This window comes from Babylonia areolata, chromosome 18, assembly GCF_041734735.1.
Source record: "Babylonia areolata isolate BAREFJ2019XMU chromosome 18, ASM4173473v1, whole genome shotgun sequence".
Taxonomy (NCBI): Eukaryota; Metazoa; Mollusca; class Gastropoda; order Neogastropoda; family Buccinidae; genus Babylonia; species Babylonia areolata.
This window is the reverse complement of record NC_134893.1, coordinates 56,293,131-56,345,630: the sequence shown is the minus strand read 5'-3', so window position 1 is coordinate 56,345,630 and position 52,500 is coordinate 56,293,131. Positions and strand designations below refer to the sequence as shown.

General features: G+C 42.8%; 1 protein-coding gene across 1 annotated transcript; it reads right to left on the bottom strand.

The window, feature by feature from the left end:
• Positions 1–8,918: 8,918 nt before the first annotated feature.
• Positions 8,919–25,855, bottom strand: LOC143292938 (peptidyl-prolyl cis-trans isomerase-like). Its single transcript, XM_076603642.1, has 5 exons — positions 25,696–25,855; positions 21,528–21,558; positions 16,259–16,444; positions 13,429–13,504; positions 8,919–9,611 (listed from the first exon to the last, which is right to left on the bottom strand). The coding sequence occupies exons 1-5, from the start codon at positions 25,762–25,764 to the stop codon at positions 9,479–9,481; spliced, it is 495 nt and encodes a 164-aa protein (XP_076459757.1). The 5' UTR covers positions 25,765–25,855; the 3' UTR covers positions 8,919–9,478.
• Between the last annotated feature and the right edge of the window lie 26,645 nt (positions 25,856–52,500).

The window sequence follows — 52,500 nt, the reverse complement described above, 5'->3', positions numbered from 1 at the left end:
GTATCGCACCTTCCACGGCACACACACACACACACACACACACACACAGATGAACACTTACTTGTACAAGCACACACACATATGCCCATATCTCCCCCACCCACCCCACCCCCACCCCCACCCCCCAACACACACACACACACGCACGTGCACAGAACTCTCCTGACACTTGTGTACACTTATATTCTCGCGCATGTACAAACGCACTCAAAAATACAGACCCACACATGCACACAAACACACACATACACACACGCACAGAGGCTGCCACTGATCGGCCGCAAGAGGGATGGGAAAAGATCTCTGATGCCAAGAACGTGGCGTCTAGTGTGTTGCTCAGTCTACTGTATTTGGAAAAGCCCACAGAGACTCTGTTCCGTTTTGAAGAAATTTGCGCAATATTGGTTTGGAAATGATGCCGATATTTGTTTGGTTTGCAAAGTATCGTGCTCTACCTTTCATGTTAGACTTACGGCCGCTCCCTCTCTCTGCTTTTATTTCTTTGAGGCGATCGATGGTGTGATGGCCTTGTACCTGTTCTTTTTGATATTCTTTGACTTTTCTGAGGATTTCCGATTTTCCTAGATGTAGGCCGCTCGTTGGTGTTGCGTTCCCAGCAAGTCTGTCAGCTCGCTCATTTCCCTTAACACCTGCATGTCCCGGGCAGTATGACCTTGTGAGTTTTTTAATCTGAAAGTTGCGCATTGCCTTATGCCACTCTGGGCTTCCCATTCCGTTTTCAATTTTCTGTATGAGGTTCATTGAGTCGGTTAGAATCATGGCATGTTGGTTTCCGGACGTATGGATGGACGATAGCCACTGGAGGGCATGTGTCACAGCTTCAACTTCCATCGTTAGGCTGGAGGTTGTGACTTTGTAGCCAGCATTCTCTTCCCTAACTGTTTTTCCATTTTGTTTCGCAGTGAATCCCCAACCGGATTGGTCTTTGGTGATTGAGCCATCTGTGTATATGATGATGTCCTCTTCTTTACTGTTTTCTTCTATGAGTAGCTTCACTTCCGCATCAGTTTTGCCCTCTGGCCATTCCCGACAATGTCTTCCTAGAGTGGGTGAAATGACTGTGTTGAATAGATGGTTGAGGTTTTCGGGGTTTTTCTCCCATTCTTTTGTTTCTTTCAGGTATTGTGGTCGGCATACTAGCTGGATTGTGTCTTCTGCTTGCCCCATCCATGATCTTCCTCGTCCTAGACGGCTGCCTTTTGGTTCTTTGACTGCGTCATGCAGTGGGTTTTTAGGGTTTTCTAATGCTTTGAAGTAGGTCTTGACCTGTTCTAACTTGTTTCTGGACTGCACTGAAGGAAGGTCAAGCAGGTATTGCATGGTTTCTGTGGGCGTGTCTTTTGTTGTTCCAAGGATTAGCCTCATAGCTTCATTTTGAACTTTTTCTAATTTTAGGAGGTTGCTTTGAGACGGTGTTGATAGCCCAAGTCCGTTGTCGATCACACTGAGGACGAGTGATTGGTATAGCAGGAAGAGGTGGCGTTGTTCAATACCTTTGGTTGCCATTGCTTTTAAGACTGAAAGGCCCTTTTTGCATTTGAGAACAGTATTTTCCGTATGTTTTCTGAAGGTCAGCATCCTGTCGAAGTGTATTCCTAGGTAGCGTAGGCATTCAGTTTTCTCGATCTGAATCCTATCGAATGACACAGAAGGTGGTGATTTTGCTCGCGGTTCTGTTCTTTGGGGTGCACAGCAACGTTTGGGCTTTCACTGGATTGATGGAAGATCCTGTGTCTTTGCACCATTGAGCAATATTGTTTAGTTGTTTCTGGACAACTTTAGTTCTTTCCTGAGCATCTTTCGAAGTTTTGAAGACCAGGCCATCTTCCGCAAGAGTAAGCACCCGAGCTATTCCATTGTTGTTTAATTAAGTCTGCAAGGCCCTTCGTGTAGACATTGTAGAGGACAGGAGAGAGCGGAGACCCTTGTGGCAGTCCCATGGATAGTTTAGAAGGTGCAGACATCCAATCTCCAAACCATCCAGACCCCAAATTCCAGAGGTAGAGAAGTTCCACACATGCCTGTTCTTTGTCTAGCTACTCCCGGCAAAAATGTCACAGATGGATAGTCTCGCAAAACTGAGATGAAAAAAAAAAAAAAAAAAAAAAAAACTGACCAAAGCAGCAGAAATTCACCCCACCACCATAGCCAGGTGTAGCTGGTGACAAACATTCCCAGAATGCACTGGCCAACATCCGTCACCAGGAAGGGATCTACATGCCCGAACCTCCCCCATGGGGATACTTGGGGCCAAGTTCAGAATAATTAGTACCCTCGCCTTCAGGACATCGATCTGGTACTAGAAACTCTCTCTTTTGTGTGGATCTCTGTGTTTCTGGCCTGTTCCTTTCTTTCTGTCACCTCTTCCTACTGTCTGCCTTGCTGGTCCATTCGCCTTCTTTTTTTTTTTCCAAGAAACGTTTTTCTTTTCTCTGTTTTTTGCTCCCAGGACGTGTGAGCTGCCCGCTGAAAATCTCAGCCTTTTGTAACACATAATTTTGCGTATCTAATGCTAATGTCAAGGTCACTTAATTGAGTTGTCTCTTAAGCTAAGTAGCCACAATTTTTTGCGCTGGCCAGCAGCGTTCTTTATCTCAAAAAGTTTTCAAGTTGCTAAACTCATCCTCCAATACATCGACTGTCAACCAAATATATATATATATATATATATATATATATATATATATTGATTCTAAAAAAGAGAGCATAAAGCATAAAAGAGTAAGACTGATGTCAAATCAGTGAAAAAATGCTTCCCGCAACTGTTGTACCAAACAGAAGGCAACATAACAGTACGTTTTATCTACAATTAAACATCTCTCAAGGTCAGTGTCATTTGCCAGTATCAATACCAGTGGTCAGTAGCCATGGGATTTAAATCAAATCAATGCCGTAGCCTCATGCATTGGTAAGGTGTTCATGATTAAAATCAATGCCATAACTTAATTGTTAAAGTGTACATGATTTACATCAATGCCATAACCTAATGCATTAGTTAAGCATTCATGATATTTGTCAGGTCAGGTCAGATAGATATATCTGCTCCCAGTACTACCTGTCAAATTGCTGGCGACTAAACCAGCACCCCCACCAGTCCTCTCAGGAGGATGGTGAGGAGGGTGGCTAGACACCCTGGTGGAAATAAATGACTCATCAAAGGGCGCCAGCTCTGGAGAGCTACCTGCGGCCACCTAGCTAAGGGAGTAAACCCTGACAGAAAATCAGGTGCGGGGCCGCTAAGGCGGTTGGATGGCAAACTTTGTCACTTTCCGGCAGCTCCCGCAGCCGCGTTGGCACCAAAAGGTAACAGCCTTGCTGTTCCTTTGGATCTGTCAGCGAGGTGGAGAGGGGGGACAAGCTGCATGGGCAACAGCCTGTCTTCCATATGACATTGCCCAGGTTTATATCCGTCCATTCATCCACAAACACCTTACACCTACAATCTGGAGAGGACACTCCAGCTTCGCTACTAGCATCCTCTGCACACAGTCCTCTGTCAGTGCTGGAATGAGGAAGCTGTACCGCAGGACATGAGGGACGCCAAGATCATCACCCTGTACAAAAACAAGGGCGAAAGGAGCGACTGCAACAAATACAGAGGCATCTCGCTTCTCAGCATTGTAGGCAAAGTCTACGCCCGGGTCCTTCTAATCCGCCTGCAGAAACTGGCCGAACGCGTTTACCCGGAATCACACTGCGGTTTCCAAGCAGAGAGATCCACGGTAGACATGATCTTCTCCCTTTGCCAAATCCAGGAGAAGTGCAGGGAGCAGAGGATGCCCCTGTATGTCGCATTCATTGACCTCACCAAGGCCTTTGACCTAGTCAGCAGAGACGGCCTTTTCAGGGCTCTTCGAAAGATCGGCTGCCCCCACCCCCCTCCAAACTGCACACCCTGTGAGTCCTTCCACTCCAACATGAAAGGGATGGTGCAGTTTAATGGTAACCTCTCCAAGCCCTTCAACGTACGCAGCAGTGTCAAACAAGGCTGCGTCCTCGCTCCCCACCCTATTTGGAATCTACTTTGCTCTTCTCCTGAGGCATGCATTCAGCACAGCGCAAGAAGGGATCTACCTGCGGACCAGATCAGATGGCAGGCTCTCGCCCGCCTCAGAGCAAGGACTAAAGTCCGCGAATTCCTCATCAGAGACATGCTCTTTGCCGACGATGCCGCAGTTGTGACCCACACCCAGCAGGACTTGCAGTCACTAATGGACTGCTTCTCCCAGGCCTGCAAAGATTTCGGTCTGACCATCAGTCTCAAGAAGACAAACGTCCTAGGCCAAGACACGCCATCTCCACCAGCCATCACCATTGATGACTACAAGCTTGAAGCCGTCCATCAATTCACTCACCTTGGGACCACCATCACCGACAACCTCTCCATTGACACCAAGATTGACAAGAGGATCGGGAAGACAGCCACAACGCTAACCCGCCTCACACAAAGAGTGTGGACAAATCCCAAACTGACCACGAAGACAAAGACAGCTGTATACAACGCCTGCGTCCTCAGCACCTTGCTGTATGGCAGTGAGGCGTGGACCACATGATGCTCGTCAGGAGAAAAGGCTCAATACCTTCCACCTGAGAAGCCTACGGCGCATACTCAGCATCTCCTGGCAAGACAAGGTGACAAACACCGAAGTCCTGACTCGCGCTGGCCTCCCGACCATGTATACCATACTGAGACAGCATCGGCTGCGCTGGCTGGGCCACGTTCGTCGCATGGAAGATGGTCGCATCCCAAAAGACATCCTTTATGGACAGCTCGCCACGGGGCAGAGAAGCATCGGCCCCCACAGCTGAGATACAAAGACGTTTGCAAACATGACATGAAGGCGCTCGAGATCAACACCGAGTCCTGGGAGGACCATGCAGATGACCGCAACAGCTGGAGAAGCACTCTCAAGAATCAGCTACAGATTGGTGAGGACAAACTGTCAGCTGCTGCAGCAGGAAAGTGAGCTCGCAGAAAAGGGACGGCAGCCAACAGACCAGCATCAGCTTACACATGTGACCGCTGCGACAGAGACTCTCTCTCACATCGGTCTCTAGAGTTACAAGCGACGCTGCTTGGTCCAAGCAGACAGCCTAATTACACATTAGGTCGGATATACTCTATCCATGGTCAGCCATGACCGAAGGAACCCTACTGCTACACGATATATATTTGTGCCATAACCGAATGCACTGGTAAAAGTGTTCACGGTTTACATCAATGCAAGCTCAAATTTTCTAGTTCCCAGATTACTGTAATTTCATAGCATTTCTAATGCATGTATGTGTGTGCGTGTAGTTGAACACTTCCTCAGTCTTCAGCTGGTTGTTTCAGAAATTATCAAGAATGGGTTTCTGATCCTACTTCCTGATGTTTGGAAAATGCTTCTCTCCAGTTCTGTTACGACTGATGAAGTAGCCTACTAAATTGGTCCCATCTCACACACCCCCACTCTTCTTCCCCAAAATCAAGGGCAAAAACCTCAGATACCTGCGCTGGGTTGCATAAGCATGAAGGATGTTCCTTTCTTTGTGCTAATTCCATTCTGAACCTCTCGAGTGCCAAGAATGCATGCAAAGAATGTCCTCTCATATTCTTCACTTTTTGCTCAAAACCTATTCTCTTCCTTGAACTCATGACTTTTCCCATTTCTGGCTCAAAGTTGCTAAGTCCAAACTGCTGCCAATATGGAACCGTGATGTCTGTTATAATCATTTATGAGGAACAGTGCTCAGTCACTCTTTGTATTATCCTTCGCTTTACTAACAAGATGGCAGACAACAAACCACAGGCTGGCTTTGTGGCCTGAAACAGCTGCCTGTTACAAAAAGCTTTTGAGATTTTGTCACTCAATGATGTTGGAGAAGAAACTCGGTTACCGATAATGAATTTGGCGTTGGTGTGACAATCTTGTAAGATGGTTCGCTTGAAGAGACTGCAAGTGAGAGAGATCTGCATAAGGGGAGAGAGGGGGTAGTGGTAGTTGAGCTAGATGTAGCATCAAAGGAGACAAGGCAGAGCAGGAGGCCGAGTCTACTTGTGGCTGACGTAGAGTTGAACTCAAAGACAAACCGTCTACTTCTGGGCAGGGCTAGGAAGAGTGATGACAGGGGTGGAAACAAATTACTGTGGGATGTGAAATAGTTCTCAAGTGTGGTATTAGCAACACATCACACTGATCAAATACAGTGATCAGCTGTCATTTGCAGGCAAAATTATTAACAGTACTTACTCCCCTGCACTGTGTACCAAATGGATCAGTTAGCCTCTTCAATACTGTCTGAAAATGAGCATTAACTGGGAGGGTGTGGCACAGACAGGTGTGTCAGTTGAAGGGCTTGCATGGATTTCACACACGTCCTTCGACTGACACACTGAATGTGTATGATTTCCATTTCTCTTGAAAAAAAAAAACTAAGCTAAAAGAAGCAGTTTGCCGACATTTCTCCTGAAGTTGATGAGAAAAGTAAATGCTGGACTAAATATGCGTAGAATATCAGAGGGTTGGACTTTTCATGACAATGCGTATATACATGTGGAGTGATGGCCTTGAGGTAACGCGTCCGCCTAGGTGAGAGAATCCGAGCGCGCTGGTTCGAATCACAGCTCGGCGGCCGATATTTTCTCCCCCTTCACTAGACTTTGAGTGGTGGTCTGGACGCTAGTCATTCAGATGAAATGATAAACCAAAGTCCCGTGTGCAGCATGCACTGAGCACACATAAAAGAACCCACAGCAACAGAAGGGTTGTTTCTGGCAAAATTCTGTAGAAAAATCCACTTCAGTAGGAAAAACAAATAAAACTGCACGCAGGAAAAAATACAAAAAAAAATGGGTGGCACTGTAGTGTAGCGACGCACTCTCCCTGGATAGAGCAGCCCGAATTTCACACATTGAAATCTGTTGTGATAAAAATGAAATAAAAATACAAAAATAAGGTATGGCAATACTTTTAGTTTTCATTTATTTTCCATGTTCATTCCAGCTGCTTTTACTAACAATCTATAGCATTCAGAAAGTATGTGAAATTTGTTCATCTCACATTTGATTAATGGTCAACTCACTGCTAACCATTCTGTTAAATGAACCTCAAACTGTCAGAAATTTATAGTCTGTTCATTTTCCTTTCAGAAAAGTATGGGCTATGTATACTTTTCTGACATCAATTTGCATGCTTTTGGGGGTTTTTCGGTTGTTTTTTGTTGATTATAACCTTCCAAAACCAAAAACCGCCTGGTAAACAGGATGCACAAGCAAAAATAATACCCGGCACTGATGAGGTTCCTGCTAAGCATGCTTTACACTTCGAAGACTGTTGATTCAAACCAGCCCTAGGATGGAAAGTCTTGACTACATTTTATCTTCTCAGCCCCAGTGTGAAAACTTGCAGAGATGTAAGGCACCCAGGCATCTATTGCACAAAAAATTAAATGGCATTGGTTAGTGAAGTGGTTCATCTCTACAGTGATTGCTACACCTCATGTTCTGCTTCAAGGAATTAATAGTTGTTTTAACTACCATTGTTATCATGGTGGCAGGTAGAATATATGTTTTGGCACTCCTCTGATACTTTTTCTTCCTTTTTCTTTTTTTGCCTGGCTTAACTTTTTTGCAAGGCCACACACACACACTTCTTCACCTTCAACTCTGAATTCATCGGGGTGCCACACTGAAGAACTGTTCAGATTCCTCATGTCAGTTTATGTCAAAGCAGCAAATGGTTTCTCTGTTGATTCTGCAATGTCAGTCCATCCTTTTTTTCTATTTTCCCCTCTGTCTCCCTCCTTCAACAGACCCCTGGAGGACTTTTTTAACAAAGCCATTGGATCCTGTTACATGGCCATATCAACATAGTGATGTCAGCAGATTTTTATATGGTCAAATGTGCTGCTTGACGGTGTAGTGCTCTGGTTTACCGGTGGTTATGATCAGAGCAGATGACATTAACTCCTTCCCCAACTGTACTAAACAAGAATAAACAAACCAAGAATAGTGTGTTGGAATGAGAATACTCGTACCAAGCCCACAGGGAAAGTACTCATGGTACAAGTTAACTCAAACCTGGAGCAGAATGAGTTAAGTATCTTGTGATTATACTTTACTTCCATGGCTTGGGTTCTCAAATTTGCTCTGATGGTCCATGTCTCACATACATACATGAAAATAACCCGAGTATACAGGAGCCTGATCTTGTTTCACGGCGATGTGGTCCTTCCACACAGGAACAGTCTGAAAGGTGCTGATGTTGTCTTTGCTACCCCTGAGGCTTCCTGGTTTGAATCCCTCATTGCTAATCCAAGATGAAGTGAACTCATGACCTTTCCCTGCTTCAGTCCATGGCCAGTGATATCAGTAGTGATGGTGGTGTTGCAGCTAGCCATGAAAGGAATGTCAGACCCCTGCCGGAGTCTGCACTAGTTGGGTCACGGTTAAGTATGTGTAATTAAACTACTTTTTTCAATTATTTCCATTATCTTTTGTTTCATCCTGTCTTTTAATTAGCTTGGCCAGTTCTTGTTCATTTCCTAACCGGATATCTATCAACAATGTTATCTATGAAATGAAAATTTGTGATAGTTCTCTCTCAAATGCTGACATGATCTTCAAGTGTGTCAGTAATGTGTTCAACAAATATGTTGAAAACTGGTAGACAAAAGACAGCCCTGACAAACTCCAACTGAAATACGCAGCCCATCTGCAATAACACCATGTGTGAGTTATACACTGGTCACTTTGGTTCCAACGCGAAATCATCTTTGTATTGTTAAAAAAAAAAAAAAATCATGTTAACACCTAACTTGATAAGAACGGTTATGCTGCATATGAATAGGCAAATTCAGGATTTTTTTCGGTCTTCTTTTTTTCTCTTTGCGTTTCTGACAAAACACCAAGACACTTCTTTTAATCCACCAACATCGTTTACTTCCCATGGACCAAAAGTAGAAAAACAAGCACAAAAGGTTCATTAAAAAAAAAAAAAAATTTTAAACCCTAAAGAAATATGCCATCTTCCTGAGAAACCAGTGATTCAATTCTCTCAGTAACCTTATCACAAATCGAAGGTCAACTTCAAGAAAGTTATGACTTAATAACAAAATAAAATGCAGGGCTACAGAGATGTCCTTGTAATGACTAGATTGTTGCTTACACCAATGCAACAATATGACTCAACAAATACTTAAGTGCTTCAATTTACAGACCATGATTTGAAGAAGTCAGTCTTACTATCTGACAATATATAAACTGCAAAGTGAAAAGGTAAATGAAAAAAAACAAAACAAAAAAAACAAATCCTAATCCTCTGATACAAATTATATTGCAAAAATAAAATATATCAAATTTCTTATAAAAAAATACAATAAAAAAATTAAATTAAAAAAAAGGCGCTCTCTACACATGACGACATTCCTGAAAGTCAAGGAAAATGTCCATGGTTCTGACACATAATACAAGCTTCTACAGCTGTCCACTCCCTGCAATCATGACTTTTTGCGACGTTTTTCCATTCTGGGATCCCACCTTCTCGATTTTCTTGACCACATCCATGCCTTCCACCACACTGCCGAACACAACATGCTTGCCGTCAAGCCTGCACAAAGAATGAGCACACTAACAATGTTACAAGGACTGTGTAGTAACTGCACACAAACTGTGGACTGTATGGTAACTGTACACAAACTGTGGATTGTGTGGTAACTGCACAGAAACTATGGACTATTTATGTGCATGTGTTTGTATGTGTGTCGAGTGGGGTAACAGGGAGCATCAGTATGTTTGTAAGCATTGTTAAAATGTGTGCGCGTGTTTGAAGTATTGTTTTCCCTTTCAAGATTTTTTGAAAAAACATACATCACATATCAGACCATGGGCTAAGATCCCAAACCGCGGTTTTTTGCTGGTGTGTTTTATTCAAAGCATGCATGTAATAATCTCTTGATTTGACCAAAACATAGTAACAACTGACTCCAAAATTAAGCGACAAGTATTATGTTGGCACAAGAATACACTGGATCAACACAGCTGTAATATAGGAAACGGATGAACTTAATATTGCAGCAGTGTCCCCCACACCCCCAACAGACCTTGTTCGTTAGAAAAAAAAATTTGAGTAATTTGCCCTTGAATAAGCCGGAAAGAGAATTTTTTGGGAAGTCTCTGAAAGTGAAAGTTGCGAGTTCGTCGACTGCACTTGTGTAAATGCTTCACAACGGGTCGATCTGGGGAAAACGGGAGGAAAGAAGTACTGTGTGTGTTATTCGAACTTCAAAGGAAAAAAGGTGACATCGCAAGGAATACCAGCCACGAATCAAATGCAACGAGTGTGGCGAGCTCAGAATCACTTCGTGAACTGAAAAGGACTGCACCCCTCAGTGGCGATGATATTCCTTCACTTTTTATGAACAAAGTCTTCAAAACAAGTATGTGACACTTTGTATCGAGTATTCATTTTTTATGTTTCAAAGAAGAATGTTTTGGGTCTGATTTCTCAACGAGATTTCTAAAATGATTATACTGTCTTCATTTCTAACACACTTATCTATGGTACCTAATGTCTGAATCCAAAAGCACAACTTAACCTTTACAAGGGAGAATTACAGTACACCAGCTGGCCGGCCTTTTTCAACTTCCAGTCACCAATGGTGTATCATTCAACTGGATTTTTTTTCTGCATGTGTGTTGTGTTTGTTTTGTTTTGTTTTGTTTGTTTGGGTTTGTTTGGTTTTTTTGTTACATTCTTAGCTGTGATATTTATTCAGCACAGATATATGCATCTCTTACACTTAGTACAAAACAGACTAGTGTACCACTGAAACAAACACTACAAAGCATTTGCACTATACAACATTTGTCAGCGCATACTTCTTTCAAATGGAAATGCACATTTTCAGAAAGTGCTGCAACAATGATACTGAGAAAGTGAGATCCTTGCTACTTCCACAGGCAATGTGAATGTTTACAGAGAGAGAGAGAGAGAGAGAGAGAGAGAGAGAGATAAGGCATAGTTATTGTTGCAAATTTAAACTACTCACTGGCTTGAGATTCTGCACATGCATAATGCAGTGAATAGATCTGACACATTTTGGGGGTTGTATGGAGTCTGAAAATGTGCAACTAAAACAAATGTCATAACATTCAAGCTATAATTATATATTCTTTTCTCTTTTTTTTTTTGGTCACAGCTGTCAGATGTGCAGGTCCATGAAGACATCACTGCTACTTCTGCATCAGCAGTGGAAACCAATGCTGCCGACAGTAAACTGAGTAATTTTACAAAATTTAACAAACTTGGAAGTGAAAGTATGTAATGATCTGACAGCTTTGCTTCCCCCTTTACACCAATCTGACACTGATGACACAGTGAAAGATGACTTATTAGGGTCTGGAAGACTTTTCTCATAAAATTACAACTGAAGAGGGGTCACAGTAGTGGGTATGAATTTGTAGTGTGAGTGTGTGTTAGCTGAGAGAGGATTGATTCAGGAGGATCATTGGTATTGACAAATTGTGCAACCGACACAGTCCGATTATCATCTGTGTATGAAGACGGGGTTTTTTTTTAAGCTTTCTTCTTGGGAACTGTGGAGTTTGAATGCTCCTGATATCTTTTTTCTCACTGATGTGAATATTGCAACTGTTTATATACTGTCTATATTTATCTCATATAATGTTGATTTATATGCAATATATACATCACTTGAATACAAGAGATTATTTGATTTCAACAGACAAAGCTTATTCCCACTGCTTGCTAATGATATTGATCATATGGTGCATTTAAATAAGACTTCAGAAACTGTAGCTGTGATTTTTCTTCTTCTTCTCTTTGAGGGAGAAAGGTGGGGAATGGGGGGGGGGGGGGCAGTGTAGTTCAAACCAGTTAAGATTCACTGCAAAGCTTTGTTTTTTTCTTTCTGATCGTGGAAAAAAAAAATCAAAACTTTGTGAATGTAGACACTGAACTTCAATACAGATCACACACACACACACAACATCCAAAACAAAATGGTGCTTACATCATAACTCAAATTGTTTAGACTATTGTTCATCATTTAGCATTTAGGTATAAATGATACCAAAAAAAAAAGTGATTTTCTTCAAGTCTGTCTGTTTGACTCAGTTTACACTAAAATGCATTTTGTTAAAAGTCCAAATTTGATTGTACAGATTTGACAAGCAATAAACAATTTTTTTTTTTTTTTAAATACAGGAAATAAAAAAAATGGGAAAGTGGGGCATGCAAATGTAAATAAATGCAAATACTTACACTAAGAATTTACAACACTACCAGTTACTAAAAAATAGCATCAAAGAGAACACCGGTATGTATGCATTAATCCTTTCGCCAGTTGTTAGATACAATTAACTTACTTGTTTCCATAAAATACATATTTTAACCTGGTGAAAGTACAGACATATCCATTTTGGGTAAACAGACCAGCTGATTGTACCAGACTGGTGTGTCTGAATGTCTGGGAGGCCTGAGAAGACTTATCAATGCATGTATGAGTGAGTACAGCATGCACACATGCATGCATGCTACACCACAAGATGAAATCATTCTTTACTTGCAGTTAATCATCAATGCAACTGTGATGAAACACACCTGAATCAGTCTTGATGGTTATTATCTTTAATCAAATTCCAAGCACAGCTCCACCACTCTTCTCCCCACAATTTCCGTGCTAAACTGCACCACTCATTTCCCCACAGATTTCCATGCTCAACTCCAACACTCTCATCCCCACAATATGTATTAAAGCTACTCCAAAAAAAATTTTTTTTAAATAAATAAATAAATAAATAAAAATATGATATAAAAGCCAGAAAAAGATAAAATTCATTGGAACAGCAATGGCCATTTTCTCAAGTCTGAAATCTGTTTTTAGAAGGCGCGCGCGCACGCGCGCACACACACACACACTCACTCACTCATACTATGTAGTAACAATATGAAATACTTGAATGTATATAGATTCTGAATGAATGGGCAACACACAGGAGCGATACTTTTTTCTTCAGTTCAGTTGTTAAAAATCTGCGGAATGTTGATGTTGCTGTGACAGCAGAAATGTCTCTGTGACAGCAGAATCATGGATTCAAGCGCACTTTCAGTTTTAGCGGACAGAGTCGCCATGTTGCCTTGTCCAGACGTCCCAGGGTGAAGGGGCTGAACTTTTCACTGACTTCCGGTTTCCTAACGAACAAGGTCTATTGATGTCATATATGCTGCAACGGACAATGTTGGTGACATCACATCTAAGTCTCACACGCCTGCTCCAGTTTCTCCTCAGATTTCATTCCACAAAGACACACATATCCCCCCAAAGAAAAATGAGACAGTGATTGCATAGACTTAATTAACTGTTTCCAAAAGCTGTGGTCTCACCACAAGGAAAAAAACCTACCATTCAGTTTTCACTGTGCACAGAAAGAACTGGGAGCCATTGGTGTTTGGGCCAGCATTTGCCATGGAAAGAATTCCTGAAACAACATCAGTCATCACAAAGCTAAAATATATTCATATTCAATGGGTGTTACTGTTCACATAAATTATACAAGAAAACCACAATCTAAACAAAAAAAAAAAGACTTATGCATGATTCAGTGTGACTGCTCTGATAACATAGATATTGTCCAATCCTTTCAGCCAAATCAGTTTTCTTAAAATAAAAATCATCATGCCCATCAGTTTAGTCAGACCAAGAACTGTTTCATTTCGAACACATTTGTATCTGACCATGCTGATACCTGGAGTACTTTTTCTGCCTTCCTGGATTTGCCTTTTCTGTTTTAGTGTCTACTGTGCCCATGAATTGGTTTCCTCAACAAATTTCTGAATTCGATTATTATCTACAAAAAGAGAAAAAAAAAATTCAGTGTAGTATGTGTTGTGTGGGTCTTTTTTCATTCCACTGTCACTAGTAAAGTCGGGAATAAGCTGTTTGTTGGCCCTATACTGATCTCCTTGAACACATTACGACTTCGCACACTCCTCCACCCCCCTCCTCTTCACCCTCCGACATGCCACACTTTGTCCAGTTCCCCTCAGTCTGCCTCCCCTCAAACTACTTCTACCTCTACATTTGCTCAGTGTCAAGAGTGTTGCTCCCACTGCTGCTATCTGTCAGAGTCACCGTCAGTCATCAGCTTCACTAACTGTCTGCTCATCAATCATGCCAATCTCAAACTCTTCATAACTCCCTTCACCTAACTCCCTTCACAGTCTATCAAATTATCCAATAAAATTCCATTTGAGTGTCAGCAAAAGACAGCAGTTTGATAGTTCAGGTGCGCCTCAATCATAGAGGTTGTGCCAGATGTCACAATTTTGATAAGCACGTAAATAACAGCCAGTAACCCAACCTAATCATCTAAATAAAGGCCCACCTCATAATACAGATGGGGTTTCCAGCTATCAACAGAATCTTGAAAGCTTCCCCAGACTAAAGCTACCAATGTTTTTGTGAACCAACTCAATTGATACGAACCATGGAAAAGTCTGAATATTTCAGAGACAACTGATCTCGTCACTATGGCAGCAAAACATACATGGCTGTGCCGCAAGTTATCTCGTTGGCCAGGCAGCCTAGGTATCAATGTTTTGGTTTTTGACATTTTAATCCAACCTTAGTCATGTTTCTGTGTACATCTGACTGGAGCCTGTGGAGGCACACTTAATTTCCAGTCACACGAATAAAGATATATTCAATATATTGTACTGTACTACAGATCTGCTTAGATGAAGTCTATGTTTTTAACTGGAAATTGTTTGATGGAAGGATGCAAATTTCTTCAAAACGGAACAGAGTCTCTGTGGGCCTTTCCAAATACAATAGACTGAGCAACACACTAGACGCCACGTTCTTGGCATCAGAGATCTTTTCCCATCCCTCTTGGCAGCCTCTGTGCGTGTGTGTATGTGTGTGTTTGTGTGGATGTGTGGGTCTGTGCTTTTGAGTGCGTTTGTGAATGCGCGAGAGTGTAAGTGTACACAAGTGTCAGGAGAGATCTGTGTACGGGTGTGTGTGTGTGTGTATATATATATATATATATATATATATATATATATATATATATATATATATATATATCTTTGTATATATGTGTGGGGGTTGGGGGTGGGAGATATGGGCGTATATGTGTGTGCTTGTACAAGTAAGTGTTCATCTCTGTGAGTGTGTGTTTGCGTGCGTGTGTGTGTGTGTGTGTGTGTGTGTGTGTGTGCCGTGGAAGCTGCGATACGTAGGCTAGAAATGAGTGTGTGGAGGAGGGGGTTGGAGGAGGTGCAAGGTAATGTGTGTGTGTGTGTGTGTGTGTGTGTGTGTGTGTGTGTGTGTGTGTGTGTGTGTGTGTGTGTGTTGGAGCTCATGTACGTTTATATGTATTTGACTGTACTTTCATATCTGTGAAACTGCATGTTTGGTGCATTTCTGTTATGCATGTGTGGGTGTGTGTGTGGGTGTGTGTCGTCATGTTTTGCATTCGTTCGCTTAATTGTCAGCATTGTTTTGTTTATTTATTTATTTATTTTTTATTATTATCATTTTATTAGTATTACTATTATTATTACTACTACCTTTTTCTATATTATAATTATTATTTATTTATTTATTTATTTATTTATGTAAGCTTATCTATTATTTATTCCCCCCCCCCTTTTTTTTTTTTTTTTTTTTTTTCTTTTCCAAGGCCTGACTAAGCGCGTTGGGTTACGCTGCTGGTCAGGCATCTGCTTGGCAGATGTGGTGTAGCGTATATGGTTTGTCCGAGCGCAGTGACGCCTCCTTGAGCAACTGAAACTGAAACTGATGGGACTGTTTTGCAGTGGATTATTGGTTAAAGTCTTGAGAGAAACATGAAAAGACATGTTTTCAAATCCCTGGTGTAAAGTGTTGTGTTTTTCAAATAAACATGTTATGTTCATATCATTATTGACTTCTGGTCTCAAATATTTGCATGGGACAGAAACCGAAAAGATAAACTTCTTGGGTTTTGATAAGTGCAGAAAAAAAATATAATAGATATTTCTTCATCTTTGAGAAAGACAAGAAAGCCCCACCATTTAATTTGAGTCATCTTTTTCTTACACATGCAATTAATTTTTTTCAGATTCGCGAGACATACACAAATGAATCAAATAATAAATTATCCCAAGAAAAAAAAATTTAATTAAAAAAAAAAAAAATGACCAACCAACCAACCATTGACAACATTGTCTCTCCCAAGTCCAATTACCTGGTCCAGTGTGTTTCAGTTGGAAATTCTCATCTTGAAATTTGTTACCATAGATGCTCTTGCCACCAGTGCCGTTGTGGTTTGTAAAGTCACCTCCCTGACACATGAAATCAGTGATGACTCGATGGAAGGATGAACCGCTGTAGCCAAAGCCTTTCTCTCCAGTGCAGAGGGCTCTGAAGTTCTCTGGAATGAAAACAAACTTTACATCAGACTTTATTTTCTTTTGACCAAAAAACACACCGGAAGAAAAACCGTGTTGATACAATTGTAGACTTTACAATCACACAGATCAACTGTAAGTACTGATGACCACAAATCTGGACTTATTCCATACTTCTAAATGTCCATTTTAAAGTCATACTGTCTGCATACCATGATCTATGGTGTACATTTCTGTGATAACAGACCAGCAAGCATATGAAACAATCAAGCTTATGAAATTGATGTGTTTGTAAATTAAAGTAAAATCTTTATAATTAAAAAATTTTATATATATATATATATATATATATATATATATACACACATATAATTTATATATTTCTTTTTCTTAAAAGCATGTGTATGTATATATTATATATATGTACACACACACACACAAATACATAAATATACAAATTGCACTTGGTTGAAAAAATGTCACCCTAATACCCTCTGGCACAGTACTTCAGCCTTTGGACAGGCCTTTATTTTGCCTTGTACAACTCTGTCATTGGCTTCTGCAACAACCAGGCACCCAAATTAAACCTTTATCTGGTGACAAACTTGAGCCTTTTACTTTCAGTAAAATAACTGAATTCGAATAAAAGTGGAAAACTTATTTGGGCATTGAATCGACTCCTGTGAAAATAGTCATAAAGGCTGTCACAGGGATGTGAGAGGGACTGAAAGTAAAACAGTGTTCTGTAGACAGGGGTGGGAGGTGGTTAAAGCTCTTGGTGGGGAGCAGGGGCAATACCCAGCTTGTGGTCTAGGGGGCGCAACCCCAGGAACTGTGCATGTATCACTGCTTTTTCACGGTTTTGCAGGGGGTCTTTATTAACTCGTGTTAAAACATGCACACATGTGTACAAACACACAGAAGAAAAAGGTTTCCTATTGCCATTGGCCAAAAATCTGAGAGCTATCATAGCCTTCTGTCTGAAAACCTGGGAGACATTTGGCAATTTCAGAAGACCAAGTTTGGAAGAAAAGAAAAAAAAGAAATAGCAACCTTGAAATAATTGTGTTATTTGTCTTTGCAACTGTGTGTGTGTGTGTGTGTGTGTGTGTGTGTGTGTGTGTGTTTTGGCATTCACATTCTGTATGTGATTTTGAGGTGAAGGATAACACTAACAGTAAACACCGACACAATAACTGAATAAGACAGGAATGCAAAAACCATGGTTGGGACATAATTCCAGAGAGGGTAGGTAGTGCAAACAGCTGTTACATCTAGTATGATCTACACAGTAGTTGCATAGAAATGGTACTTTCCACACAGCCCACCGATATGCCTGACTCAACATAACTAGACTTTGACCCCCCTCAACCCCACCCCATTACATCTATTTTCATCTCTTCTCTTCAGTCCATTTGAGAGAAGGGAGAAAGGGCAAGTAGGGTATAGACTATTAAATAATCAAAGGAAAGAGAGGGGGGGGGTGATGGGATGATTATGAAAGGGCGGGGGAGGGGGTGGGGGGGAGGACCACTGTGGTGGTCAAGTTTCACATTGTTTTTGGTGATTTAAATTTTAAATAAATGGTTGAATAAAACGGGTCTGGTTACTTTGCTGATGCTTGTCCATTTCCTTTTGAGTAACCTTCAAACTGAGAAGACAAAGCAAACAGAAAGATGTATGGGTGAAGGGGAGAGAGAGAAAGGGATAGAGATACTGGTGGTTAAACTTATGTGTGAGCAAGTGAGATAGCAACATCAGCCTATGTGTGTATACATATCTGCACACTCAGGCACATGTGTGCATATGTGTATGCATGTGCACACGCACACACAGAGGTGTACGTGTGTGAGAGAGTGAGAGGGAGAGCGTGGGATGGGGCCCACTGATTTAAACACTATATAAACTGATTTTTAATCATTTTGACATCATCTACCGCCTTCCATGTTTTAACCCTTTCGCTGCCAGGAAAATGAGATTTAAGTGAAATCTATTTGCCAGGGTTTTTTCACAAAAAACGGGTATAAATTTTCAAAAAATTCTGTGCTCTTTGTTATTGGAGAAGGACCCATAAAAGTATATATTTTCTGAAAGGGAAATGAATAAAGAATACAAAACACATGTTGTTTTCCCATTTTATACATTTTTAGTGACATGCTGTTGTTTTGAAATCAGTGTTTTGTTTTTTGTCACATTTTCAACTTGTTCATTACAAACATTAGTCAGGCAATTTCCACTAAAATATCATATTTTCTGGACAAATGGATATCTGCACACACAAAATCATACTAGAACAACCACAATACAAAAAAACTGAAAAAGAAATAAGATATATAATCCATTGATTTCTGCAAGTGATAATATGGATGTGAGGCCACGCCCCCTCAGTCTCCACCCCCCTTCCTCTTCACCCCTCTCACAGGGTCACTTTATCCAGTTCTCATCAGACCGCGTTGGCTGAGTGCCAAGAAAATAGCCCACACTGTGGCCTGCTAAAAATTCGGTGACTTCTGTCGTCTGCTAGAGGTGAAGAGCCGGCATCAGTCACTGAGTATCTTGGCCACTCTCTTGATTGCTTCCTTTATTTTCTATCAAATCGTCCTATAAATGTTCACCACTGTCTTCTCCTTCGAATTTATGCTTCAATTCTTTCTGAGCATCAGCTAAAGAAAGTAATCTTGGTTGATTTAGTTCGCCACAATCGCGTATCTTGAGCACGGAGTCAGTCCGACATTTTGTTGAGCGAGCGAGAGGAGGAGCCAGGCAAAGACTGCGGCCAGTATCCCAACCAAAACGTTCAAATAAAGGACTGCCTTATGACGCAGATGGTGTTTCTAGCTATGAATAGAATCTAGAAAGATTCCCCAAGCTAAAGCTACCAGCATTTTTGTCAACGAACTGAATGCAAAGTAGGGAAAAGTCAGAATATTTCGATGACGAGTTATCTCGTCATTGTGGCAGCGAAGCGTACATGCTTTCCATGACGAGTTATCTCGTCATATAGGCAGCCTTGGGGTTAAACTCATGACTTTACATATGCATGCACTCATAATCACAAAAACACAAACTGTCACATACACACACCCAAACACTGTTACAGAAGGGGCAGAAAACCTGAAGAGTGACGTCACACAAGAAATACAGCCAAGCAAGAACAAAGACAACTTTGATAGTGACATACAGTCCTACCGATGTCTAAAAGAAAGACAGACTGCGTGTGCATTTGAACAAAACATATTTCCTGCTTGTTATGCAGATAAATCTTTGGAACTTCTGCAACATGAGTACCTAATAAATTGCAGCCATGAAGTTTATCACCACATTATCAGCTGACAATTTCACTTTTTCAGCACACAAACGTATTAACTTCAAATCTTACAATCAAGGTTTGGTAATTTGCGCAGTGACAAATGGCCCTTTCAGCCAGAAAGTGATATAGATCGTTCTTTGAGTGTGTGAGTGTGTGTGTGTGTGTGTGTGTGTGTGTGTGTGTGTGCGTGTGTGTGTATGTGTACATGCCATCGTGTTTGTATGGGGCGAGGGTGTGTATGAAAGTGATGGTAAAATGAATGTGTGTGCGCGTGCACATGCATGTATGGGTACGTGTGTCTGCAAATCAGGAAAAAGAGGGCGCCAGTCAGGGACACACAGGGGAGGTAACCTACTTCTGGAGGTTATCGGCCGTAGCTACTTTCGTTTTCTCCACATAGGCAGGTAGTAGTTTGCACAGGACAAGAATCAGACCCCTGCCGGAGTCTGCACTTGTGGGTCATGGTTAAGTATGTGTAATTAAATATTAAATTCATAAATCCTCTGTGTACCTGAAAACAGGAGTGAATCTGGCTTTGCTGACCTTTGTTTTTCATTCACAGTCCATTGAATTTGATCAAACCAACATTTTTGTCTTAAAATACATTTGCATTGGCAGCCGTTGTCTGCGACACACTTTGTCTCACCCCCTACCCCACCACAATTTTCTCCCAAAATTTGCACAAATCTCAGGAACAGCCTCTAGTCTAAGGTTTTTCTGCAGCAGTACCGCCAAAAGGAGATTTGTTTTGTTTTTTGCTTTGTTTTAAATAGTAATAATTCATTAACGTGTTTCCGCTTCGCTCTCACATCACTGTAGTTTGACTTGGTAGAGTACAGTACTGTCTGCCATGCAATATGCTACATCCAGACATCAGCTGTTTTGGCGTTCATTTTGCTCCCAGGTTGATATCAGTGTTTGAAGTCACCCTAGGCCTAAGAGTCCCGAGTTGACCAGGTCTGTTTTTACTGGAAACTGATCGCTGTCAAAGACCACACAGACAAACCTACAGAAGTGGACTACAGTCGTCTAATTTTAGCTTCAACTACCAAAGGAAGGTAGAGATAGCCCCCCTCATCCCTCCCCCCCCCAACCCCCTTGCCTTAAGAACAATATTCAATGCAGTCACCCTGTGGTGAATTCATTTATTGTATATCTCTCTATTAGTCTATATATGTATATCATTACATATGTACATCATGGAGTCTCCTGTCGGTCTGACGGATGAGTAGGCAGGCAGGCTTATCTGTCGGTGCGTGTCCTCATATGGGAGAAGAGGCCAATTCTGGTTGCGAAGCAATTCCCACAGGTGTTGCAAGGGAAAATGTCTCCAGAAGTTGAGCCCTGCTTCTTTGCTCCCGCTTCTCCTTAATGGCAGCATTCTCTTGTTTTCAAACGTCTTTATGCCACTAGAGCACAGCATCCTCCAGCAACAGCGGTCAAGGGCATCAGTTTCCCAGGAAGCGATGTCTATGTCACAGGCTTTGAGGTTTGTCTTCAAGGTGTCCTTGAAGCGCTTGCAGGGTCTTCCAAGTATATGTACATACAAAATATTAAAAAATCAAAATGTCAACATGTCTACAAACTGACACTGTAATTATAGGGGGTTTTTTTTATACCCACAGTTGATCATTTTGTATAACCATAACAGATATTTCCAGAGAAAACTAATTTCTAGACAAAGTTTATCACATACACCAGAGGCAAAACAGGATTACTTTTACTACTATACACACTTTTTTTCTTTTTTTTTTTTTAAACAAGTGAACCAAAAATATCCAACATTCTGGACTAACCTGCCGTTTTGGGAACCACATCAGATCGCAGCTGGAAATAAAACAAATATATTATAAATTCAATAAAATCATATATGGTATGACCAATAAACTAATCTAGATTCCCTCTTTAAAAAAAAAATACATGCACATATGTATGTCCTTTACAGTTTCTTGCAGTCCTCCATTTTGATGCACTTTTACCTGAATTCTTTCCTGATAACAACTTCCATGCCCTTGTTAACTGAAATGTTTTTAAAAATACTGTCAAGACATATCTTTATAACTATATAAGACACTCTGAAATGCCTGGCAAACCATCAATAAATGGGGGACACCTGTGTTAAAAACAATGCATTTTTTTCTCCACTGAACAAGTACAGTGCATTCTGTATTTTTTCTCCACTAAACAAATAATAGTAATACTAAGTTATACTGACAAAAAAAACAACAACATACATATGAATTATGATACAGGTCCTGTCATCTATGAAATTTTCAAGCTCATCCTGTAAGTGCCAACCCTTCAATTTTAAAAACTGATCTAGGTTTTTGCAAAGCTTTGACAGTGTGCCACATGACTTGAGGAGAATAGAAGCTAATGATCATATTGTCAGCAGTTTACATAAATGGATGAAAAATTTTAACAAGAACTGAAAAGGTCAGAATTGGTGAAAAGTACTTTGACAGTTTGAGGCTTACTTTTTAAGTGAAAATATTCTGGAACCAATACTATTCACTTTTACATTCTGACTTTCCAGTTTCCTGACTATGTGGACTATCATGTATAGTTTTTGCTAATACTAAAAGTAAAATCTTCACACTTACAATGCAATTTTACAAGATTTGAATAATATCCAAACTTGCACAGAGAAATGGATTTTCTATTTCAATGTTGATAAATGTAAACTTTAATGGTGATGCATACTGGTAGGGAAAATCCTATCCAAGTTAAAAATGACCATGAGCACAGAAATTGCTCTCTTCAGTTTCCAATTCAATGTGTCATAGCATGCAACATGATAGTGATACAAATGTCATATCTACATCTTATCTGCAATTAAAATATAAATAAAACAACGCAACAGATGCCTGATCTTTACATAAAATCAACAAGCTGGTTATAGGCCTTGTGCACAGTAAGATACATTTGACACGCATTTGATCTGCACAGAGCAAACCAAAATTAAATTATTAAAATACATTTAATAAAATGCACGTATCTGACCCATGACATATTTGCTGAATAATACAGAGCTCTAGTGCAACCACACTTGTACTACTGCAAGTATGGAACAGTGTGGTGCCCAAACAAACGCCAATCTATTGCAATCGAGAAGGTGCTAAGAAGAGCTACATGTTCCAAGTTCAAACCAACAAAGCTTCTGCTAGAATGGTAGAAAGCTGTCACAAGATTTTTAGATACTTCAAATTGTTTTCTCTTTAAGGTAGAAAGATATGTTGTGACCTTACTGAAACAAACATTTATGGTCATGTTCAAAATGTGCCATAGATCAGTTTGTTCACATCAATACAGATCTACAAAAAATGCTGATGGAAAGATGTTTGTTCAACTCACAAATATTAAAATACTATCGTTACAGAAACAGTTACTAACATACGGAATGAACCACCACCTCAGCTAAAACCTCAGCTAAAATCTAAATGAACACTATTGATAGCATAATGATACATTCAAGAAAAACCATTTTAATTTTAGACATTTTTACAAGTGAAACCCTTAGCAATTTAGCTGGAGACCATCAAATTATGCCAAGCTGTTTTGTGAAATAAAGGGACTGTTCTTTGTGTTAAAAAGCTGCAGCTTGTTTGTTCCTACTCTAAAAAAAAGTTTTCATGCAATGATACTGAGTCATTATTAATATCACCAAGTCATTAACTACACTTAAAATTTGGGTTATGCAGGATCTGCTAAGATATGAAGTCAAACTGACAGCTAGACAAAGTTTTATAAACTTCCTACTTATTTCAACCATTTGATTTAACCTTTGGGAGTTGACAGACTTGGCAGGCCTCCATGCCATATAAATGCTGAGAAAACGCATAAAATCTACGATTTTCTTCTGAATTACGTGTGGATACGTCCGGAAATACTGTAGTAGAAATACTGTACAAAGTCGACATATGTGGAGACCTGCTTGTGCCTGAACCCCCTTCATAAGTTAGCAGAAGATCAAATATGCACATTAATGATCCTGTAATCCATGTCAGCGTTCGGTGGGTTATGGAAACAAGAACATACCCAAAAACGGAGTATGGCTGCCTACATGGCCAGGTAAAAATGGTCATACACATAAAAGCGTGGAAGTTGCAACCCACAAATGAAGGAGACACCAGAGTAATGCTCAGGCACAGGGCTCAATGAGTTAAAATAACTCAATGTCTAAAGCATCCCTGATCAGACATTCACAAAAGTTTCAAACCACCCAATTGGTGACCAATGTGAGAGAAGCAGATCTATCATTTCCTGGCTCGTTTTTACTGAGATTACAAGAGTTATTAGAGTATCACAGTGTATGTCATGGAAGCTACAGTGTATGTGACGGTGTGTGTGGGTGAGAGCTTTCGGAATATGTGTGCAGGTATGTGTATGGAGTGGTGGTTGGCCATGCTGAGTGTAGATTGTGGGAGTTATGTGCAAATGCAGCTTTTAATATATGTACTATTTCTTTTCGGGACTGACATTATTAATATATGTGTATGTATGGCTGTTTAGGTGTGTGTATAATCCTGCTGAATGTTTATGTCTGAGCTGCACATAACATAATAAACATGTACATTATTGCAAGTGTGTGGGGGGGTTTAGGGTGGGACTGGGTAAATTTCTGTCTGCTTAGGGTCCAGCACTGTGCACACACGTGTGTGTGTTTTCCGTATTTCCCACCATTATCAATCTGAGTATCTCGGGTTCAAATCTTGGAAATGGCGCCTGGTGGGTAAAGGGTATTTCCCATGTCAACATATAGATGTGCAGACCTGCTAGTGCCTGAACCCCCTTCATACGTACCTTAAAGATCTCTCTAATCCATGTCAGCATTCAGTGGGTTATGGAAACAAAAACACACCCAGCATGCACACCCCCCAGTATTGCTGCCTACATGGCAGGGTAAATAAAATGGTCATACACTAAAATGTTGCAAGTCTGAGTATGTGTACGTCACTAGTGTCTGAAATGTGAATGAATGAAACAAATGATGCACACCAAATGACAGCCCTCAGTTGGCTCTACCCAGGCAGGCAGCCACTTGCGCAAATGACCCTAGTTTGTACACGACTTTGACTGCTGAGCGAGGGTAGGCGCTCTTTAACCTAGTTTAAGTATCCATATCATTCCTTCATGAGAGATTAATCAATGACGTCAGCTGTCTTTTAAAAAAAAAAAAGTTTTATGGCCTTTGAGACAGTGATTTAATATCTACTGTGTCTAGGGCTCGGCATATGAAGATGGGGGCCCAATCTTCTCCTTCAAACATCATCAAGGACTGTAAAAAAAAAAAATGATGAGCGCCCAACAGCTACTTGCTCTCATTAGCCTGATTAGGCTCTATCCAGTCTAAGGCCTGATTACGCGCTTTGGGTTAAGCTGCTGGTCAGGCATCTGCTTGGCAGATGTGGTGTAGGGTATATGGATTTGACCGAACGCAGTGACGTCTCCTTGCGCTACTGTGTACTGATACTTCTATCCAGCCTGTTGTGCAAATTCAAATAGTTTGTGTTTGTAAAGGCTTAGCCTTAGAGATTATGCTTTTAAGGCCTGTAATATATTTATCGGCTTTTTGTTGGTTGGTTGTTGGGGGGTTTGGGGGTATTTTTGCTTTTTGTTTTTTTCTACCGTCGTTGCTGCAGCCGAGTATGAGCTGCGACTGACAGTAAAGCCGACACTGCGACCGACATTACACTTCCTCCGGATATTCTCCTCTGTCCCCATTTACTGCATGCAACTTGCAAGCATAATTACCGCCCATGGCTTTCAGTTGTATTCATCTTTATCTCACCCCGAATAACCTTAGTTCGGCAATCTGTGTGTGTGTGTGTGTGTTTTGTGTGTATTTTGTTTTCCCCTTAAAGTGTATGTCACTTCGCCTGCCCCGTGACCGGTTCCCATTTTTTGGTTAAAAATTCATTCTAACACTAGAATAGGACACTGACATTTCATAATTAATCTTACCTCCATGATAATCCTTCCAGCGGCTTGACCACCTATCGTTATGTCAAAATAAACTCTTGGTAACCCCATGGTGCTACTTGGTCAAGATTTCGCACGATGCTGCTTTCGACCGGCTGCAACAAAATGGATGCCGTTCTTGCTAGGTGTGAGGTGCTCAGCGTGGACGCATTGATCAGCAACTCAGGGATTGGACAGTTTTTTCGACCTGTGACCTGGAAGCAGTATCGAATGAGTTAATTCAGCCAATCACTGTAAAGCGTGAGTCGGACACTGAGTGCATGTGTGTTGCCTTTCTGTGTGTGTGTGTGTGTGTGTGTGTGTGTGGGACATCGAGCTCAGTGGTGTGTGCACGGACATATCTATTTATAGGTTCGTGGGGGAGGGGGGGGGGGTACGGGGGGGGGGGGGGCAGGCTTGTCTTCTTCCGATGATGTCCAACGGTTGTTGCCGATCTTTATTGACATCTGTCAGAGGAAGAGAGACATGACACTGTTTATCCTGGCAGAAAGTGAGGTTGAGAAGGACCTGGGAGTATTTACTGATAATGGACTAGCCTTCACGGAACAGATCACACAGTCTACAGCAAAAGCAAACAGAATTCTTGGCATTATAGAAAGATCCTTTGACCACCTGACACATCAGACCTTTGTACAATTATACAAGGCCCTTGTCCGACCACTATTGGAATATGGTCACTGCGTCTGGCAGCCACAGCAGAAAACATTGTGCAGCGAAGTAGAGAATGTGCAACGCCGAGAAACAAAGATGCTGTCATCCCTGAGGGATAAACCATATCAGGAGAGACTGAAAACTCTGAGACTGCCAAGCCTAGAACATGACCGTCGACGCCACCGAGGAGATATGTTTGAGGTGTATAAGTACATCGTCACAATTAAGCATTATATTATATGTGAAGAATGATGATGCTGTGACTATACTATAATGCAGTGTGTAATGTAGGGTTTGAAATCGAGTGTATTGAATTATGATGTTCGTGTATGTAGGTATTGAGACTGATGAGGAAAGGAGTAGATTATGTAACCCAAACATCACGGAATAATTATACAACAACAACAACAACAAAAACACACATAAATGTGCAAATCATCACAACTAGACTCTGTGTTACCACACAGCTCCGGACACAAACCAATGTTGTAAATACATGCAAGTTAAATTAGTGTGTGGGTGGAGACTAGGTGTCTGGTATTGCGGAGAGCTGCACGTTAAAGATTCTGCAGTTAATTCTTTGAGAGAAACTTTTTCCTTCTTTTTTTGAGGAGGGGGAGGGGAATTGGAAGTTACTGTATCCGTGTATTGCGTGTGAGTAAATGAAGAACAATCTGCGGTTGGTGGGTTAAGGGGTTGTCTCCTATATGTAATTTGGATAAACCACGGAATCAAGTAAGAGAAGTAATTTGTTCGTGATGTTGAATATTCTCCCTTGAGGGATTCGAAGTTTAACTTTGTGACATTTGGTTGAAGATTTCGGTGGTTTCGGTGTTTTTTCCCCCTCCAGTGTGAATGCGAACAGTAGTTCATATCAACTTGGACTTAAGTAATATTTGAAAGAAATTTTAACTCAGTTTCGAAACTCGGACACCGTTTTGATTGCGGCGTTCTGTCAGTTTTATTTTTTCTTTCCAATGTTTTAGGTCATCTTTGGCCGGACTGAAACATTTCGCAAGTTCTCCTGTGATTGTTAAAGTTAATTGAAATTGGCTTGTGCGCCGTGGAAGTGTGAAAAAATTCTATATCGAGCGAATATCATATGTAAGTGTCGGTTTCTCAATTAGGCGTCGCCAGGCTGCGTTCAGACAAATCCATATACCGCGCTACATCACATTTGCTTCACTAGTGGCAGATGCACTGATGCGCAGCAGAGAAACACAACGTGCTTTGTCAGGCTTTTAGTATATTCATATATTTGTGTACCTGTCAGAGCTGATTTTTTTCTGCACTGAGAATTTTGCCAGAAGACAACACTCTGGCTGCCATGTGTTCTCAGGCTTTTTTTCTTCTTCTTTTTTCCAGTGCGCCAAGTGCATGCTTCACGGCACGGCCGGGACTTTCGTTTATCGTCTCATCCGAATGACCAGACGCTCAGTTTGATTTTCCAGTACGATAAAACTTGGGAGAAAGCCGGGTGAGAGCGGGGTTCAAACCCCGAGACCAACACCGGCAGAACTCTCTTTTGGCAGACGACGGAGCGTCTTAACTGTTCCGTCTGCCACATTCCTCCTAACAGCATATTATGTAAGCATGTGGTTAGTCCCGCCGATCGAGACTTTGTCGTTGGAACAGTGGAATACATCATGGTAGTTACATGTGTAGTAATTACTAGCGCTTGCTTGGAAAGCACATATTTTATGATTGGCCTGGAAAGACAATGAGAGGCTAAAACATATTACCAAGATGAAGATGACGAGTTAAAGAATTGAAATTACTGAGGTAATAGAATGGTGTGTATGATGTGTAATTGAACCAAGTGAAGTCAGTTAGTGAAATTGTACACGGCACACGTTCACACACATACTGAATGACAGGACCAAATGGACAAGACAATATAGAAACCAGCATAAACACATACATTAGCAAAGATGGACAGAGTTATTGTTTTGGTTATAAGAGCTTGTGGGTCAGTTGGCTATGGGCCGTGACCTAAGAGCAGCCGCAACAGCAGCAATTCAGCCGCTGATGGCGCCAATGTCAAGGGCATCCAAGCCGTGAAGAAGGCGTTGAGGAGCAGCCAGAGTCCCGTGAAATAAGGACTGAGGTGGAACCAAAATCTGCGGAGAACTGGAGTATTCCCGTCTATATGTTGTACAATGCTGTTGCCCTTCAACTGTAGTTAGTATCAGTGTATGAGTGAAAGTGTTCTTTTTTTCTTTTTCTTTTTCTTTTCTTTTTTTTTAAATACATGTTAAGATATCTGTATACTGTGCGATTCTTATCATGCACGTGAACTTGGCTGACTGAGAGTAGATGTGAAATTTTATGTCGTTATCTAAGCTGGTATGAATGGCTGTCTGTGCAATAAGGTCTCAGTTACAGTTTCAGTTTCAGTAGCTCAAGGAGGCGTCACTGCGTTCGGACAAACCATATACGCTACACCACATCTGCCAAGCAGATGCCTGACCAGCAGCGTAACCCAACGCGCTTAGTCAGGCCTTGAGAAAAAAAAAAAAAAAAAAAAAACACGGGGGAATAAATAATAGATAAGCTTACATAAATAAATAAATAAATAAATAAATAAATGAATAATAATTATAATATAGAAAAAGGTAGTAGTAATGATAATAGTAATACTAATAAAATGATAATAATTAAAATAAATAAATAAATAAATAAGACAACAATGGTGATAAGTAAGCGAATAAATGTAAAATATGAAGACACACATTCACACATACACCCACACATGCATAACAGAAATGCACCAAACATGCAGTTTCACAGATATGAAAGTACAGTCAAATACATATAAACGTACATGAGCTCCAACACACACACACACACACACACACACATTACCTTGCACCTCCTCCACCCCCCTCCTCCACACACTCATTTCTAGTCTACGTATCGCAGCTTCCACGGCACACACACACACACACACACACAAACACACACTCACAGAAATGAACACTTACTTGTACAAGCACACACACATACGCCCATATCTCCCACCCCCAACCCCACACACATATATACAAAGATATATATATATATATATATATATATATATATATATATATATATATATATATATACGTTCCAATATCCTGTTGCTCCCACAGTGTAGGCATGCATACACTCACATACCTCATCCTCTACCCCACCTCCCCCCGCACTCCCACCTCCCCTCACACACACACGTACACAGATCTCTCCTGACACTTGTGTACACTTACACTCTCGCGCATTCATAAACGCACTCAAAAGCACAGACCCACACATCCACACAAACACACACATACACACACACACACAGAGGCTGCCACTGACTGGCCGCAAGAGGGATGGGAAAAGATCTCTGATGCCAAGAACGTGGCGTCTAGTGTGTTGCTCAGTCTATTGTATTTGGAAAGGCCCACAGAGATTCTGTTTCGTTTTGAAGAAATTTGCGCAATGTTGGTTTGGAAATGATGCCGATATTTGTTTGATTTGCAAAGCATCGTGCTCTACCTTTCATGTTAGACTTGCGGCCGCTCCCTCTCTCTGCTTTTATTTCTTTGAGGCGATCGATGGTGTGATGGCCTTGTACCTGTTCTTTTTGGTATTCTTTGACTTTTCTGAGGATTTCCGATTTTCCTAGATGTAGGCCGCTCGTTGGTGTTGCGTTACCAGCAAGTCTGTCAGCTCGCTCATTTCCCTTAACACCTGCATGTCCCGGGCAGTATGACCATGTGAGTTTTTTAATCTGAAAGTTGCGCATTGCCTTATGCCACTCTGGGCTTCCCATTCCGTTTTCAATTTTCTGTATGAGGTTCATTGAGTCGGTTAGAATCATGGCATGTTGGTTTCCGGACGTATGGATGGACGATAGCCACTGGAGGGCATGTGTCGCAGCTTCAACTTCCATCGTCAGGCTGGAGGTTGTGACTTTGTAGGCAGCATTCTCTTCCCAAATTGTTTTTCCATTTTGTTTCGCAGTGAATCCCCAGCCAGACTGGTCTTTGGTGACTGAGCCATCTGTGTATATGATGATGTCCTCTTCTTTACTGTTTTCTTCTATGAGTAGCTTCACTTCCGCATCTGTTTTGCCCTCTGGCCATTCCCAACAATGTCTTCCTAGAGTGGGTGAAATGACTGTGTTGAATAGATGGTTGAGGTTTTTGGGGTTTTTCTCCCATTCTTTTGTTTCTTTCAGGTCTTGTAGTCGGCATACTAGCTGGATTGTATCTTCTGCTTGTCCCATCCATGATCTTCCTCGTCCTAGACGGCTGCCTTTTGGTTCTTTGACTGCGTCATGCAGTGGGTTTTGAGGGTTTTCTAATGCTTTGAAGTAGGTCTTGACCTGTTCTAACTTGTTTCTGGCCTGCACTGAAGGAAGGTCAAGCAGGTATCGCATGGTTTCTGTGGGCGTGTCTTTTGTTGTTCCAAGGATCAGCCTCATAGCTTCATTTTGTACTCTTTCTAATTTTAGGAGGTTGCTTTGAGACGGTGTTGTTAGCCCAAGTCCGTAGTCGATCACACTGAGGACGAGTGATTGGTATAGCAGGAAGAGGTGGCGTTGTTCAATACCTTTGGTTGCCATTGCTTTTAAGACTGAAAGGCCCTTTTTGCATTTGAGAACAGTATTTTCCGTATGTTTTCTGAAGGTCAGCATCCTGTCGAAGTGTATTCCTAGGTAGCGTAGGCATTCAGTTTTCTCGATCTGAATCCCATCGAATGACACAGAAGGTGGTGATTTGCTCGCGGTTCTGTTGTTGAGGGTGCACAGCAACGTTTGGGCTTTCGCTGGATTGATGGAAGATCCTGTGTCTTTGCACCATTGAGCAATATTGTTTAGTTGTTTCTGGACAACTTTAGTTCTTTCCTGAGCATCTTTCGAAGTTTTGAAGACCAGGCCATCATCCGCAAGGGTGAGCACCCGAGCGATTCCATTGTTGTTTAAGTCTGCAAGGCCCTTCGTGTAGACATTGTAGAGGACAGGAGAGAGCGGAGACCCTTGTGGCAGTCCCATGGATAGTTTAGAAGGTGCAGACATCCAATCTCCGACGCGTAGGACGACGGTTCTTTCCTGAAGCGCTGCTGCTATCCATCTTGTCAGTGTCAAACTTACTCCATAACTTAGTAGCAGCTCCATGAGGTGCGCAAACTGGACTTTATTGTAGGCATCTTCAAGGTCAATTGCTACTGCTAGTGTTTCTTCTTTTCTTTGAAATCCTTCATACACCTCATATGCAAAAGCAGCTGCATTTTCCCATGTGGACTTGCCTGTTCTGTAACCACCTTGATTTGAAGGGAGAATGTGCCTGTGTTCAAGATCCCTTGCAAGTTTCCTGGCTATCATGCGTTCCATGAGCTTTCCAGCAATGTTTTGCATGGTTAGGATCCGGTAGCCGCTTACCTGACGATGGTCCTTTCCTGGTTTTGGTATGGGTTTTAAGAAGCTGTGTGTCCAGTACTCCGGCACCTGTCCATTGTGGAAACTGTTTTGATATAGATTGAAAAGTTTGCTTCTGTCTTCTTCCGATAGCTCCTTGATGTCTGAGTAACGAACTTTGTCTGGGCCAGGAGCCGATTCTTTCTTGCATTTAGCTATTGCCTCGTTTAGATCATCCATTGCCAAGTCATCATCAGGTCCAGTCTGCATAAGGGTTTGGTTTAACTCCTCAATATATTTCTTTTTCTCATCTAAGTTTCTTTGATCACTCTGTTGTATGAAACGTTTGAGCAAGGCAGATCCTTTTTCTTCATTTGTCTTAAGCTTGGTTCCGTCAGTGTCTAACATGTCTGGGGTTGTTGTTGTGCACGTTTTCCCTTCCATGCGACGATAAAATTGCCAGAACTCTGTCAATGTTGTGTCATAACTGAGTGCCTCGCAAAACTGTTTCCACTTGTCATTTTTGGCCTCTTGAGCAATGACTTCAAACTGTTTAGTTTTTTCTTTCATTTTTGTTTCAATATCTTTGTCCGGAGATGGTTTTGTTTTTTCTTTTTGCCAAAGTTTGACAGCCGCATGTTTTTCTATCCAGGCTCTCTCTGTGTCGGTATGAATAGTTTGCATCCTGTTCAGTGCCGTTCTTTTGTTTCTTCTGCGTCTTAATTTTTCGATGACAGTTGTCTCTTTGGTTTCATACTGAAATGGATCACGCAGTTTCATACAGGGTTTATCTGACAGTTTCTGTAGACTGAAAACTACCGGGAGGTGGTCGCTGCCTTGGTATGGAAGCGTCTCTGCATTCATTTCTGCTCTGAATTTTGGAGATGTTAGAGCGATGTCGATCACACTGTCACTGTCCCCTTGTCTTGTTCCAAGGCGAGTTGGGGATGTGGTTGTTAAAGGGCTAAGAAGAATTTCCCCTATCCGCATTCCTTCAAGTGCAAGTCCTTGTGGGTTGGTGTTCCGCTGGTCCCATAACTTCGATCTTGTATTAAGGTCTCCACAGATAATGACCGAGTCTCCAAGTTCGTTCTCTATTTCCTCTAAAAAGGCCCATCCTCTTTTGTTGTGCAGGTTCCTGGGTGAACATAGGCATTGATGAGCATGATGCTTTTGTGAACTCCATCAGGTTTTTCAAGACGCACCCCCACTAATTCACATGAGTTGCTACACCATTTCTCTAGATTTATGGTGGAAACTTTGTTTTTTAGGTTTTTGTTCAGTATGATTGCTACCCCTCTTCCTTCATTCCTTTGAAGGACTGTGAAATTCCTTTGAAGGACTGTGAAATTCTCAAAATGTATTGGTCTGTCTGCACTTGTCCTGGTCTCTTGGAGACATAGAATGTCAAAATCATATGCCAGGTCAATCATATATAAGGTCTCGTTAATAGTTTTTAGTCTAATGTTTGATGAAAAGAAGACTGAATTAGTATTTTGTTTGAAAAATTTGTTGGCATCTGGATGGCTAATGGTTTGATTGAATAAGTGATGTGTGGGTGAATGGACTGAAGATGTTCTATTAAAACGTTTACGCATAGAATCAACCCAACAATTCATGCCATTTTGTATGTTAGTTGACCAGTGTCTCAGTTGCCTGCCCTTGTGCATGGAATCAGTTTCAGTTTCAGTTTCAGTAGCTCAAGGAGGCGTCACTGCGTTCGGACAAATCCATATACGCTACACCACATCTGCCAAGCAGATGCCTGACCAGCAGCGTAACCCAACGCGCTTAGTCAGGCCTTGAGAAAAAAAAAGGTGAATAAATGATAGATAAGCTTACACAAATAAATAAATAATAAATAATAACTATAATGTAAAAAAAAAAAAAGAAGAAAAAAAAAGGGTAAAACATGAAGACACACATTCACATATACACCCACACATGCATAACAGATATGCACCGAACATGCAGTTTCACAGATATGAAAGCACAGTCAAATACATATAAACGTACATGAGCTCCAACACACACACACACACACCACACACGTTACCCTGCACCTCCTCTACCCCCCTCCTCCACACACTCATTTCTAGTCTACGTATCACAGCTTCCACGGCACACACACACACACATACATACACACACACACACACACACACACACACACACACACACACACACACACACACACACACACAGATGAACACTTACTTGTACAAGCGCACACACATATGCCCATATCTCCACACACATATCATGGCCTGGCTTCGCTGACGAAGATCTAGGAAGGGCGTTGTCCACGTCTGATGCAGGCACGCTCATGGCTGACAAGGCCAATGCGGGAAAAGCAGAGTCGGCCGCAGCGGTTGCAAGGGAAAGTCTGGTCTGGGTTCGCGGCTGCAGTGTCGTGGTTCTTCCTCCTTCTGCGTTTGTCCTCAAGGCTGGCCCTGCGGTTGTTTTCGAAGGAGGAGACAGCTTGGTGGATGGTGCGTCGCCAGGTCTCTCGATCAGCGGCTACTGCGGACCACTGGCGATGGTCAATGTGACAGGCACCGAGAGCTTTCTTCAAGGAGTCTTTGTATCTCTTCTTGGGTGCTCCTCTGTCACGGTGGCCAGTGGACAGTTCGCCATACAGCGCGATCTTGGGCAGGCGGTGGTCCTCCATCCTGGACACGTGCCCTGCCCAACGTAGCTGGGTCTTTAGCAGCACTGCCTCGATGCTGATAGTCTTTGCCTGCTCCAGGACCTCGACATTTGTGATGTAGTCACTCCAGTGGATGCTGAGGATGGTGCGAAGGCAGCGCTGGTGAAAGCGATCATATGTACAAAGATATATACATATATATATACGTTCCAATATCCTGTTGCTCCCACAGTGTAGGCATGCATACACTCACATACCTCATCCTCTACCCCACCTCCCCCCGCACCCCCACCTCCCCCTCACACACACACACACACACACACACACACACACACACACACACACACGCACGTGCACAGAACTCTACTGACACTTGTGTACACTTACTCTCGCGCATGCACAAACGCACTCAAAAATTCAGACCCACACATGCACACAAACACACACATACACACACGCACAGAGGCTGATTGGCCGCAAGAGGGATGGGAAAAGATCTCTGATGCCAAGAAAGTGGCGTCTAGTGTGTTGCTCAGTCTATTGTATTTGGAAAAGCCCACAGAGACTCTGTTCCGTTTTGAAGAAATTTGCGCAATGTTGGTTTGGAAATGATGCCGATATTTGTTTGATTAGCAAAGCATCGTGCTCTACCTTTCATGTTAGACTTACGGTCACTCCCTCTCTCTGCTTTTATTTCTTTGAGGCGATCGATGGTGTGATGGCCTTGTACCTGTTATTTTTGATATTCTTTGACTTTTCTGAGGATTTCCGATTTTCCTAGATGTAGGCCGCTCGTTGGTGTTGCGTTACCAGCAAGTCTGTCAGCTCGCTCATTTCCCTTAACACTTGCATGTCCCGGGCAGTATGACCATGTGAGTTTTTTAATCTGAAAGTTGCGCATTGCCTTATGCCACTCTGGGCTTCCCATTCCGTTTTCAATTTTCTGTATTGAGTCGGTTAGAATCATGGCATGTTGGTTTCCGGGCGTATGGATGGACGATAGCCACTGGAGGGCATGTGTCACAGCTTCAACTTCCATCGTTAGGCTGGAGGTTGTGACTTTGTAGGCAGCATTCTCTTCCCTAACTGTTTTTCCATTTTGTTTCGCAGTGAATCCCCAACCGGATTGGTCTTTGGTGACTGAGCCATCTGTGTATATGATGATATCCTCTTCTTTACTGTTTTCTTTTATGAGTAGTTTCACTTCCGCATCAGTTTTGCCCTCTGGCCATTCCCGACAATGTCTTCCTAGAGTGGGTGAAATGGCTGTGTTGAATAGATGGTTGAGGTTTTCGGGGGTTTTCTCCCATTCTTTTGTTTCTTTCAGGTCTTGTAGTCGGCATACTAGCTGGATTGTGTCTTCTGCTTGCCCCATCCATGATCTTCCTCGTCCTAGGCGGCTGCCTTTTGGTTCTTTGACTGCGTCATGCAGTGGGTTTTGAGGGTTTTCTAATGCTTTGAAGTAGGTCTTGACCTGTTCTAACTTGTTTCTGGCCTGCACTGAAGGAAGGTCAAGCAGGTATCGCATGGTTTCTGTGGGCATGTCTTTTGTTGTTCCAAGGATCAGCCTCATAGCTTTATTTTGGACTCTTTCTAATTTTAGGAGGTTGCTTTGAGACGGTGTTGTTAGCCCAAGTCCGTAGTCGATCACACTGAGGACGAGTGATTGGTATAGCAGGAAGAGGTGGCGTTGTTCAATACCTTTGGTTGCCATTGCTTTTAAGACTGAAAGGCCCTTTTTCCATTTGAGAACAGTATTTTCCGTATGTTTTCTGAAGGTCAGCATCCTGTCGAAGTGTATTCCTAGGTAGCGTAGGCATTCAGTTTTCTCGATCTGAATCCCATCGAGTGACACAGAAGGTGGTGATTTGCTCGCGGTTCTGTTGTTGAGGGTGCACAGCAACGTTTGGGCTTTCGCTGGATTGATGGAAGATCCTGTGTCTTTGCACCATTGAGCAATATTGTTTAGTTGTTTCTGGACGGCTTTAGTTCTTTCCTGAGCATCTTTCGAAGTTTTGAAGACCAGGCCATCATCCGCAAGAGTAAGCACCCGAGCTATTCCATTGTTGTTTAAGTCTGCAAGACCCTTCGTGTAGACATTGTAGAGGACAGGAGAAAGCGGAGACCCTTGTGGCAGTCCCATGGATAGTTTAGAAGGTGCAGACATCCAATCTCCGAGGCGTAAGACGACGGTTCTTTCCTGAAGCGCTGCTGCTATCCATCTTGTCAGTGTCAAACTTACTCCATAACTTAGTAGCAGCTCCACGAGGTGCGCAAACTGGACCTTATTGTAGGCATCTTCAAGATCGATTGCTACTGCTAGTGTTTCTTCTTTTCTTTGAAATCCTTCATACACCTCATATGCAAAAGCAGCTGCGTTTTCCCATGTGGACTTGCCTGTTCTGTAACCACCTTGATTTGAAGGGAGAATGTGCCTGTGTTCAAGATCCCTTGCAAGTTTCCTGGCTATCATGCGTTCCATGAGCTTTCCGGCAATGTTTTGCATGGTTAGGATCCGGTAGCCGCTTACCTGATGATGGTCCTTTCCTGGTTTTGGTATGGGTTTTAAGAAGCTGTGTGTCCAGTCCTCCGGCACCTGTCCATTGTGGAAACTGTTTTGATATAGATTGAAAAGGTTGCTTCTGTCTTCTTCCGATAGTTCCTTGATGTCCGAGTAGCGAACTTTGTCTGGGCCAGGAGCTGATTCTTTCTTGCATTTAGCTATTGCTTCGTTTAGATCATCTATTGTCAAGTCATCATCAGGTCCAGTCTGCATAAGGGTTTGGTTTAACTCCTCAATATATTTCTTTTTCTCATCTAAGTTTCTTTGATCGCTCTGTTGTATGAAACGTTTGAGCAGGGCGGATCCTTTTTCTTCGTTTGTCTTAAGCTTGGTTCCGTCAGTGTCTACCATGTCTGGGGTTGTTGTTGTGCACGTTTTCCCTTCCATGCGGCGATAAAATTGCCAGAACTCTGTCAATGTTGAGTCATAACTGAGTGCCTCGCAAAACTGTTTCCACTTGTCATTTTTGGCCTCTTGAGCAATGATTTCAAACTGTTTAGTTTTTTCTTTCATTTTTGTTTCAATATCTTTGTCCGGAGATGGTTTTGTTTTTTCTTTTTGCCAAAGTTTGACAGCCGCATGTTTTTCTATCCAGGCTCTCTCTGTGTCGGTATTCCACCATGGGGGCTGAATAGTTTGCATCCTGTTCAGTGCCGTTCTTTTGTTTCTTCTGCGTCTTAATTTTTCGATGATGGTTGTCTCTTTGTTTTCATACTGAAATGGATCACGCGGTTTCATACAGGGTTTATCTGACAGTTTCTGTAGACTGAACACTACCGGGAGGTGGTCGCTGCCTTGGTGTGGAAGCGTCTCTGCATTCATTTCTGCTCTGAATTTTGGAGATGTTAGAGCGATGTCAATCACACTGTCACTGTCCCCTTGTCTTGTTCCAAGGCGAGTTGGGGATGTGGTTGTTAATGGGCTAAGAAGAATTTCCCCTATCATTCCTTCAAGTGCGAGTCCTTGTGGGTTGGTGTTCCGCTGGTCCCATAGCTTCGATCTTGCATTGAGGTCTCCACAGATAATGACTGAGTCTCCAAGTTCGTTCTCTATTTCCTCTAAAAAGGCCCAATCCTCTTTTGTTGTGCAGGTTCCTGGGTGAACATAGGCATTGATGAGCACGATGCTTTTGTGAATTCCGTCCGGTTTTTCGAGACGCACCCCCACTATTTCACATGAGTTGCTACACCATTTCTCTAGATTTATGGTGGAAACTTTGTTTTTTAGGTTTTTGTTCAGTTTTTGTTCATGGAATCAATGAATAGGTACTGGGGCGTTTATTGTTCATTTACTTTGCATAAGAACACAATTTTCAATGGTTAAAAAATATAACGCTTTTTTACCATCATAAAATTTTGTGGAAGTACTATTTAATTTCAAAAGGTATTCATTGGACTTTGGACTTTGTTCGTTAGGAAACCGGAAGTCAGTGAAACGTTCAGCCCCTTCACTTTGGGACGTCTGGATAAAGCAACATGGCGACTCTGTCCGCTGAAACTGAAAGTGCGCTTGACTCCATGAAAATTTAATAACCGAAAGAGTATTTCAAAAAGAACGGACAACTGATAAGTGGCACGAAAGTTGAACTTGTTCGTCATGCAAAAAATTTAAATTGTCGCGGAACCAGAAACAAGAAGGCGAAGTCAAGTCAGTTTCTGCTGTCACAGAGACATTTCTGCTGTCACAGCGACATCAACCTCACGCACATTTTTAACAACTGAAGAAAAAAGTATCGCTCCTGTTTGAGACCCATTCATTCAGAATCTACACATTCCAGCATTTCATATTGTTGCTACATAGTATTAGTGTGTGTGTGTGTGTGTGTGTGTGCCTTCTAAAAACAGATTTCAGACTTGAGAAAATGGGCAGTGCTGTTCCAATGAATTTGATCTTTTTCTGGCTTTTCTGTCACTTTTTAAAATATTTTTCTTATTGAAGTATATATATATATATATATATTGTGGGGATGAGAGTGTTGGAGTTGAGCATGGAAATCTGTGGGGAAAAGAGTGGTGGAGCTGTGCATGAAATTTGATTAAGATGATAATCATCAAGACTGATTCATGTGTGTTTCTTCAGAGTTGCACTGATGATTAACTGTAAGAAAAGAATGATTTCATCTTATGGTGCAGCACACATGCATGTGTGCATACAGTACTCACTCATACATCATTGCAAGTGACATGCATTGATAATAGACCTTATTCGTTAGGAAAAAAAAAAGTAGAGTAACTTGCCCTTGAAAGAGAATTTGTGGGAAGTCTCTAAAAGTGAAAGTTGCAAGTTCGTCGATTGTACTTGTGTAAATGCTTCACAAAGGGCCTGGGGGAAACGGGAGGAAAGAAGTACTGTGTGTGCTGTTAGAACTTCAAAGGGAAAAAGGTGACATCGCAACGAATACCAGCCACGAACAGATCGCAAAGAGCGTGGCGAGCTCAGAATCACTACGTGAACTGAAAAGAACCGCACCCTCAGTGGCGATGATATTCCTTCACTTTTTAGAACAAGGCATGGTATCTGACATTTTGAATCGAATATTCATTTTTTATGTTTCAAAATATATTTGTTTCAATTCAACAGCCAAGCCTAAGAATGTTTTGGGTCTGATTTCTAAAAGAGGGGTGATTATACGGTCTTCATTCCTCACACACTTATCTGCCTAATGTTTGAATCCAAAAGCACAATTTAACCTTTAAAACGGATAATTACAGTACACCAGCTGGCCCGTCTTTTTCAACTTCCAGTCACCAGTGTTGTTTCATTCAACTGGATTTGTGTGTGTGTGTGTGTGTGTGTGTGTGTGTTGCTTTTGTGGGGTCACGGTTTTTTGGTCATATTCTTAGCTGTGATATTTATTCAGCACAAATATGTGCATCTTTGATACATAGTACAAAACTGACTAGTGTACCCCTGAAACAAACACTACAAAGCATTTGCACTGTACAACATTTGTCATCGCATACTTCTTTCTTGTGGAAATGCTTGCACATTTTCAGAAAGTGCTGCAACAGTGATGCTGAGACAATGAGATCCTTGCTACTTCCACAGGCAATGTGAATGTTTACACACACACACACACACACACACACACACACACACACACACACACACATATATATATACTTATATATATGTAGATAGATAGATACTTATATATATGTAGATAGATAGATAGGTAAGGCATAGTTATTGTTGCAAATTTAAACAACTCACTGGCTTGAGATTCTGCAGATGCACAATGCAGTGAATAGATCTGACACATTTTGGGGGTTGTATGGAGTTTGACTGAAAATGTGTAACTAAAACAAATGTCATAACATTCAAGCTATAATATAATTATATATTCTTTCCTCTCTCTCTCTCTCTCTCTCTCTCTCTCTCTCTCTCTCTCTTTCTTTCTTTCTTTCTTTTCACAGCTGTCAGATGTGCAAATCCAAGAAGACATCACTGCTACTTCTGTGTCAGCAGTGGAAACTAATGCTGCTGACAGTAAATTGAGTAATTTTTTAAAATTTAACAAAGTTGGAGGAGAAAGTATGTAATGACATGAGAGCTTTGCTTCCCCCTTTACACCAATCTGACACTGATGACACAGTGAAAGATGACTTATTATGGCCTTGAAGACTGTTTTGTCACAAAATTACTACTGAAGGGGGGTTACAGTAGTGAGTGTCAATTTGCAGTGTGTGTGTGTGTGTGTGTGTGTGTGTGTGTGTGTGTGTGTGTGTGTGTTGTGAGTGGATTGATTCAGGAGGATCATTGGTATTGACAAATTGTGTAACACGGTCAGATTATCATCTGTGTATGAAGATTTTTTTTTTAAAGTTTTCTTCTTCGGAATGTGGAGTTTGAATGCTCCTGATATTTCTTTTCATACTGATGTGAACAAATATTGCAACTGTTTATATACCATTTATATTTATCTGATATAATGTTGATTTATATGCAGTATATACATCACTTGTATACAAGACATAATTTGATTTCAACAGCCAAAACTTATACCCACTGCTTGCTAATGATACTGATCATAATTATGGTGCATTTAATAAGACTTCAGAAACTGTAGCTGTGATTTTTCTTCTTTTTTTTCTTCTTCTTCTCTTTGAGGGAGAAAGGTGGGGGTTGGGGGCGCAGGGGGAGGGGAGGGGGGTGGGGGGATGCAGTGTGGTTCAAACCAGTTAAGATTCACTGCAGAGTTTTGTTTTCTTCTTTCCGATCATGAAAAAAAAAAAAATCAAAACTTTGTGAATGTAGACATTGCACAGATGTATATCACACACACACCTGCCCACCCACACACACACACACACACCCACACACACACACCCACACACACACACACACACACACACACACACACACACACACACACACACACACACACACACACATACACACATGCACAACATCCAAAACTAAATGGTGCTCAGATCAAAAATAACTTAAATTGCTTAGACAATTGTTCATTGTTTAGCAGTTAGGTATGAATTAATGATACAAAAACTATAAAAGAAAATATCTTATCAAAGTGATTTTCTTCAAGTCTCTTTGTGTTGGACTTAGACCTGTTTGGTGGTTCATCCATCGGGATCGACGAGGACCATCTAGTCATCCTGGGGGTGGGTGGGTTGGGCTCTGTGGGTGCGCAGATGACTGGTCAGGCCAGTCCGCACCCGGAAGGTTCTGACGCAGTGTGGACAGGGGAAGGTGGCAGCTGTCGGGGACTTGCTGGCACTGCTTTTCCTGGCCTGTCTGCGTTGCTCTGCTGCATGCAGTGATTCTGTTGGCCTCACAGGATTTGGCACATTTGTGGGCAGCTGAATGCCACTTTGGTCTGTCCATTGCATTCAGCTCCAATGTGTCATGGCTGATGTTGAAGGCCTTCAGAGAAGCTTTCAGAGTGTCTTTGAAGCACTTCTTTTGGCCTCCATGGGAGCACTTGCCATGTTGGAGTTCGCCATACAGCAGTTTCTTGGGGAGCCGGTGGTCTGGCATGCAAACTACATAGCCTGCCCAACGCAGCTGGGCCTGCATCAAGTTGGTGTAGATGCTGGGCAAGTTTGCACGAGTGAGCACCTCTGTATCAGGGATCTTCTCTTGCCACTTTATGCCGAGAAGGTTTCTGAGGCTGGTGGTGTGGAAGTGGTTCAGCTTTTTGGCGTGGCGTTTGTAGACCGTCCATGATTCACATCCATAGAGCAGTGTGGTGAGAACTATGGCCTTGTATACTTTGAGCTTCATCTCCAGGGTGATGCCCCTCCTGTTCCAAACGTTCTTATGGAGTCTGCCGAAGGCAGTGCTGGCTTTGGCGAGTCTGGCATTCACCTCGTCGTCGATGACAACTGTGCGAGAGAGTGTACTGCCCAGGTACGTGAACTTGTCCACCGCATTCAGTCGTTGCCCGTTGATGAAGATGTTTGGTTCAAGGTAAGGCTTTCCTGGAGCTGGCTGGGGCATCACCTCAGTCTTCTTTGTGCTAATTGTGAGGCCAAAGTTTTCACAGGCAGCAGAGAACTTGTCGACGCTGTGTTGCATGTCAGCTTCAGAGGCAGCGTTGAGAGCGCAGTCATCAGCAAACAGAAAGTCGTTGACGGTGTCTGTCCTCACCTTGGTTTTTGCTTGAAGCCTCCTGAGGTTGAAGAGTGAGTCATCTGTGTGGTACCTGATGCCAATGCCTACGTCAGCGTCTCTGAAGGCATCTTTCAGCATGGCTGAAAAAATGAGACTGAACAGGGTGGGGGCAAGAACACACCCTTGCTTGACTCCGTTGGAGACAGGGAATGGTTCTGAAGTCTATCCGCTGTCTTGGACTCGGGCCAGCATCCCATCGTGTAGTTGCCGTATGATGGTGATGAACTTTCTGGGACATCCGTACTTCGCCATGATTCTCCAAAGGCCATCTCTGCTAACAGTATTGAAGGCCTTGGTCAGATCGACATAGGTGGAGTAAAGGTCGGCGTTCTGTTCCTGACACTTCTCCTGGAGCTGCCTGGCAGCAAACACCATGTCGATAGTCCCGCGTTCTTTCCGGAAGCCACACTGGCTCTCTGGTAGGAGATCTTGCTCAAGGTGCACTATGAGACTGGTGAGTAGCACTCTGGCCAGAGTCTTGCCTGTGACGGACAGCAGGGATATTCCACGATGGTTGTCACAGGCCTGACGATTTCCTTTGCACTTATACAGGTGTATGATGGAAGCGTCTTTTAAGTCCTGTGGAACTGCCTCATGCTGCCAGATGAGCTGGAACAGCTGATGAAGCTTCTCAGTCAGCGCCATACCACCTTCTTTGTAGACCTCAGCTGGAATGGAGTCTGAGCCAGGGGCTTCGCCACTGGATAGCAGACGGATAGCTTTCTGGGTCTCCTCCAAAGTTGGAATGGCATCCAATGACTCACTGACTGGCACCTGGGGGAGTCGGTCGATGGCTTCATCATTGATGGTGGAAGGGCGGTTCAGTACGCTGTCAAAGTGTTCAGCCCATCTCTCAAGGATCCAGTCCTTGTCAGTGATTAGGGTAGAACCATCAGCACTGAGGAGTGGAGTAGATCCTGAGGGGGTGGGACCATAGACTTCTTTCATGTCGTTCCTGTCTACAAAGCCCTGGATCTCATCAGCTTTGTTGCTCAACCAGGAATCCTGCATCTGCCGCAGCTTCAGCTGGATGGTGCTGCATGCGCTCTTCAGTATGTTTTTCTTTGACTGTGACTTGCGATCTTCAGTGTGGGCTCTGTAGGCTTGGCGTTTGTCTTCTAGCAGCTGCTTGATCTCAGTGCAGTTCTCATCAAACCAGTATTTGTGCTTCCTGGCAGAAGGCCCCAGGCACTCCATGGCAGTGTTGTACACTGTTTCATGCAGTGCGCCCCATGCTGCCTCCACATTCTGGTTGTCCAGCATGGTGGACTCAAGGCATTCCTCCAGGGTGTCAGCAAAGCTCAGCTTGATGTTGCCTAGCTCCAGCTTGTTGACATTCAGGCGTTTGGGTGCTTTCATGCCCTGAGGCTGTCTCTTGGGCTGGATGCGGAGGTTGAGTTTGGAGACGATAAGGCGGTGGTCTGTCCAGCACTCGGCGCTGCACATGGCCCTCGTGACTCGTACGTCCTGCCTGTCCCTCTTCCTGACGATGACAAAGTCGATGAGATGCCAGTGCCCAGATTGAGGATGCATCCATGAAGTCCTGTTACGGGTAGGGAGGCAGAAGACGGTGTTTGTGATAAGAAGGTCATGCTCGGCACATGTCTGGAGAAGTAGTTGACCATTGCTGTTACAGTTGCCAAACCCATGCTTCCCAATCATGCCTTCCCAGGAGGTGCTGTCACAGCCAACTCTCGCATTAAAGTCACCAAGAATGATGAGCTTGTCTGCGTTGGGAACAGTGGTGATGACAGCATTCAGGTCCTTGTAGAACTTGTCCTTGATTTCATCCGGGTTGGACATAAAGGGAGTCAGCTTGCCAACGAGGGTTGTCTTCACTGCAAAGCCAAGTCCAGCCTCAAGTCTCTCTTCAGGTCCGTGACCACTCCAAAAGAAGGTGTAGCCTGCGCCTCGCTCACAGAGTTCACCGTCTTCTGCCAGTCTGCTCTCACTTAAGGCAGTGATGTCGATGTTGTACCTGGCTAGTTCACTCGCAATGAGTGCTGTGCATCTCTGTGGTCTGTCTGAGTCGCCTCTGTCCAGAAACATATGCACGTTCCATGTGGCAATGGTCAATGGGGTGCTCCTTGTTTTCTTCTTTCTTTCCTTTGTGTGTCGACCGCTTGAGTAGGGTCCCCGTCAGCCGCGGTATGCTCACTAGAGTGGTGTGGAGCAGGCAATGTTTAGGGCAGCTTTTCTAGCTCCTTCCTCATGCCATGGAGGTGAGCAATGCTGTTTTGAAGAGGGCTGCTCAGTCGCTCAGGGGGCTGCCGATCTCCACTGCTGCTCCAGTCGGTGAAAAACGACCCTATGGCCTGAGCCGCCTGTGTGCAGGTCCGCGGCTACGACTGCCAGTGTACCCACACCTGTCACTTCGTCGCTCGCCTGTCGCCACAGGGCTTGGGGAAAATGATGGTATGGGATGAAGGATGACTGATAACTTGCGCAATGACTTTGTTTATAGTGAGGAGGAGTTACGCACTGTCGACCTCACTCTCTTGTCCAAGGCCATCTGTATCCAGTGGCAAGATGAGGTCAAGACAACTGGAGATGGAAACGGATGCAGTGGATGACCAGGATGTCCTATGTGCCTCACGCAGCCTTCAGCACTCCACAGTGCTCTGCTGCAACCGCCTTCCTCTCCGTTGAACCACGAAGGTTTCTTCCGCAGAGTCCGCCGGATCCAGTCTTCACATGCTTGGGTAGACTAGCCCTAAGTCACCGAGGGTTTGAGACCCATCGGCTACCCTCACCAAGTTTAGCCAGCCTGTCAAAGCCGTTGCCTGGGGGTTGGGCGCTGCCGCATGCTAGCACCTTCTAGGACCCATAGGTGAGAGCTCACAGGACCTGTTTACAATGCATTTTGTAAAGTCCAGATTGTACAGATTTGAAAAGTAATAAATAAATGAAATATATATACATATATTTATAATATTTAAAAAATACAGGAAATAAATGTTATAGTGTGTCACGTGCCTGTGGTTTGAAGCATCGGATTTTCCCAGCAGGTTAGTTGCTGTATGCCAAGGGTGACATACGTCAAAGTCTGATGACAGGGGTTCCTGTGAGATTATGATGCATGATGACAGGGTTTCCTGTGAGATTAGGATGCATGATGACAGGGTTTCCTGTGAGATTAGGATGCATGATGACAGGGTTACCTGTGAGATTAGGATGCATGATGACAGGGTTTCCTGTGAGATTAGGATGCATGATGACAGGGTTTCCTGTGAGATTAGGATGCACGATGACAGGGTTTCCTGCGAGATTCGGACATAATTGTGCTGATGCTCATGGATGGGGAACAAGTCACCATTTGCATGAAGTAATTGATTGATATGCGATCTGCATCAATGAGGAAATTGCTTTCAAAAGCAAGGGGTGGATGTTATGGTGCGTCAGGCGCCTGTGGTGGAAGCATGGGATTTTTAGAAAAGAATCAGGGCTGGGCGATCTTTCCTCCTCCTTCCCTTCCTCTTTTCATCAGCCACCCCCTCCCCCCTCCCCCTCTCCTTCTCCTTGGCAGTGCCGGATTCCGTGAGAAAAGTGTTGGATGTGCAAGTCTAGCACTGTTGGTCCCAGATCGGTGGTTAACTTCAGTCAACTGGGAAGGTTCTCTGTCGGAAGATAGTTTGCATATGGCGCCAACTAGTCAGGAGGATAAAATGGATAAGCAAGTGGAGTTTCTTCCTTTTTCCTTGCTTGGAGCAGGCCAGGAGAGCCGGACGGGCAAGACAGTACCATGGGGGCTGTGAGTGTCAAACTAGCATCTATTTTTCGGACTTAGTTGAATGCTTGATTCCTGGTATTGGATTCTTGACTAACTCACTGGCTCAGTGGGATTGTGTTCTGCTACACGAATATAAATGTGACCAAGCGCTATGCTTGGTACACGGCTACATAAAGTGAACCCAGAAACGTTGGGGGCTGTGAGTAATGCTTGTACTTGTATTTTGCTTTGTTGGCAATTTACTTTCCTGTTTTTTTGTTGGTTTTAAGTTTTTTTTGTTTTTTACTAACAGTTTGGAGTTAGTAGAATTATGATGTTTTATCACAAGAACATTTAGACACTTTTGGCTGATGTGGTATTGCATAATTAATGTAGCTGGAATGTGTTGATGCAGACACCATGACTTGTGAGGGAGCATAGCCAGCGTGTGTGTGGCTTAATTGTATTTGAGGCTAGTGACTGAAGGAAAAGTGGTTAAAATACACAATGTAGCCAATACTTGACTAAATGGAGTACTGGTTTGGGGTATTTGGGTACCCCACCCCCAACCCCACCCCCCTTGGCTTATCTTGGTTTACATAAATGATAATGTTCAGTGACATGTCAGTTGTGTGTCAGTTTTTGACATACAGAAATGATGTGTGTGCAGCATCTGTGTAGAATGTTTTGGTTAGTTACTCTTGGAGTTATTTAGAGGTTTGACCTATCTGTTTTGTATGTTGGGTGGTGAAAGTTATATTCAATGTGAACAAATCTACAGGTTAACTATATGTTCATGCTTTTCTATGTGTGTGCACATGGGTGATAATGCAGCATGACGAACATGTGTGATTTGTTGGTAGTTGTGTGATTACCATGCGCTGTAGTCATATGTTATATGCCAGTGGGTTAACACATAGCTGTACGTGTTCAATAAGATTTGATCGAGACCACTGAGAGGCAGTCCTATGTTGGTTGCTATATATTTACCAAATTACTTGGTAACTATATGATTCCCATGTAATAATTTTACCAGTGAGATACTTTGCAGAGACAAGGTACAGATTTGTTAAGCCTTAATGGAAATAGCTATTATTGTATGTTGATTTTAACAGGAGTTAAACATTGGGAGTTTGTAATTGTCTGCCACATATTTGGTGCGACAGCCATTATTCTGTCTGCCACATATTGGTGCGACAGCCATTATTCTGTCTGCCACATACTTGGTGCGACAGCTATCATTCTATCGTGGTTTGACAGGAGTTAAACACTGGGAGTTAGTATTTGTCAGTCATATATTTGGTGCACATTACCTTATGTGGCACTGATTGTTGATGGTAAGCTAAATGAAGCTTGTTTTACATCTTTACATAGATTTTGATAAGACAGTGTACAGCTAGACATTGAGTGGCAGAATGGAGAAAGGTTATCTGTGGCATTGTTTACTTGTCCAGACATCATAATGTTTCTGTTATGTCAATGCAGTGATGTCTAGCATATGTTTTGGTATTGATTTAACCTGGGTTTTGATATTGTGTGTGTTCCAGGTGTGCTGTTTAAGTTAGAGAAATAAACACCTCAATTCATCTTACTGAAAGACCCTGCTGTGATACGAGGAGAGAGTGTATTGTGCACCTATCCTCTGCCTGTCTACCTTCCCTTCTTTCTTCTTCTCCTTCTACCCCTACACCCCTACCACCCTTTTAACATAAAAAATAGGAGGTGGGGCATGCAAATGTAAATAAATGCAAATATTTACACTACCAGATTCTAAAAAATAGCATCAAAGAGAACACTGGTATGTATGCGTTAAACCTTTGGCCAGTTGTTAGATACAATGAACTTACAGGTTTCCATAAAAGAAATACATATTTTAACCTGGTGAAAGTACAGACATATCTATTTTTGGGTAAACAGGTCAGCTGATTGTACCAGACTGGTGTGTCTGAATGTCTGGGAGTCTTGAGAAGACTTATCAGTGCATGTCACTTGTAATGCTGTATAAGTGAGTACTGTATGCACACATGCATGCATGCTACACCATAAGATGAAATCATTCTTTACTTGCAGTTAATCATCGATGCAACTGTGATGAAACACACATGAATCAGTCTTGATGATTATTATCTTTAATCAAATTCCATGCACAGCTCCACCACTCTTCTCCCCACAATTTCCATGCTAAACTGTAACACTCTTACCTCCACAATATGTATCAAAGCTACTCCAATGAAAAAAGAAAAAAAAGAAAAAAGAAGAAAAGTAATGTGATAGAAAAGCCAGAAAAAGATCAAATTCATTGGAACACCAATGGCCATTTTCTCAAGTCTGAAATTGTTGAAACAATAGGAAATTTTCTTCCTAAAATTATGTTTAATTAACATACTTACCGTGACCCACTAGTGCAGACTCCGGCAGGGGTCTGACATTCCTGTCCTGTGCAAACTACTATCCGCCTATGCGGAGAAAACAAAAGTAGCTACGGCCGATAACCTCCTGGAATTAGTTTACCTCCCCTTTGACCCCCTGACTAGCGCCCTCTTTTTACGGCAATTCGCCACAACCAGTGTAGCATGCAGGGTCACAATAAGTATGTTACTTAAATGTAATTTTAGGAAGAAAATTTCCTTTTAATTACACATACTTAACTGTGACCCACTACTGCAGAATGGCACGACAAGGTGGAGGGCTCGTCTGTTCTACGGCCTGTTGTGCGACCATCGCAGAGGCAACGCCTCTTGAGCCATCATCCCTAAAGCGACTGACGTCCCTCAAGCAGAATTCGATGAAGGTAGAGTGTACTGTGTCACCTAAGGATACTGGCACAGGCAAAGAAGACTGAGGTCCGCAGCTGTATTGTGGGAGAGGTCTGTGGACCACAGCTGTGCTGATAAATGTAGCGCGCAAAGAAAATCGGGTCAGTGTGTTGAATCCACACATTATTGAGAGCCCTTCGAATCAAAAGAAGGGAAGGAAACATGTACCCTACAGGGTTGTCTCACTTGAGCGCAGTTGAGCATCAATGCAAGGAGGTGCACATGTGGCTTGAAGTTGATCTGATGATTCCACATCAGTTGTGGGCTGATAGTGGAAGTGATATATGTGTTTGAAGGAAACTGTGGCACGACACAGGGGTAGCCCACCATGTTGGGCTTGCCTTAGGCGTGACAGCCGGATCTGTAGAGCTCCTCCATGCAAGCTGACAGGCGATGGGCGCTCCCCCTGCCACTTTTTTTGTTGCTGTCAAAAAACAGCACTGGCATGTTGCCTATGCATAGAATAGCGGACATTTGACAACAAGAGACTTGAGGTCCCTGGTGTCTCTAAATGTAATGTAAATAGAAATGTGTATAACTTTAGCAAGATATATATTATATATATATATTGGTTGTTGTTGTTGTTGATTTTGATAATAAATCAAAAAGAACAGAGAAGGAAATATTGTGATTTGTTTCCTGTTATTGTGTATAACAAGAATAGAATGGTAATAGGACTGGTTGCCTGCAGAGGACTGTGTGCAAGTGTGGGGGAATGAAGAACCCAAAAGTTCAGTGGCCAATAGCCTGAGAAACAGCAAGAAAGGTGAAGTTGCTGTGCAAAGTTGTGTAAAGCCCATGAATGGGCAGCAGGACCCAATGAGAAACCGAAAAAACATTGTTGGTGGACAGTTCTGGGGGCAGGAGTGACGTGCTGTGTAGGCGGAAGGGAAGTAACTACAGCGTCAACCACCTTGGGTACTAATGTGGAGTTACCTCCCTTGGCGCCGATAATTGGCTAAAAGGATGGTGTCTTTAGAGCACATATTCCCCAGGTGTGATGTTTCCTCGCTGTAGAAGGAGGAGTGTCATGCTGTGTGTGGGCGTCTGTAGTTCGATAGCACCGTAACCAACACATGTGAATACGGCCGCAAGGGGGATAATTATAATGTCCCTTGGTGCCGTGGGCATCCCTACCCGAATCGGTCGCCATCGGACGTGAGACGGTTGGGACATGTGGCATGACGGCGCCGTAAGCCAGTGTTATGGGCGTCGTGGACAAGGGGGGTGGCAAGTCCGTCAGCTTGCCGTGGGATGTGCATCCCCCTGTAGCTGAACGGCGGTCCAACCTCGTGAATAGTTCCTGCGAGAGGACCGACGTTCAGCTGTTGTGTGTTGACGGATAAAGGGATAGACAAGATCGGCCCGAGCACTGCCAAGTGGCAGGATCAAGTTATCAAGAGGAATTCCGACGTGGAAGTGCCGATATTAGTCTGGGTAACAGCGAAGTTAGGCGGTGAGGCAGAAGAAACCAGCACTGCCAAAAGTTCAGTGGGCCGTGCACACACCTGCTCTGTGGGCAAGGGGTGGTGCAGGTGCAAGGTGTGGCACCAGTGCATATTGCTGCAGCAAGTTAACAATGAGTTGCTGGTTGTCTGGTTGAGCAGCTTGCTGAGACGCCATTAGTGGATGGGAAACAGCAGCAATCGGCGGTGTGGCAGATGGGGGTCATCACCGTATAGCTTCCACGCACCCACACTGTAGGCAAGGGACCGTGCCGGTAAAAGGAAAGTAACTGCGGCGATCACCGGCAAGGGTGCTGAAGCAGGAGTTGTCTCCCTTGGATCAGACACTCGGGGACAAGGGGGGAGGTTGCATGCGTATGGGCGAGCGTGTCCCCTAGTGGTCCACCTTCCTCCCTACCCCTGGGGAGGGCATCCCTAAGCGCCTCGGTCGACATAGGATCCGAGACGAAGAGGCATGCCGCGTGGGGGGCGCATGATCCCGATGTCACGGCCGGCCGCCACGGACGCATCGCACTAGGGCATGGTCTAGCGTGCGGATCCAAAGTCAGTGGCACCACTGACCTGAGTATAGGGTAAAGAACCCCTAGAAGTCACTGGAGAAGGTGCAGGAGGTGGTGGAGGTCTGGAGTCGACTGGAGGGAGCGGAGGAAGTGGAGGAGGCAGCGGGTTGGCATTGTTGAGAGGGCCAGAAGTAGAGGGCCCAGACTGTCTGTGAATTGATTGCGATCGCGACTTAATTTTAGCCCAATCGCCGCCCAGTCGAGCCATAGAATTAGATGACCTGGTTGAAGACATAATTTGACAAAAAAACAAGAACGCCAGAGAATCGACAGACAGACAGAAAATGCGGAAAAAAAACTTAGCCGTGTAAAGAGCACAGGAACAGGAGTCAAGATGGCTGCCAGAAAAAGAGGGCGCTAGTCAGGGGGGCAAAGGGGTAGCTACTTTCGTTTTCTCCACATAGGCAGATAGTAGTTTGCACAGGATAGGAATGTCAGACCCCTGCTGGAGTCTGCACTAGTGGGTCACGGTTAAGTATGTGTAATTAAAATGAAATGCTAGAATGTATATAGATTCTGAATGAATGGGTCACACACAGGAGCGATAATTTTTTCTCAGTTCAGTTGTTAAAAATGTGTGGGAGGTTGATGTTGCTGTGACAGCAGAAATGTCTCTGTGACAGCAGAAACTGATTTGACTTCGCCTTCTTGTTTCTGGTACCGTGACAATTGAAAATCTTTGCATGACGAACAAGTTCAACTGACTTTCGCGCCACTTATCAGTTGTCCGTTCTTTTTTTAAATATTCTTTCGGTTCTTAAACTTTCATGGATTCAAGCACACTTTCAGTTTCAGCAATGTTGCCTTATCCGGACGTTCCAGGGTGATGGGGCCTGAACTTTTCACTGACTTCCGTTTTCCTAATGAACAAGGTCTATAACAATGGGGGGTGGGTGATTGTTCACCATTTCTCACAAACATCACACACTTCCTTGAAGCCACCAATATTGTTTACTTTCCCATGGACCAACAACAGAAAAGCAAAATAAATATATTAAAAAATTATAAAATAAAATAAGAAAAATAAAAAGGAATGGAAACCCAAAAGATATGTCACCCAGGTGAGAAACCAGCGACCCTTGTTACAGATATGCCAACAACAAAATGACAGTTTTTGAAATCATAAGGTGATACCATTTACGTCATAAAATCAAAAATGGGAAATTTTTTTTCGCTAATACAATTTTCCCCCAAATCAAAAGTCGTCGTCTTAATTTGGGGTGTGACACCCCCGTTTTTATACATATACGAGGTTGTTTTTTTTTACATGCAAATTTTCCATTTTTTTCCCAACCCAAAAGGCAATACAAGTTTTTTTGGAGGTATATCCAAAAGTGGGGAAAGGGGGAAATTTT

Coding starts and splice junctions, on each gene's coding strand:
- LOC143292938 (XM_076603642.1), bottom strand. CDS start 25,764: ATGGGGTTACCAAGAGTTTATTTTGACATAACGATAGGTGGTCAAGCC. Junction 13,505..16,258: donor ACTGAAACACACTGGACCAG/GTAATTGGACTT, acceptor ATGTTGTTTCAG/GAATTCTTTCCATGGCAAAT. Junction 9,612..13,428: donor TGCACAGTGAAAACTGAATG/GTAGGTTTTTTT, acceptor TTCTTTGTGCAG/GCTTGACGGCAAGCATGTTG.